Source organism: Ambystoma mexicanum, chromosome 3q, assembly GCF_040938575.1.
Source record: "Ambystoma mexicanum isolate Mex_15411 chromosome 3q, UKY_AmexF1_1, whole genome shotgun sequence".
Lineage (NCBI taxonomy): Eukaryota > Metazoa > Chordata > Amphibia > Caudata > Ambystomatidae > Ambystoma > Ambystoma mexicanum.
Genome location: NC_090926.1, coordinates 964,587,758 through 964,659,846, shown reverse-complemented (window position 1 = coordinate 964,659,846; position 72,089 = coordinate 964,587,758). Strand labels below are relative to the sequence as shown.

Genomic DNA, 72,089 nt, shown 5'->3' with positions numbered 1-72,089 from the left:
CAGGCACAGCAAGGGGCAGTTCGCCTTGCCCCAGATAGGTGTGGTGCCCGCCGACGCGGTGGCCGTACACCACCTGGCAATACCGCATGGGAGCAATCCATATACGGTATGGCAAACCAACAGGCAGCATCAACTGAGATGATGGCTCAGGCCATGGATAGGGTGGCCACCTCCATTGTCCCCCAAGAAAGGCTGATTGAACAACTACAGCAGGCAACAGACTTCATTTGCCAGTCACACAGGGAGGACATGTTGGCGTCCAACAGGGACAGGCGGGCGGCACTGGAGACTTTGCGGGAAGCCATTTCTATTGAGTCCCAGGGCCACAGGGAAGCCCTGAGGGTGGAACTCCGTCAGCTCAGGGTAACTCTGGTTGAGCTTGAGGCTTCAGCTAACACGAGGACAGAACAGCAGCTGGAGCGGCTCACACGTACGCTCTCAGCTGAGATGCAGGCAACTAGGGAGGAGGTCCGGGCATCCCGTGAGTTGTTGCATGGGGGCCTCTGCACGATTATCCTCCAGAACCAGACCTTCCACACCCGCATGCTTGCTGCCATGGAGGACCAGACTAGAGCTTTGCGTGGGCTGCCTCCTATAGTGCCACCACCTCCTGATGTAGCTGCAGAGGGTGAGGAGAGCGACAGCAGCGATTCTCCCACAATAGGGTAGCCGTGCAGGCCATGAGCCCATGGAGGTGTTTTTTTTCTCGCAAGATCCACACAGGTGGGTTTTGGTGTGCACCCTGTCCTCGGACCTCCTGGGTGGCCTCCCCCACCCCTCATGGCCCATTCATGGCCATTTTTGATTTTTGATTTTTTGGACAGTGTGTTGCCTTGTGTGGCTCCCGTGGGTATACGCAGTATTGTGGCTGGGCACATGCAGGCTTGTCCTGAATTTGGGTCAGATGCTTGAGTTTGTGTGACACACACCCCTCCTGCTTCCCATTTCCATGGGCTTGCAAAGGGTGTGCCCAAGTGACATTGACTTACACAGTGACGTTGGACTCCCATTTGATGTGTGGGCAGTCTGTAGTCAATAATGTGTATACATTCCTAGTGCATATTGTTGTTGTATTGTACACTGCATGGTGTATTGAAATGTGCCTCTGCATCCATCTCATCCTCCTAATTTGCAGGTACATATCTCATGTCTTCACAAGGCGGTCTACTTTGGAAATGGAGTCCATGTTGTAAGCAGTGCACCTACACTTTTGCGTGGCGCTAACACTGTACAGTTGGAAGTGTTCCAAGTGCTGCCATTATCAGGTAGTGAGGCTACCAATTTTTAAAGTCTGTACTGTCATGTTTATGGTCGGTTGGAGGTTGTGTAGGTGATTAGTATTATTGTTAAATATTTGGTAATGTGTGTTGTTGGTCCTGCATTACTGTGAGCATTTCATGTGTGGCCAGTTTCCATTAGGGGCACTGTAGTTGGTGACACTTGTGTCATGTTGTGGGGATTAATTTGTTTGCTCTCACATAGCATGACATGCCATGGTGTGTTGTGTGGCGGTGCCGGGGAGGGGTTGGGTGACATGGCACTGTTCGCATGTTGTATTTTGCAAGTGGGTATTCATTTTTGCAGCATAGAAGTGTGTCTTTTGATGACACTGCATTGGTGGTGTTTGCGTAGGTAGGGATGCACACATTGTGACACTTCCAGGTGAGAAATCTCAGGCTGCTATGGTTCTGACAGTTGGCTGTCCCTTAATTCATCAGAATTGTCAGATTGAGTCATCATTGATTGTCAGATGGTATGTGCCAGGGCTGTGTGCACTCCACAGGGGTGTGATTTCTATGTGAAGTAATTAGCCACCAGCTGCGTACAGGCTGCCTCACCCCGTGCCCTTTCCCCTCCCATGCGCAGTGGGCGTGCATGTGGTTGGGGATGTGGGAGCACCACCATATCCACAGCCAGGCCCCGGCGTGTTGCAACATTGTGCAGGACACATGCTGCCACTATGATCCTGCACACTACTGGGGGAGCGTATAACAGCTGCCCGCCAGAACGGTCAAGGGAGCAAAAGCGTGACTTGAGCACTCCGAATGTGCGCTCCACTATGCCCCGGGTTGCAATATGGGCTGTGTTGTATCTTACCTCGGGAGGCGTGATGGGGTTCCGAATTGGCGTCATCATGTGGGTGCTCAGAGGGTAGGCACTGTCCCCTGGGGAGGTGTTGATGGGGATCATTAGTGGGGTAGTGACATTACTCTGTATCTGTCATGCATGCGTGTGCTGTGGCATTTATACTCACCAAGCAGCCATGCATCGCCATGCCGCCCAGCTTCCATGTCCCGGTTTAGGGTTGACATCCTGTAAATGAAGCTGTCGTGGGTGGACCCTGGATAGTTGGCATATACTGAGGTGATGATTCCCTTGGCATCACATACTACCTGGACGTTGATGGAATGCCAGTGCTTGCGGTTTCTATAGATGTGGTCAGATGCCCTGAGGGGATGTAGAGCCACATGTGTGCAATCAATGGCACCTAGCACTTTGGGGAATCGGGCCACCCTGTAGAAATCCTGGCTGATAGCCTGCCTTTCTGCAGGTGTTCTGGGCAGGTATATGTGCCTGCGGACTGATGGGCGTGCAGTGATGATGGCCAACACCTGGTGTAGGCACCGTGACTGCGTGGCCTGTGACACCCCCCCCCCACTATGGCACTTGTCCGCTGAAATGATCCGGTAGCCAAGAAGTGCAGTACATTGAGGACCTTCTCCAGGGGGCTGAGTGCTTGGGAGCACAGGGTGGGTGATGTGAGGTCATCCTCTAACTCACTGACCAGGTCGAGTATTATGTGTGGTGGAAACCTGTACCTCCCATACACCTGGTCTTCAGCATACCAAATAGGCTGGTTCTGGGTGTGAAGATTCTGGCCCTGACTATCCTCCTCCTCCTCCTGCGGTATCCCACGGCCACTGCTGCTAGGAACGGTATATTCATCCTTGCGTCTGAGCTTGTTTGTTGTTTGCGCACTCTTTTATGCTGCGCGGGATGTGCACCGTGTTTCCGGATTGGACCTTTTTTTGGGCGCGTTGTAGGCGACCGTGTAAATCTTCCCGCCCACCCCAGGAATACACGTACCCTACTCTCACAGGCCCAGTCGCGTGTGGAAGTTCACGCGACACACGTAATACACGTACCCTGTTGATATCGCATGTGGAAGTTCACGCGGACCCATAATACACGTACCCTGATGAAATCGCGTGTAAGATTACCCGCGCACCCCTGAAATACACGTACCCAGGCAAATCCCACTGCTGGGGGTGGGGGCGGTGGGAGACATGAGTGGGGGCCTGGTGGAGGGTGCCCCTGGATGCAGGGGGTGGGGGTGCAGGGATACATGAGTGGCGGCCTGGTGGAGGGTGCCCCTGGATGCAGGGGGGTGGGGGTGCAGGGATACATGAGTGGGGGCCTGGTGGAGGGTGCCCCTGGATGCAGGGGGGTGGGGGTGCAGGGATACATGAGTGGTGGCCTGGTGGAGGGTGCCCCTGGATGCAGGGGAGTGGGGATGCAGGGATACATGAGTGGGGGCCTGGTGGAGGGTGCCCCTGGATGCAGGGGGGTGGGAGTGCAGGGAGACAGGAGTGGGGGCCTGGTAGAGGGTGCCCCTGGATGCAGGGGGGTGGGGGTGCAGGGATACATAAGTGGGGGCCTGGTGGAGGGTGCCCCTGGATGCTGGGGGGTGGGGTGCCGGGGGACATGAGTTGGACATTAGTGGGGGCCTGGTGGAGGGTGCCCCTGGATGCAGGGGGGTGGGGGTGCAGGGATACATGAGTGGGGGCCTGGTGGAGGGTGCCCCTGGATGCAGGGGGTGGGGGTGTATGAAATAAAGTAGTGGAACTATGTTGCCCACGTGCCTGACCCCGCTCCCGACAAATCCCATCACCAGGCCCCCTCCCACACACAATACAAACTCCTAAACACATGCACCTGCTGTTTAAGGAAACGTATAGCGCAAAGCACTAAAAGTGCAAGTTTTCATATTTGAAAAGAAAACCGTTCCGGGAGCTGTTTCTTTTCAAAATAAAAGTGTAGGAACAGTAAAATGTAATTTAAAAAAAGCCGAGGAGCACTGCTCCCAACCGCTGCATTTAGCTAATATCTATCAATGAAGGCCCCTCTGCATGACCCCTGTATTTCACACACCAGTGCTGCCCAGGAAATGGGCTGGAACACAACAGAGGGGCGCTGTGGCAAAACAAGTCTTTCAAGAGCGCTACCCAGATGCAAGTGCTTGCTCAACACACTCACTGATCTAAAGCCACGTTATAACACAGACAGGCAACCCGCTCCTGAAGCAAGAGCAACTCACGTTTCAGCAAACAGACACTTTGCACGGAAACTGAACACACACACACACAGCCAAAACCCGACATACTTGTTGCAGCTGTCCAAACTGGTACATGTGTCATGCAATGTATAGGCATCTTTTTCCTAGGGTGAGTAGTGTGACCAATCAGATCTCCAGAGCCCAAATATTCGCTAAAAAGGGGTTCTTCCTGAATCAAAAGACATGTTTCAAATTTAAAATTGTGGACATTCTTATGTTCCCATAATGCTCTTTGCTTTTATGCAAATCTCCAGGATTAGGTCCCAAGAAATCTCCAAAGAGTCGATCTCCCTTTCCTCTCGGACCTCAGCCTGGTACTCCTAAACTTTACAGACCCACAAATCCAAACAGGCATTATGCTAACCCCTGGATCTCCCCAAAATGGCTTTCAATAAGATTGCAAAGGAATATAAACAGGCCATCTTGGCAGCAAAAGTGGAAGTGAAGAGAAATGGCTAACCGCCCCCTCTTAAACTAAATGTACTGGAAAAAGATTCCCTCCTCCTTATACCGAGTGTGAATAACTTGGGGGGTGATCTATACATTCAAACATGCAGAAAACTAGAATTATACTGCTTTGCAGCAAAAGCGCTGTAAAAACCGAGTTATTTTTATAAAGTCAGAATGTTTAAATAATGAAAGACATTAAATAGTACATGCTAAGTATATTGTACTAAAAAACTAGATTTGAAATGGACCAGGTGCAAGAAATGAACAGAAATAGGTTAAGTCACCATTTTGTGATAGGCCAGTACCTTTAGGATGAATACTGGTATATATATATATGTTTGTGTGTGTGTGTGAATTCTGTAAAACAGTGTTCAAATGAAAAAAGAATTACCTCTTGATAGTTCAAGGAGAGTTCAGTAGCCAGAGATGGGACTTTCCAGACTCTTATCTCTAATCTTAACAGTGTACTGTGTGGGAGCGGTGTAACAGTCAAGGGAGGAATGTGAATGATGCATTCAGCTGGTTCAATTAGCAGAAAGGATACAGCTGATGCACATAGCTGGGGCTTTGGGACAGGAAACCATGATGCAGTTACTAAAATTGTCTTAGGACAGACGTCAGTAAATGTTCCCATTTAAAGGTTAAGCACAGCACACACAATCTTATCAGTAACAGATGTAGATAAGACATGGGAGCTTTTGTGAATTGGCAGCTCAGTCAGCCAACCCTAGAGGAGGAAGGGGCTTATCTTGGAGTGCCTGAACCAATGAGAGTGTTCTGCATCATAGACAGGGAGCTGAGCCAACCAAAAAGAATATACAAGGAGGGACATTTTTATAACTTGAGAGCAGAGTTCCAGAGATGTCCAAGATGTAGTGTACCGGCCTGCTGGAGAAATAAAGCTTGATGTCTCCTTGAACAAAGTTTGAGTGTCCTGTTTGTTCCAGTGTCTCTCTGACCATAGAGATGCCAAGGCCCAACAGGTGGGGTTTTCTGGGGGCCTCCAGAACATTTGGCGAGCCAAGCCAGGACCTGAGCTAATGTCTCCAGGACTGAAAGACCAAGGTAAGATGAGGTAAGCCATCCTGTCCTGCCTGGATGGGGGTAAGAATGGATTAGGAAGACAGATGGGGGAGGGCAGACTTCAGTTGCCCTAGCCTGTGGAAGAGAACGGACATACAGGCATGACAGTGTGACAGAAAGCCTAGGCACTAGGCTAGTGAAGGGGACTATTTATTTTTGGCTAATTTCCAAGAAATTTAAAAATGAGTAAAAATCTGAGGGTCTTGCAGGCTTAGTAGCATGACAGAAGGCCTTATCATCTGTGGATTGGGGAGGCTAATATTGGGGTACTGCCCCTTGGAAATGTTGGGGTACCACCCTAGAAATTATTGGGGTACCCCCCTTGAAAATTTTGGGGTACCACCTTTGGGGGGCCATTTTTTAAATCTATTGAGAGATAACTTTTAGAAATTTATTTTTGAGTTAAAGTTTTAACAGCTTTTAGAAACAACTAAGCACTCATGGGGAAACCCTCTAAGAAAAAATATTTTGAGATTATCTATTGACAGTCTTTCAAACACAAGATGTACCAATTGTAGGGAACCTCCCTAAGTATTTTTTTTTAAGTGTAATATAAGTAGTTTAGAAAAAGTAACAGAGAATGGGAATTAACTCAAGATGTTGAGTGTTAAGGAGTTATTGAGATATTGACTTGAGTGTGGCCAAGCAATATATGAGGAAAAATAGTTGTGAGTGGAGCCACGCTATGAGGATATGATCCTGTTCCTAGAGTGCTAGCAGAAGCTTTAATTCAGAGCCCCTTTACATGGGACATATAGAAGACGAGAGCGGTTAAAGACATTCTTAAAGAAATTAGCTTAAGTTCCAATCGCAGCAGATTTTAGAGGGTAAGACAAGTCTTATGAGAAGATCGTGAGGTGCACATATATGTAACCAGCCTAGTGTGTTTTGTTGTTGTTTTGTTTGTGTTGTGTTTTATGTCCCAATGTTTGCACTGTATATTTGTTTTTATGATATAGAGAGAAAGAAAATGCATTTTAAAATTGATTTATAAAATTGTCATTAAGCCAAGAATTAAAAATGATGAATTGTAAAACATTCTGAAACAAGTAGATACTATTGATAAAAACAAAACTTAGTGAAATAGATAGAAAAAACAAGGAAGAAACTCCTTCTCTTTGAGCCTCTGTAAAGAAAAATTGAATCCAGAAAAAGGTTAATTATTACATTTGTTGAAACTAGAAAAAACGATTTATGATATGCACCCCATACGATAAAAAACCGCGTTCAGTTTGATGAAGATAGAGTAGTTAAAAGATAAGGCTGCAAGTGGAGTTTTCAACAACAACAAAAAAATGTCCAACAACCCGCATTGACTTTTTTTTACATTAGAGATTAGAACCATGAAATGGGGAGCTGCAAGTATGCGAATCAGCTACTGTGTAAAAGTAAAGGGGATTTATTACTTACAAATGTGTAGGCACTTTTGAAAAGACCAGCGGTAGAAAATTTAAAGCAGACATATGATTAAATTCTTTACATTAATGAGGTCAGACTTTTTAGGATTCTGATAGGCTTTGAATAAAATAGAATCACATTCGAGTTCTTGAGCAGAGAAAAGGTTTAAAATTATGAAGTGCGTAGCTTGGCAAAATCCAAGACATTCTATTGCTAAAGGAATAAATCTGTTTTAACAACCTATGCAGTGGAAATGAGATAAAGTAGAAGTGCACGCGGCACTGCAAAGGAAAGAATTACAGTTTGTTTTAAGATCTGACAAAATGTATGTCTTTAAAATGAGAAAACTGAATAGGCTATGTGATGTTATGTATTAAAAGTGATCAAGGAAAAAGGCATGTCATTTTTGGCTTTGAGGAAAATGTGTTGTGGACATGAAGTCAGAAAAAAAGGTGCCTAGGAGCACACAATTTGAGAGAGGTGTAGCTGAGATTTAAATTGTGTTTTTATGTGTAGAATACAGTATAAAGCAGGCCAATGTCCTAATAGATGGTACTTGGACCAAACACAGTAAAATAAGTTATGGGAAGTGACAGTAATATATGAGAAATAAACATTATTTGACAAACGTTTTTGAGATGGACATGACAATTTCGGAAAAATATTAAAATGCAGGTTAAAAAGAAATATGCAGGAATATTGAGATTCTTGTAGTGTGCAAGCAGGAATAAAAACAGCAATTATTTTCTATTATGTCCAGAGGCAAAAGCTGAGGCAAAACACGAAGGAGAAATAGAGAGATGCAGTAATACCACATGATGGAGAGGCCTTGAGAAAAAAGAAGTTTGCCAAGTTAAAACTGGCTCATTTTAAGAGAGATTAAGGAATGCAGCACTCGCGCATTGCGAGTGAAAATTCATTAATTTAACAGAAGAGCTTGCAAAAACCATAGCTGAGAAAAACTAAGTAATGGGAAGAGACACAAATCGCGTACAAGTGAATGAACCACTGATAGGGTTTTTGAGACAAAAGCATGCACCAATGCATATTGAAAATGTGAAAGGTTTTGTTCTGCCTTAAACATACAGGCCAGGATAGAGCAATATGACAGTGTGACTTTGAAGGGTATTTTTGAGGATGGTCAGATTTAAATTCATTTGTGTATTTAGAATGAGTTTGGGGCTTTATAGTTTCTCTTGCCAGAGAAAGGGCGAACCAGATCACAGTATGTACCTTGATCCCAGATGAGTAAGAGTAAATTAAGGTGCAAACTCCCGGGTTTTTGACTTCTAGCACTGAGAAGTGGATGAATGTACAAGGAAACATTTCAGAAATAGGCACATTAGCTACAGTAGACAGCAAAGGTCTTCTAAGTATGGGGAAAAAAACTGATGACAGTTGGTCAAAGGCAACATATTTAAGCATTACCGCTCATAATGGAGCACTGTGCAAAAAATTAAAGGGCGGTAGTCTTGAAAGCATTTATAGCGCTGCGTCGAGAGACGCCAGGTGGGGGAGATATCAGAAATACCAGAGGCTTTCAGAGCTTATGCTGACATAACCTAAGGAATTAGTGGGCCTGGAAATAAGCCCATGAATAAGAGATGCAATTGACCATTTTGCATTAAGTATAGGCTTCTGCAAGAAAAGAATCGCATGAAAAATAATGCTGGGAAAGTGAGAAAGAAATAATTAAATAAATGCAAAGGAATTGTTGAAATACACCATTGGAAGAGTAATGGGAGTAGTAGAGGCAAATCGAATTCACAGTGAGCAGTACCATAAGGTGGGGGAGGCTTCATAGATAGAGGCATCCAAAATAGTTTGGGAAATTCTCAGAGTAACCCGGGTAAGTTCTAAAAATATGCAGAAAGACAATCAATATATGCAGGATGGACAGGTGAGGAGCCTTCCCCTTGTGCATCGCACATGAGGTATGTTAGAACATTTTTGCATGCATGTGTGGAAGCCAAAGATGCGTGCAGGATGAACAATCTTCAAGAAAGGGGACAGCATGCCCCCTAGTGTACAGCTGACAAATCAAGGAAGGCTTTGATGAATGAGAGAAGGAGTACACAGTAGACTCCAGTTCAAAAATGCTCAAACTATAGTGAGGAAATATTCTTGTTACCATATGCAAATGGAACTGATATAATAAAATATGCACATACAGAGACTCATATTAGGGTGGGCCTCGTGAGCACTACAGAGGGATCCTTGGACCCAGTAATAAGGGGTCACTCCCCTTGTGATTAGAGATGACAGCTGTTGAGTATACCACCACGAGGAGTGACAGCACAGTGATAAGATTTGGTTATTTTATTTATTTTGCATTGTTAAGGTGCTCACATAGCCCAGGACCATCGAGGCACTGAAATGATTTTGTGACATAATATATTGAACATGTAAGGTTTTTTTTATGTTTAGGAACATCTGAGGGCATGTTGGTATCTCCAAGGGCTACTGCCTATTAGGAGATTGTGTTAAAACTGATGATCAAATAGTCAGACATAAAAAAGAGAATTCTGCCAGGGGTACAGCGGAAATCACTGGCAGAAACTGAGCAAGTCGTTGGCATTTTGAGAAACTTTTATGATAAACCTTCGAGGGTAAAGGAAGCAGTGGGGAAGATTTTCCTTTCTGACGGTTCTTTGAGAAGCAATCAGGGTAATAGACTTAGAGATACAGGTACCTCTCGGGTAAAGCACATGATTAATGAAGATATTTGAGGTGTTGACAAAACATATGCCTACCGTCCTGCCTTTCATCAGAGGCTGCTGAATTAGTAGCAATGATTCTCACGCCAGAGAAATCTTGCAGACCCGGAAGAAATGGTGTACACTGGTCCGCCTATGTGATGTCGACAGCACGCTCAGAACTAGCATGTTGGAAAAGGAAGGGTGACCTTTGAGCGGGTGGCACTCCTGTGCAACATGCAGCATTATTGAAAAGAACAGTGGGAGCAAGTACTACGACTCCCAGTAGTCATTGTAGCAGGGTGGTAAAGTAGATACATTATTTTGAATATGTTAGTAAAAAGGAACCACGCCGCAATGAGTGCAAGGACAGGTTCGGGTTTAAATAGAGATCATGTTACATTTTGTGTAGATAACGTGCACTGCATGAAAAATGAATTTACTGCAGAGGACAAGTAAGTGAGCTCACATGCACGCTCACCAATGTGTAAACACAGAATGCATAAAGACACATAGAAATAAAAGGTGTTAGCTTAAAAAGAAGGAATGCCTTTGCAAAAACAGAGGAATGCATGCTTTCCCAGTAGAACAGCCTCATAGGGTAACCTGATGCATTCAGAATTATCAGTGGCAGTAGGTTTTACAGGTGCAATGGAATTAATATGGCAAAGAGAGAACAATTGTTGGTCTAATGGTAGACATTGGGACTGTGTGTCCATAGAGAAAAGACAGAAAAGTGATAAATGAATATTAAAAGGCTGAGGATGGCTTTTTGAAGATCATAAATGTAGTGTTGTTTAAAGAAATATTAGCAGTTTTCCAGGAAAGTGTATCATAACTAGCTTTGGTGTAGTTGCAACAGGAACCTGCCAGTGATTGAGGAAAGGATTGGATGACAAAGCCTAAGCATAATGATGTTGTTTAGGTAATCAAGAAAAGCGTTTTTTGTTTGTTTTGAGACATGGACCATTTTGAATATGAGTATATTTCTAGGGGCATGAACAAGGCAGAAGGCGGATGAGATTGTTTTGATAGAGACTAAAGGTTTTTATTGTTATGCAAAAGCGCAGTACTATAGATGGCTGTGTGATCTAGTGGAAAAGTGATGAGAGTATATGATAAATTCAGTCTCAGACCACGGATATTTATGAACAAAAGGAGGTGACAGATGACCTCCATGTAATTAGAGACAGCCATAAAGTAAGGGAACAAGGCAAATAATTAAGGAGTGAAAACTAAAAATAGAATCATGAAGGATAGTAATGGTTCAGATACAAAGATTTAGGTTAAATACCGTCACAGATGACAGTATACCTAGATAGGGATTAATGGATTATGAGGTGGTGCTTTCTTTAAGGCATCACACATTAAAAGGAAATTAAACATGTTTTAGTGTACATGGCAAATATTTTACAAGTACCCAGCATAGATGAAAGGCGAGTGGAAAAAGTGTCAAAAACGTTAAGTAGACTTTATGATATGATTTGATATGATATGGTATTTGTAACGCGCCTATACACAAGTGTTTCAAGGCGCGACAAGGCAGGGAGCGGGAACAAAGGGAAGACAGACAACGATCCTACTAGGCCAGGTGTCATTCAGATCGCGCAAGTGCATGGGTAGAGGGGAAGGGAAAAGTGCAAGGGGAAAAGGAGAGGGGAAAGTGCAGTCCAGGGGTAGTAGAATAATAAGATAAATAATAAGGGCCAGTTGGTGGCAAGTGCAAGGTAAGTGCAGACAAGTGCTGGGAAGGGGGGCTGTAGGGATACAGAGACAGTCCCGCAGTGCAGGGGTTGCCGGATAGGCAGTGCAAGGGGAGAGTGGCTGGGCCAAGGACCGAGATCGGTAAGAGTGGCTCAGTTGCAGATTCAGTGCAATTTCAGTCAGGAATTTAGCAGGGGAGAGGGGGAGAGAAAGCAGAATCAAAGAGGAAGGTTTTGAGGTGCTTCCGGATCCGGAGATGGTTCTCCTCAAGTTTCAGGGAGGCAGGAAGGCTGTTCCAGAGGGAGGCCCCTGCCGCGGAGAGAGATCTACCCCAACTCGTTGCTTGGAGAAGCGGCTGACCCTGAGGGAGTTGGAGGCGGATGAGCGAAGAGCTCAAGAAGGAAGATATTTAGGAAGAGAGAGGGGAAGGTATTTTGGCCCCAGACCCCAGAAGGCCTTGTGTACAATGCAGAGGGTTTTGAACATAATCCTCGCAGCCACTAAGAGCCAGTGTAGAGATTCCAGTCCTGGAGAGATACGGTCCCTGAGCTTGAGGCCAACGACAAGTCTCGCAGTCCTGTTCTGGATGAGTTGCAGAGGGCGGAGCGTAGAGGCAGGCAGATTTTGGCATAGGTCCAGAAAAATTAATTTGGAAAAGATGAAAATAATTGATTTACCTTAAACTGCATAGGAGTAAAGGAGCTCAGTCAAAACATTCAAGACATTTGGATGAAAAAATAAATTATGTAAATAAATATATAAATAAATAGAAAATGAAAAAAAGAAACAATTGAAGGAATAAATGATTGGATGAATGAATAAAGGGAATGGGAATAAACCCAGGAGCTTAAAATAAGTAAACAAATCAAAACATTGAAAACAAATAGTATCAATGAGGATTCTTAGCCAACAGCAAAAAAGGGCGCAGAGCAATTAAAAGCATCAGTGAATATGGAAAATGAGGAAAGGGGTGTTGTTGACCAAAATTGGGTTAACCGGATAAAGAATATTGTGTACAAAGCCAATTTAAGAAGAAATACCGAGGTAAGTAAATTACCATTTTTGAGTGCATACAACGATGTTGAAAGTCGTGGATCTTGCGTGAAAACAAGAAAAATGTCTGCATGGCCTTAAATAGGGAGAAAAGGAAAAAAGGGGTAAGTACTGGTCCACACTACAAGGGTGTGGGCACACAGTTGATCATTACTAAAAGTAAGAGGATCCAGGTAAGTAACAGAAAAAGAAGTAGATAGAGACACAGTGTCTTCAAGTGTTTGGCAATCAGGTGTGAAGAGAGTAGAACATAGATGAAAGCATGGCCATTTCAAACAACCGCAGAACACATAAATCAAATTGAAGGTGGGTAACCATTTGCCTATTATTGTGGAGTGTATGAAGATGTTCAGAATAGGCAAACACAGTAGCTATATAATCTAATATGAAGGCACGTAGTAATAATTGGTGCCATTGTCTAGAAAAACAAGGGTAGACTAGATTAAGTATAGTTGGATAAGGAAGAGATATTGTGCAGCGAAACGCTTCTGTTTGTCTGAACAGGATGAAAGCAAAGCACAGAAGGTAAAGACCATGGTCCAACACAATCGGGAGAAAGATGGAGGAACAAAGGCATGAAGCTGTAAAAGCATGTTCTGCTAAACTGCATGAAGCATTTACAGCTGAGCGGAAAGCACATGCAGCAAAGCAGAGAACAAAGCCCAAACATTGAGTATTATATAGGGTTGTTCAGAAGTAGTTGCTTTTGTGCACCAGCGAGTAAGAGAGGGCATGTGAGTAAAATGGGCTGAAACAACATAGAAGTGTATCTAGAAAACATGTTTTGTTAGCAGCAAGGAGAAGAGGTTTAAGTTAGGAAGAAAACTTGTCTCCCTTGCCAGTCCCCGAATTACTTTTGTCTCTATTTCGATTTTATACAGACAAAAGGGATCCCTGAGATAAGCTGTCCTCATCTGCTACGGATGCGCCTAGAAGAGGGGAAAAGAAGAAAACGCCCTTCTTTTAATGTCTTTTTCAAAATGTTTATTTGTTGGTTGTTATTTTTGTCTTCCTGGTTTGAACATGTCAACCTTAGGAGGAAATGTGTCCCACGAAGGACAAAAAATGTTATTTAACGAGAAAGCCCAGATGTCATAAGGGCAGAGAAAAATGAGAAGATTACAAAATATATATATTTTTTTATATAAACAAATCTGGTTCCTGCAGGCTGAGGGTACAGTAGAATATGTATAAAAAATTGAGAAAACTAGTAGCTTTTTGACACACAAAAACCTAAATATGTTGGATATAGTTTGTTGAGGAGGCAGGGATGTCCAGAAAATATACATATGTAGTGTGTTTAGGAGGCAGGTGAAGGTTGCCAGAATATGCAACCAATGTTTTTAAGGGGTGGGTTGACAGGTAATGTGCTGATAATAGAGACATATTTATTTTACAAAGAAAACTCATTCAGCTTTTATATTGCAGGTGTACAACGAGGGACCTATATGAAGCAGACAATCGGCTAAAGCAGAGAGAGGTCACCGAGGAACCCAACTACATGCCCGAGTTCCAGTGATATATGAGTCCACAGTTGGTTTCTGCAGAAGAACTCCCTCATCCTTGTGTTCCCTTGCGAAAAGTGCCCCATGTTGAATGGACAGCTAATGCTTTGAGAAAAAAAAGAGACTTAAAAATAAATAAAAGGAATGGCCTTTGGATTAAGGGCCGAGGACTTGCTGCAAGGCAGCTCAAAAGGAAGGACAAAGTCGACAGGACACAGACGGTCTGCAGATGCCAAAACGAGATGAGTCAGGTGGAAGATTTACCAGCAGAAAGAAAATAAAGGTTTAAGAAATGCATGGATAGCACAATGGGAGCAAGGAAGATGTCATGGGATGGGACTAGCAGAAAGAATGTGGACAATGAACCATGATATGGCTCAAATGTATGCAGATGATGGGCTGTTGGGTGACCTCAAGTAGTGACTGTCTCTCACAAAAGAAATATGTAGGTACATTGAAAATTGATGAGGGTGGACATGGGTGTTGTTAGTATTGAGTAGATGACTAAATACTATACAAGATGGGGGAGTGAAGAGAAATGACTAACCGCCGCCTCTCTTAAACTGAATGTAGTGTAGAAAGACCCCCTCCCCCTTATACTGAGTGTGAATAACTTGGTGCGGTGATCTATACCTTCAAATATGCAGAAAACTAGAATTATACTGCTTTGCAGACAAAATGCTTGAAAAACCGAGTTCTGTTTATAAAGTCAGAATATTTAAATAATGAAAGACTTATTAAATAGTACATGCTAAGTATATTGTACTAAAAAAAACTAGGTTTGAAATGGACAAGGTGTCAAGAAATGAACAGAAATAGGGTAATCCGCCATTTTGTGATAGGCCAGCACCTTTAAGGCCAGCACCTTTAAGATAAATACTGAGATATATATATATGTATATATATATATAAGTGAATTCTGTAAAACAGTTTTGAAATGAAAAATGAATTACCTCTTGATAGTTCAAGGAGAGTTCAGTAGCCAGAGACGGGACTTTGCAGACTCTTATCTCTAATCTTAACAGTGTACTGTGTGAGAGGAGTGTAACAGTCAAGGGAGGAATGTGGATGACACATTCAGCTGGTTCAATTAGCAGAGAGGACACAGCTAATGCCCACATCTGGGCCTTTGGGACAGGAAACCATGATGCAGTTACTAAAATTGTCTTAGGACAGACGTCAGTAAATTTTCCCATTTAAAGGTTAGCCACAGCACAAACAATCTTATCAGTAACAGATGTAGATAAGACATGGGAGCTTTTGTGAATTGGCAGCTCAGTCAGCCAACCCTAGAGGAGGAAGGGGCTTGTCTTGGAGTGCCTGAACCAATGAGAGTGTTCTGCATCATAAACAGGGAGCTGAGCCAACCAAAAAGAATATAAAAGGAGGGAAATTGTATAACTTGAGAGCAGAGTTCCAGAGATGTCCAAGATGTAAGAAGTGTACCAGCCTGTTGGAGAAATAAAGCCTGATGTCTTCTTGAACCAATCCTGAGTGTCCTGTTTGTTCCAGTGTTTCTTCCTGACCCTAGAGATGCCAAAGCCCAGCATATGGGGTGTTTGGGACCTCCAATACAGAAGTCTACAACTCTAGCATTGTAAACGCCAGTTCCAATTTGAAAGAATTGCTCAGAATCCTTAGAGAGCTAGAGATGCCCATCAAAGCCCCTAACGAAACTATGCATGCTACAGCAATAAAGAGCAAACAAACAAGTCCAAATCAGCCCGCTACCTCACCTCACATCGCTAATATACACCCTGCACCACTGTTCCACTTTAGAGAAATCTCAGAACTAGAAACAACTAACATCCTTTGAATCCTTAAACCATCGAGATTCAAAGGAGACATCTGCCCAGCGACCATCATCAAAGATTGTTCCAAAGCCCAAGCACCATTCATCACTAAATTCATTAACTCCTCTTTCTCTGCAAATCTGGTCCCTGCTAGCCTTAAAGAATCCTGGGTCCTCCCTCTAATGAAAAAACTCTCTGTTGACCCGGCAGCACCTAATAATTGCCGCCCGATCCCTTCAGTACCATTCCTGCTTAAGATTTTGGATAGAGCAGCCTACAACCAGATCCAACAATATCTGGAATCAAAACATATCTTAGGGATACAACAATCAGGTTTCCGCCCAGGCCACGGCACAGAATCGGCACTCCTAGATTTAAAAATCCAACTAGATTCCTTCAGAGATGAGGGCAAACCAGCCATCCTCCTCCTACTGGACCTATCAGCCGCTTTCGACCTAGAAGACCACAAGACCCTATGTCAATACCTTACCTTCTCAGCAAACTTCTCTCATGAAGCCTCCTCATGGATAGCCTCCTTCCTGGAAAGCCGATCCATGAGAGTTTTCTCAGACACTGCGAGTGCCCAACCTATCCCCATTCCATGTGGCATCCCCAAGGCTCCTGCGTCTTCCCTTCCCTCTACAAAATATTCACCAAACCCCTTTTGACCTCCTTGACGACATCGGTATATCTTATACCAATTATGCCGATGACACCCAAATCCTACTTCCCATATTGAGCTCCTATGATGAAGACTCCCTCTTGCTTAACAAAATCTATGTCACAACCCAGAATTGGATGGAAGCAAACTTTTTGTGTCTGAACGACGACAAGACAGAGATCCTGTGGGTAGGCTCCCCCTCCATGCTGAGGAAACTCAGCCCCCAATATACCACCTTCAGGATAGACGGAATCCAGATCCCTGTCTCTGTGATGGTAAAAACACTGGGCATCCACTTGGACGTTACCGTAGATTTCACTGAATAGCATTTTACCGAATTATATTTCACCAAATTTATTTCACTGAAAATGGTATGGTATATGTGTAGTGCATAATAGGTGAGGTGTGGGGTAAGAGTATAAGTTAAGGTAGGGAGGAGTGAGGCCGGCTATGAGGGTCTCACCCCGCATTATCACAAATAATTGTAGAAAAAGTAAAAAAGTTAATTTCGTTTTTCGATGAAACGGATTCGGTGAAATCTCCATTAGGTAAAATATTTTCAAAAAAATCCCCTACATCCCCACTTGGATGCCTCCCTATCGCTCAACAGACAAGTTAGTGTGGTGGCCTCCGCGGCAGCCTACACTGCAAAGCTCATCAACTCAGCGAGACAGTTCCTGACACCAGCGAGTTACCTGATTATTGCTAGAGCAATCACGGGTGCAAGACTGGACTATTGTAATGTCCTCTTTGCCGGGCATCCAAACGGAACATCGACAAATTACAGACAATCCAAAGCAATGCCCTCTGAGCAGCTCTAAGCATTCCTAAAAGAGACCACATTTCAAATGCCAGAAAAAAGGCTCATTGGCTCCCTACTTCGGGAAAGGATTATTTTCAACTATTACCCACATATGCCTGTGCAACCATGCCCTGCGATACCTTGCTCAGAAAATTGAAAGAGCGATGTCTAACAGACCTGTAAGGTTTTTCCATGCCCGTTGTCTGCCTCCAAAAGTGAAAAGAGCTAAAGGCGGGGGGGGGTGGTAGGGGTAAGCTTACCGATGGTAGCGTTGAACCACTGGAATGCCCTCCCCCCTAATCTGAAAGCAGAGGACTCCTACTGGTCCGTCCGCAATGCCTTGAACATGAACACTTGGCTTTTTGCCTAGCGGTCCATCCCCTGGACCTGTTGTAGACAATTATGTGTTGCCATATGAACTTGCATTTGATTTCTATCGTTGTCTGTATGTCTTTGGCAGGGTTACAAACCGCTGGTGAAGTTTATGTATCATGTAACTAGTTTGCGACAGCGCCCTGATGCCACAGGGTTTAGGTGCTTTACAAATGAAAAAATAAAATAATAAATATGAAGAGATACTGTGTTACGTGACCTGGCCGGGGACCAAGCCCCTGGCTCTGCCCCTAGAAGGAGAGGGGTCCCCCAGTACATTTTATTCATTTCGAGCACCGCTCCAATTTAATTTTTTTTTTTAAGTCCTGAATGCCTCACACACATATATGCTATTGCCACAATGCTTTGTTCATACTGTAAATGATGGAAATCAGGGACATTATTTAGGGGTCACCAGGAATCATTCTTGTGACCCCTGAGGTCTCCCTTGCTACCCCTGTGGTCTCCTTACTACCCCTAAAAAAACTTTTTTTTAAACTTGTTTTTTTTTTTTTACAAATTGGCTGTGGCCAATGCATGTGGCTCTTTGTTTCTGGACTGGCTGGCTTTCTTGTTCAGGCTTCTTTAAAAAAAAAACAGGGGCTTTCACAAGTGAAACACTTTGATCAGAGACCCTAAATAACAAAGAAAAGGAATAATAAATAATTTGTCTTTTTGGAATTCCATACAATAATTGCTAGACTCATTACAGGTTTATTTCAGGCACACTTCTGGGGGTGAGTCACTGATTTAGTTTGTTCTTAAACACCTAAAATTCGCAATTCAGACAAAATACTCAAAAAAGCATTTAGAGTAGAATAAGTATCCATTTCGGTCGATGTATTTTACTTTTCGCAAGTTGCAGTTATAGCATGTTTTTTTCTGCTGATACATATTGTGATCCATTCTTGTATGAAATGTTTTTCACGTTATAGTGATATCATAACCACATTTTTCATAGCGTACTCAGGAACAATGCTACTTCCTGTTTTGTCAATGGGTGAAAGGTCGTGTGCCATCGCTTCCGCGATATCACTTCAGGCTGGGGTCAAATGACATCACTTCCTGTGATGGCATCAGAGGTCAAGGGTCATGTGATTTCACTTCCTTTAACCCTGGCCTTTTGGTGAAATGATGTCCCTGATGGAAATGGGTGCTGTTGGATCACCGTACACAGTCTCTGGGATTCATGCCCCATTTCTTTGTACATCTTATTGTGTACAGCGCTCTGATGCTCCTTAGGGCGTCGGCGAGGTCCGTGCTCAAGGAACACTCCACATACGATTAATATCAGGATGATTCTCTGGGATGATGAATGAGGAGAGGCACTTTTTGATTTTCGTGCAGCAATGTGTCATCGTATTCAGGGCCCATCTCTGTTGTTACAGTGACAATAAATGTGCTGATATACTGCCCACTATTGGTCTTTAGATTTCTGATTGTAACCAAAAGTAGCAAAAGGGTATCCCAGCGTTACTGCAAGACATAGTCAAAAAGCACCACATATGGGTATATGCATATTTTCTAAATTATATGGCAAACACATTGCACTTACCATTGTGTAAAGAAACCGTTTGTATATTTTCATATTTGATAGGATTATAGGATTTTGAATTTACAAATACTGAGTAAAATCATTAATTGTATGAATGGACTGGAAGCAGACCTTTGGATTTTGCAGTGTTCTTGTGCGCTCCATAAATAAAGAAACGACTTTGCATGTTCTATGATCTGGCCAGAGATGTACTGGGAACCAGACAACCCAAGTATGGAAAATTGATTTCAGAGAGACATGGAAAAGACAGGTGTCCATTATCCTTTAAAAAATAAGTTCAATCTGAATTTCTCATTCAAACTATTTTCACATAGGCAAATTGTGGCTCACCAGATTTTTTGGACTACAGCCCCCATGATCCTCCACCATTAGCTTTTCTGGCTCAGGCTGAAGGGAGTAGTAGTCCAAAACATCTGGAGGCCAAAGATTGCAGATCCCTGGCCTACATCATGATTTTAGAGATCGGTATACGAGGGAGATTGCCCACAGTTCAGTGAGTCTCAGTTGGTCTGGGAAGTTTGCATTCTCTCTAAAATGATTTATTTTTCTCCAGCACTGACACCGCATCTCTCGTTCCTGTCCAGTTTCAGCAGTCCAATAAACGTTTATGAAGCCTCATACCGGGAAGTCACATGTTTCTGTTAAAATATGAACATTAGTCCTCCAAACCGTGGACTGCCCCTTCCTGTGGACTCTTTGACTTAGAGTTCTGGCTGACAGTGAGGGAGTCTGTGCTGGGTGAAATGTGGCCTGGGTGTTCCCATCGGCTTCTCCCTCGAACTTCTTTTGATATCTGGTTATGAGGGTGCAGCCAAAATCCCAAAATACCTCGAAATGGTTGATATTAATTATTAATAGGCTATTTGGTCGTGTTCTGGAAGCGTAGGTGTCTCTCCCCCGCCCCCCAACAACGAAGCAGTGTTGTAATGTGATTCCTCAATACCTTGCTGCTGTATCTGTACAGTGTGCCATCTACTTGTTACTATTTTTAGCATATTCTAGTGCTTGTTGCCCCTTATGGGCATGTGCTTTACCTTTACTCTTTTCTTTCTTTTCTTTTTTCTATTTTCTTTTTATTTTTCTATCCTGTTCTTTGATTGTAATTGCATATGTTATAATATGTCTCGAAATTCTACCTGTACCATGAGTACCAAAATTGTGGATCATCTGAATATTGTCTCATGGAATGTTAATGGAATCAACAATGTGGTGAAAAGGACTAAGATTTTATCTCAACTGCGTTCATGCTCTTGTGACATCGCATTCCTCCAGGAGACGCATTTAGAAGACTCAGAGGCTGAAAAATTGAAGAGAGGTTGGGTTGGAGATACTTATTTTTCTAATCATTCCTCTAGTAAAAGAGGTGTTTCGATACTTATTAGAAAGAATCTGCCTATATCAGTCATCAAGAGCAAGGGAGACAAAGAAGGAAGAATTATTTGCGTTCTGGTGAGAATTCAAGGTGTGGACATTCAATTATGCAATCTGTATGCACCAAATTTGGATGATCCGACCTTTTTTCATGAAGTGGCTCAATTGCTTCAGAGTTTTAATACGGACTCCATTGTAGTGGGTGGGGATTTCAATCAGGTCATGGACGCTGCTTTGGATCGATCAAATGGAGATTATACTAGGTCACCAAATAGATGCAAACGATCCTTGGAGAATTTGATTGAGGAGTTCAACCTGGCCGACATCTGGAGGCTAGAGCACCCGTTGGATAGGGATTACAGTTTTCATTCACAGTGTCATGACACATACTCTAGAATTGACTTCTTTTTGACCTCTGGCCGAGTGACTTCCAGTTGCTATGATTCGGCTATTGGCCTTATTGCCCTATCTGACCACGCACCTATTTCATTGCGATTGTCCTTGCAGTACTCTTTGGTTAAATCTCCAAGGTGGAGAATGAACTCTTATATTCTGAAAAATGACCAGATCAGACAGGAGGTGACAGAGGAAATTGATACCTTCATCTTAATTAATAGGACTGCCGATGTTCAACTTTCAACAGTTTGGGAAGCTCTGAAATGCTTTGTTAGGGGGTTACTGATTTCAAAAACTGGCAGAGAAAGGAAATTGAGAATGAAAGAAATTCAGAGACTCTCTTCTGAAGCTAAGCGCCTGGATGTTCTGTTTGCAGCTAGCAGAGATGAAAATACAAAAAATGAACTACGAAAAACTAAGTATGAACTCAACAAACTCATCTCTAGCCAAGTTGACTATGCACTGTTTAGACAAAAAATTAACTATTTTGAGAATGGTGAGAAGGCAGGGAAATTGCTGGCACATCGGCTGAAGATGGCTGAAAGCGATCGTTTCATTCCTGCTATAAGGAGTCTTACTAACACATTGGAGACGCAGCAAACACAGATTAACAATTCATTCCGTGGCTTCTATGAAAGACTCTATACCTCGGATCTGTCCTGTGGAAATGATGAAATTGAAAACTTCCTTGACTCTCATATTCTCCCTAGCCTGTCAACAGATGAAGCGATGAGTTTAGAAGGGAAGGTGGAGGTAGATGATGTTCAGCACGCAATTTCAAAACTAACAATGGGTAAATCACCTGGCACTGATCGACTACCTAATGAATTTTATAAGGCCCTCCCTGATTCCGCACTACAGCTTTTGTGTGATGTTTTTAATGCTGCTTTTGAGTCTGGTTCACTGCCGGATTCAATGAGACATGCATTGATTACAGTGATGAGGAAGAAAGACAGATCTGCTACCAGATGTGAGAATTATCGACCGATCAGTCTGATAAACTGTGACTGCAAAATATTAGCCAAGATCCTGGCTGTTCGGTTAAATAGGGTGGTTTCAACTCTGATACATGAGAATCAAGTGGGTTTTGTCTCTGGAAGGGCAGTGGCGGACAACATGAGGCGCCTACTATTGACAATTGAGAAAGGGCATAATCAACCAATTGCCAGTGCGGTCATTTCCCTGGATGCTGAAAAGGCATTTGATCGTGTTGAATGGAACTTTTTATTTGCATGCTTGGGGAAGATGAAATTTGGGCAAGAATTCCGGCGATGGGTTAAGTTGTTATATACTAACCCTTCTGCAAGTGTGCTGACGAATGGACTTATTTCCGATCCGTTTGAGCTTCATCGTGGTACAAGGCAGGGTTGCCCTCTTTCACCTCTCCTTTTTATTATATCTATGGAACCTCTAGCAGTGAGCTTAAGGGCGGATGTACGCCTTCAACCGGTAATTGGAAATGGTCGGAATAATTTGGTTTGGTTATATGCGGATGATTTGTTGATTGCCCTTCAAGAACCGGCTATTGGTATTTCTTATTTGATGCAAGACATTCATTCCTTCTCCGTGATATCAGGATATAAGATTAACTGGAGTAAATCCGAGATCCTTCCAGTCAATGGGTTGTGTCAACGACATACATGTGTTCAATTTCAATTCAGGTGGTGTGCTGAAAAGTTGAAATATCTTGGCATATGGATTGGAGCAGACATAGTGAAGTTACCTGCCATTAACTTTGCTCAGATTCTTCCGACTCTAAAATCCGATTTGATGAGGTGGAGTCTTTTGAAGTTATCGACATGGGGCAGAATCAACTGTTTGAAGATGAACTTGGCTCCTCGGATAAATTACTTGCTGAGCATGCTACCCATTAAGATACCAAGAAACATCTTTAGGGAGGTCAACAGGATTATGCAGAACTTTATTTGGAATGGGAAGCCTCCGAGACTTGCAATCTGGAAACTTCAACTCCCATTGAAATTGGGGGGAATGAATTTGCCTAATTTCTCAGACTACCATTTATCCTTTTCCACTCGACATTTGTGCAAAGTTATTGACTCTGGAGATGTACAGTCTGAGCATTTTGACCTCTTATCTTGGGAATGCAGTGCTGTGTCCCAATTAGACCCGAGATCTCTGCTGACCACTCGAAGGAATAAATCTAGAAAAATCAGCGCCCTTACTTCAATTTTGCAAGACTGCTGGTGTGAACTCTCAATCCGTGTGGGTGCAGATCCATATTTACATCCAGATGCCTCCATATGGAATAATCCAGCCTTGAAGTATCAGGGCAAAACACTGTTTTGGACAGAATGGTTTGTGGCTGGTATCAAATACATTGGAGATTTGTTTGATGGGGAGAACTGGTTAACGTTCACTCAGCTTGGCCAGAGGTGTGATATGACGAAATGTTCATTTGCCGAATATCGGAAGTTGAAGATTATTATTTCAGCTTGTATTGAGGTGCCACAATTGACTGTTCAGAGTCCAGCCTGGGCAGCTGTAACTGTATGCCTCAGTGCATCTCACCCTGCTTCTACCATGTATGGTATCATAAAGGCTACTCGGAAAGGTGATCCGAGATTACCTGCTCTGTGGGCGGAGGAATTGGGGGAAGATGTGAACTTCAGATGTTGGCGAAGGTGCTGTGAGAACACTCGTTTGGTGAGTTTGGATTGGTCCCTCAGAGCATCTCAAACGAAGTTGTTGTTTAGGGCCTATTGGACGCCGGAGAAACTATTCAGGAGACAACTTTTAGACAACAATCTTTGCTGGAAATGTAAATGTTCTAGAGGATCTCTGAGTCACTTGATTTGGTCCTGTCCTAAAACGATGCAGTTCTGGGAAAAGGTGTGTGAGAGATTAAGCTTGGTCTTAAACATTGCAATCCCCATGAATGCCTCATTATTGATTTTAGGCAATGATTCTCTTCTGGAGGATATTGACTTTGGAAAGAAAGTTTGGCTGCTACGTGCATGTATGGTTGCTAAGAAATTCATTTTGAGGTCCTGGAAATCGAGTAATTCTTTCAACATTGATGATTGGGTGGAGGAGCTTCTTACAATTTCAACATATGAAAGAGCTATTTACAAACTCACTGATGACATTGAGAAGTTTTGGGACATTTGGGGCTGCTTTCTTGATGCCTATGCGTAATGCAGAGCTTTGATCTGGGACAATATATACATATCCTTGTACAATGTTGTGCTGTATGACATCTATAGGATGTGTATTGGTTGTTTTATTATTGAATTTGTTATATGGTTCATGCAATTAGTATTCTTAGTCCTTATTTCCTGCGTTGGCTCTTTTCTCTTCTTCTTTCCTGTTTTTCTTCTTCTTCAACCGGTTCTATTTTTTAGTACATTGATGTGTATTTTAAATTGGTTGTGATATGTTGATTATTTACATTGAATTGATTGGCTATGTGTTTACTGGATTATTCATGTTCATGTTTATTTATGTAAAATTAAAAATTGTAATAAAAAAAAAAAAAAAAAAAAAAAGGAATGGCTAATATTACAAAGCAGTCTGGCCCTGCCATGTGAGGTGGCAAGTTGAAGTGTACAAATCTCTGTGTCCACAACGGTGGCTCTATGGGAGAAGCCATCTTGGAAAGGAATCGCACAAAGCCCTGCACATTACAATTCTGTCTGCTACAGTAGTCTTATTACAATACATGTATTTGTTGTATACATTTATCTCACACAGCGATGGCTGCATGTCCACGGATCCAGGCTCCATATGTTTTTGTGTGGCAGCTCACTAATACAATTTTTAATGATTTAAGTCAATGACTACTCTGAGGTAGCCAGTTTGCAAAGGAAACCACCTTGTCCTGGGTCAGCTGACATGATCATGTAACCTAATTCTGTTGTAGGAAATAGGTTCTGCGCTTTCCTTTTCCTCCTTTTGTCGACGGCCCTCGGAGAAGCCATCTTTTTGAGGAATCCCACAATGCCATGGGACAGTTGCCACTATAGTTACCAGAACTGAAGTTTATCTTCTCTGGGCGGATAGCAATCGCATTATAAAAATAAAACTCATTAAACAAAGGACGACTAAACATCACACATTCCTTACCAATGGCCAGGCACTCGTCGGGTCAGGGCACGAACCCAATGCATTCAGGTCCCACAGAGGCGTGGAAATTATGATGAAAGTGAGGTGAATGCTACCAGAAATGAGAGGAGTAAATGGAGCTTGTAGCCTGTGCATAAATAGAGGCACACAGAATAGGTACTGCTGCGTATTACGGTGTTGTGCTACCTACCCCTCAGTTCCAAAAGCAAGGTTCGGTAACAATTTCCCTTAACCGGTCTTGCCTGCTTGACCTTGTACCCTTAAAAGCCTGCTGATGATGCTACTGCCTGTTGCCTCAGAAATTTAAGGGGTAAGCACGCTTCTTCCCCTGTATACTGAAAGGCATAGGATTCTGCACTGTGCCTCCTCCACACATCCATTAGGCTCCATGTGGCAACCTTGATTAGGCAAATCCCCACTTCAGCCACGGGATAACTAGCCTAAGAAGCCTTGCCTAAATTTAGAAAATAATCCCTGAAAGCCTATGCCCAGGTGGTCCCAGGGCGGGGGCGCAACAAAACCTACATATGGGGTGGGGGGGGGGCTAACTGGTGATGGTGTCTGGTCTCTGGTATCTCCAGAGCTCTGGGTCTCTCTAGGCTGGACTACTGCAACAGCCTCTTTCTAAATCTGCCTGCCTCTACTCTCCGTCCTCTGCAACTTATCCAGAACAAGTCTGCGAGACATGTCCTTGGCCTCAAGCCCAGGGATCGTATCTCTCCAGGACTGAAATCTCTGCACTGGCTCCCAGTGGCGGCGAGGGTTAAGTTCAAAACCCTCTGCATTGTCCACAAGGCCTTCTGGGCCTTGGGGCCTCAATTCCTTCACCTCTCTCTTCCTAAATATCTTCCTTTGCGGGCTCTTCGCTCATCTGCCTCCAACTCCCTCAAGGTTAGTCACTTCTCCAAGCAGCAAGTTGGTGGTAGATTTCTTTCTTCCAGCTGGGGCGTCCCTCTGAAACTTCAGGAGAACCATCTCCATTTCCGGGAGCACCTCAAGACCTTCCTGTTTGCTTCTGCTTTCTCTCCTCCTCTCCCCTGCTGATCTCCTGGCTGAATCTGAAACTGCACTGTTACCTGGCCTCTGATATCGGGCCCAGGTCCCCTCCCCGCCAGCTACACACCTGCACTGCCCCTCTGGCATCCCTTGCACTTGGGGAGTGTTTCTGTATCCCAACAGCCCCTACTAGCTCTTGACACCTGATGTCTGCACTTACCCTTGCACTTGCCACCAGCTGGCTACACTTTTATTTATTATTTGTTGTCTTATTTATTTTACTGTTATCCTATGTACTGCACTGTTCCCCCGCCCCCCTGCACTTTTCCCCTTCCTCCTTCCCCTGCACTTGTGCGATCTCAATGTCACCTGGCCTAGTAGGATCGCTGTCTCTGTCTTCCCTCTGTTTCCCCGCCCTTGCCATGAAACACTTGTGTATAGGCGCATTATAAATGCCTTATCATATCATATCACCTTATGGGAGGGGCCACTTTATACCCCAAGGGTTGTCTGGCATGGGGCCCAGGTATCAAATGGTAGCAGCCCAGCATTACACATAAGCCCACACAATTACACACACACTCACTCATTCACACATACATTATATACACACTCCTTGCACACATACATACACAATGAGCTAATATGCACTGCTACTTTCAGAAAAGGCTTTCCTCGTGTCTCTGCCTAACAAAAAGCAAGTGTGCACATCAGCCCTTTCCCCCTCAGATGTGAAAGAACATCTAATGTTTGCAGTCATTCGTGGGGAGGGGGCTGTGTCCATTTGATTTTTGTTAGACAGAGAGGTGAGGGAAGCCTTTCTTGAAACTAGCAGCTTTAAAGTGTTGCTGCGTTTTTGCAAATACATTTTTCTGCACAAACGCAGTAACACTTTAAAGTCGCCTGTTTCAGGAAAGGCTTCTTTCCCCTTCTGACTAACAGAAAAGTGTGGAGCTAATCGGGTGTCAGCCCCGCCCCTCAGCTCACATTTCAGGGTGGGGGTGGGGGGGCTGAAGCACCATTAGCGCAGTGGTGTTGCACGCCTGTCCCAGGACCATGACGTGGCACTTATAGCCGAGAAAAGCTCTGAATCTCCAGTAAAATAAGTGAGTTCACGCTTGACAGTTGCCCATGCTATCACTCATTCAAACTCTCTCTTTAGCTCTGGGCTGTGCCAGGAATTGCAGAGGTGGGAGTGAAATGTTACACATTGGTACGCCATGCTACTAGTTTCTATTTGTGTGAACACCTATAATTGAAAGGCTCTAAAAAGTGTCAAGAATGCCTTTTCTTTCTCCCTTTCTAAGTCAAATTTAGAACCAGCTCGGCTTGGATTAATCAAAAAATTAATTTATTTTTTATAATGTGCTTAATACCACAGACCAGTCTCTAAACTCAGGACCAGGATTCGAACCCGCAGTGTCTTGGTTCCAAGACAAACACATCGTCCCTGAATTATCCTCCCTCCCTATTGGATGATGAGCAGACCGTAAACTGTGACTGGCTTCCAATGGATTTCCCCAAAATGTGCTTACAAATAGGCTTATTCACTTTCAATCAATGCCCATTACCCACGTCACAACCAGGCTGACACACAAAGTGTCCTAAACTGTGTGGCTAGCTCCATAACAACCTATGAAACATATTTTGTTTTGTTTTCAGCTGGACCTTTCGAATTTGTGGATTTTGGGAAGTTTGCACTGAGATGGGACATGTCCAACTCAAAGACCCCGCACATCCCCAGTTACCGAGTAAATCTCTGTTTGCTTCCAATGCAGCTAAAGTGACTAACACTCTATTTTAAAGATTAGTTTATACCCATGATGTCTACTGGTGTGACATGGGAAAGGGGCTGTTTTTGTGTCTGTTGTCAAATGTTCTTAACATTATGTGCAACAATAGGCTGGAGATTTGTGACAAAGAATCTTTCTACTCAGGTGACCATATTCCGTTACTTCTTTTAGTTTTTGTCTTTAAGTGCACAAAGTACAGTGGTGAAAAACAGCACATTTTTCAGGTAAGCATTTTTTTGTATTCTGGGACTTCAAGTTTTTCATTCAGGGTATAGAACATAAAGCAACAAAGATATTTCATTTGGCTTAACATGTTTCTATAATGGTTTATATATTGTCAGGGTGCTTTACTGTGCAATTTGTGTATTTTGCAAGTAAACTCAATCAGCAAGTACTAGTTTAGGCCTTGAAATCCAGACGTTAAGTATAGTACCAAGTAAAGCTGGGAAGGTATGTGGCCTAGTGTCTTAATTGCAGAAGGGGTTAAAATCCATGCTTTGCTGTTTAACTAGAATTTGTGATCTTGGGCAAAACATTTAATTTCACTGTTACGCAGCAGGAAACACTGTAGTGCTTCGAAGTGATTCTGTTCACGTTATTCGAAAAAAGAACCCCTTTAGAATGGGGCAGATTTATCATTTTAGGCACAGAATGGCGTCCTGCATGCTCCTCTGTTAGTGGTCTCTGAGGTTGCCAGCCTGAATTTCATTATTGCTCCACTGGCCCTCCCTCAATCCGTATCTCTAGATTTGCCAGGCAGATATAAAGGGTAGATATAGAGTTTCACAAGCCAGTCAGTACACTATAGATTCAAATGTAAAGGACTGACTGCATCAGAGCTAACATTCATTTCATCCCCTGTTGCTGCCAGTCACAGAAGTCACTTAGCTATCTGGAGTACTATCGTGAGTACTGACTCATATGAAAATGAATGAAACTGTTTGCTATGCCCTGTTATGCCATAAGTCAAGTATAGTGTACCTTCTGGAATTTTCACTGTCTTTTTCAAGCTTCAGGATCTGCAAGATGTTGGGTAGTGGGCCACCGTAGCAGGGGGAGCAGGGCAAATATTGATACATGCAGGTCTGAAAATATAGGGCACTCTGTGAGGCGCACATTTTAGATAATTTGTGAGCTACCTTGAGCATTGGTTAATGTACGCCCTAAATTGCTAACATGAATTGTGTGAGGAATTCGACCATCCACGAGGTTTATGTGCGCTGCCAGGGCTTTTTGAACATGTTAAATAAATGGAATGATGGTAGAGTGACCTCGGGAAAATACGTGCGGCTAAGCCGCACACATTTTCCTATAGTCACGCCACAACAAAAGCATAGACCTGTGTACTCCGGGCTGGACACCTCCTACAGCCACAATCTGCCTCTGTCATATTTCGTTGAGTGAGACAGTCAAGGAGGGCATGGTGTCAATCAGGGAAGGGGGAGGCCAAGCTTCCCCCTGCCATGGACAGCATGATTAGCTGACAAAGGCAATGAACATACCAACATACCAACAGAGGGTACTTCAAACAGGCCCCCAGGGCAACACTGACAGCAAACAATGGCAACACTGACCGTTGTCAAGCCGCTGGCGCTTTAAGACATCCGAGACATATCAACCAGTGCTTCAGAACTGCTGATCAGCACTAAGATGATTCCTGACCCCCGGGCCGCTGTGTAGGCCAGTCTGCAGCCATTCATCCAGCTTTGCCCGCTGAACTGTCTTGCCACCTGATACCTGCAGATGACTGCCGTCTCAAACTCACAGAAGCCTGCAAAGCACCCTGAAGCTGACTCGACCCTGTCGAGCGCTAAGAGCACCAACAACAAAGGGTACATTGTGGTTCTGTCCACCTGGTCCTTCCCAGAAGGCCCCGGGAGACATTTTAAGACCATTTTCCACCTTTGGGCTGAAGACAAGAAACCTTAAACTGTTGTGGTTAATAACCATACCGACAACCCTCTATCTAGAGTGCATCCGTTTTCCTTCTTTGAAACTGTCTGTCTTCTGCATTTGTTTACACGGTGGGCTGTATTTCGTAGTGTTGTTAGACTGTCTGCTGTGATTAATGAAGTAGATATTTTTAAAACACCCTTGACTGGACACTCCTTTTATCATTGGGTAAAAAATTGTATTTTCGCTGTTACAACTAACCATTGATTCACAACCTTTTGAAGATAAGCCTGCCTTCCTTCCATGTTACCAAAATTGGACAAGGAAGTTTATAATTTGCTTGTTATTGCAATCTGTTTGGATCCCTTTTGGTGTATTAGAGGTGTGGGGCTGATTGATGGTTTAGAAACCGATATTCACACGTGCCATTGGGTGATAAATGTTCCATTGTGTAACCTGTGTTCATTTGGAGGAGGAGTTGTGTGTGAAGATGTGCTGTCGGTGAATGTGGGAGGAAGGCAGGGCTTTACGTGGCCCAGGGCTAGTGGGGGACGGGGTGGAGTGCCATCCATCTCCAAAAACTTCACCTCAGCTAGGGCACTGTCTGTCATCAATAAGCCACCTTTGCAATTTCTCCTTTGAGTATGTCCTTAGCCGGGGACTGTGTGATTTAATGAAAATCGGTGTGAAACATTAGGGTAAATAAGAACAGACCAAGCTTGACATCCATAATCAGACACTTTCCAAATGGGTATATATCACTTTGGGTTTGCAGATATTTAACTGTTAGGGAGAGTGTTTTGACCAAAACAAATGAACAGACAGCCCTGTGTGTGTTACAGGGTCAGAAGGGGTTCATGCATGAATCAGTATCACAGACATAATTCAAATATAAAATTCCGTGGTCATTTCTTTAGTCCCAAAATGCACTTTGATGTTATGCAAATCGTCAAGAAACCACATTGATTCTGTTTGTTCCCCTCCCCTTTCTCATAGGTGATCTTTTTACATAATGAAGATGATTTACTCAATGATTGAATTATTTATGTACTGAGCGGTTTCTTTACAAACCCCAGAGAAACTAATGAACAATATGCAGAAAGGATGCAAACAATGCAATCTGAGACCGTGCTGAGTGACCTTTAGTGCACATTTGCAGATCTTTGTGGTGTATGTGGCACCCACTGTAGACCACTCAAGTCACTATTTAGGTCATGTTCAAGATTCTTGGCAGACACCCCTGTTAGAGGCCACCCCTCGATTTTGCACTTAAAGCCCTGGAGGTAGAATGATTGTGAAATGTTTTTTGTTAATATACATTTCTCCATAATTCTGAATTATAATTGCATTGACATACCCTGCAGACAAAGGCATTTTGGGCTTTCAAAAAACACTTCAGGCATCAACAGCAGACAGAAAAGGGAAGTATTTTGCCCTGACAACTAGTCCAGAATCCTGAGAATTTGTGGTCAGGAGGCCAAGAAGGGCCAAGATTGGCTGCGATAGATAACACTCCGACAAATCAAAACAGCCAAAGTGTTCTGTACGCCGAATTGGCTGGAAAGCAGGACATTCCTGACCAATCAGGGCATGCAAAGCTTTCAAGCAACCTGGAGGCTATGATTGTCTAGATAATTCCAGCCTTTCTGGTTTGACTTCATGAATGTCTTTCGGCAAAATCTGAAATCCTGAGTTGGCATAAACCTACTTTTCACACCACCAGATGAAATCGTGGAAGGGGATATGGTTCCTGCAGCCCATTCCACAATTCTGCTCCACTGTGTGGACTCCTATTACAAACTAATCTAATATAACACTGGTGCAGGGAGAATGTGGGTTTGCCAATGACGTATCCTTCGGGCGGAGCACTTTGGTTAGAGGGTGGAGAGATGCTACAACCACACACCAAAATTAATTGCATTTAAAATTATATCATTTGCAAGAAAATACACAAATTGTAAGGAATTAAATCAGTACAATCGGCTTCATTACAAGTTTGGCAGTGTGGCCAAGCACTGTGGTAATGCAGTGGTGTTACCACTACATTACTCCGCACCACTAAACCGAACTACGGGTGTGTAGGCAAAGTGGAGGAAAAGCCTCCAGCAGAATGCTTGAGGTGATTCCTCCACTTTACAGGCAAAAAAGGGCCAAATTGGCGGAATTACCGCCAGTGGTAATTCTGCCAAAATCCCCATGGACTCCAATGTGGACTACCACCACCTACCACCACTTGAAATCTGGCAGTAATTCCGCTGGACGAAATGGCGGTACCTGTAAATCCGTTTGGTGGTATTTCAGTGGATTTACCGCCGAGATTCCACCATACTTGTAATGAGGCCCACTGTATGAAACAGTAGCTCAGTGAGTTGGACTACTGCTTCAAAGATCAGTGTATAACCTCCAGGTCATGTGTTTGTATCCCAGTGAGTGGAAGTCATCCTTTCATCCTTATAAAATCAATAAAAATGAGTGGAATTAAGTTTGGGTGGTTAACACCTATTGTTCAAGCAATGAAAGACAACTGCCTGTGTGGTGTGAGCTTTGCAAATAAGGGGGAGAGGCAAGGTGATGTCATTTAAAGGAGGCAGGAAAGATGTAATTTTGCAGAATCAAAAAAGGCGGTCATTATGGAGAAGCAACAGCGATGTCATTGAGGAGAAGCCAGGTAATATAATTTAGGGGAGGCATTCATGATTTCAATTAAAGGCACAATGTCCTTGATGGCGCCTCCTGTGTGTCCTGGGTCGCACTTGGCTTGTCACCTCCCATTTCTTGCTTTACATCTGAAATAGACACGTGAAAGACGGTATAATATGCGTAATCCAGTGTATACAATCTAATAGCCCATTTCACATTTTCTCATAAACACATTAAGAATGCTCTGCCGCTTTTCGGAAAACGATTAAATACCAACTATATTGACACATTGTCCACTGGTGGGAGCTGTATTTACTATGTATATCAATAATGACAGTGCTTGCAATTGTACATTTACTGCCCCCGAACCCGCCCACCCCCACATGAATTTACTGAATGGTCGTGCACTGAATCAGACGTGAGCCAGATTCTGGCCTCTATCACACACCCACCTCTCAGTGAACACAATATACATTTAAATCACTGAGTTTTACAGCAAAGGTAGAAGCGTGTAGCTTTGAGGCAGAGTTTGCAGCAAGATAAAACCGAAACCTTTCGCAGGCCTAGGCCCAGGGGAACGCTCTACACACTGAAAGGCCAGCCTTCCTATAAAATGTATGCTTACTCCTCCACTGGAAATATCCCGCACCCATCCTGCATTTGGAGACACTCGCAACGACGAGGCAACAGGCAGTGCTGAGCATTATGGGTAAAATGGATCTCGCCGGCCGCGGTGTGCACGGCTTCACCTGCATGAAATCTATGTCTTTGTGGGGAATGTTGCCAAAGACCTATTGAATGAATGGCACAATGAGATCTAATCTCTTGAGGAGAGCAATGGACATACAAAGAAGGCTTTCCATCTCGTGGCCTCCACAAAACGTTGGTGTTCATCAACGCCGCTCGGCAGCTTAGATCATTTCCTGATGGAGAATGTCAGGATATGTGCACTGTGCAATCCCGTGAACCCTTGCACTTCCGGGTCACTCAACACTGTACAATGGGGCAGAGGCCCTCAGCTGCGAAGCTCTCTTGAGGCAAATGGTATTGCACCTTCCCAACCATGGCCGCCCGAGCGGGTCCCACACTTGGCCTCCTCTGGCAATCGAACGCCACAGACTTGGCATCCCCTGATAGTCAGATGCTTGTCTGGAGATCCCCGTTCAGCAGGGTCCTCTGGGTCTCTGTGGTCTCGTTCAGCCGAGACTTGTCCTGCTTACTGTCACTGCGGTCCCCGTCATCCATCCCGCTCACCCTGGAGAGGCACAAGACATTCTGGAAGCTCTTCTTGAAGTTGTCGGACAAGAAAGCATAGAGGATGGGGTTGGCGCAGCTGTTGGCGTAGCTCAGGATAACTACAAAATCCCACATGCCCTTCAGGGCTGGTGTGGGCACAATCATAACCGAGACCGAGGACACATTGAAGATGTAGAAGGGAAGCCAACAGAAGATGAAAACGGCCACCACAATGGAGACCATCCGGGTCACCTTTTTCTCTGACTTTTTCCTCTTCGACGAGCCTACTCGTATCCCGGACGACTTGACTTTGATGATGATGAATAGGTAGCAGAGGCAGATAATACTTAATGGCACCAGGAACCCCAGGATGAAGGTGTAGATGATGAAGCCTGTATACCAAGCCATTGATTCGCCCGGCCAGATGATTGTGCAGCTACTGTTCCCATGATTCATTTGGATCCCGGCATAAATCATGATCGGCATAATGACCAGAAGAGAAATGCCCCACACGGCAACGTTCACCATTTTAGCTGTCCTGGGCCGTCTCCACTTGGCGGACTTGATGGGATGAACAACGGCCAGGTATCTGTCCATGCTCATCACCGTTAAGCAGAAAATGCTGGTGAACTGGTTGATGCCGTCGACAGTCATGACTATCCTGCAGATGGCCTTGCCGAAGGGCCAGTGGACCAGAGCCACTTGCATGGCTAGGAATGGTAGGCCCAGCATGAAGAGCTCATCGGCGATGGCCAGGTTGAGGATGTAAATGTTGGTGATGGTCTTCATTTTGGCGTAGCGCAAGATGACGTAGATGACCAGGGTGTTGCCGCAGAGGCCGATGATGCACACCACGAAGTAGATGAAGGTCAGGATGGCGTTGCTGGTGCGGTCAAAATGGTTCTTGGTGTTGTTCCGGGAGGCGTTGGTGGGCAGCACGTCAGAAGAGAAGTTGTCGTAGGGGGCTGGCGAAGCCAGCCAGAATTCAGTGCCATTCGACAGTTCAGAGTAGTCCAGCGCCATGGCCCCTCCTATCTCGGCTGAGAGAGAACTTAGGCAAGGGAAGCAGTCATGGTCAGCAGCCAGCGTGGTTTTCAAGCTCGTTCGTTACCTGGGAAAGCAAGTCAATGACAAGAGCAACAATTATCTTAATTAGCTTTACAAACAATCTCTAAAGGACGACATGAAAAGGCAGCATCAGTAAAAAAAAAAAACATAGATCACAAAATAGTCAAATGAACTTGCTGTGAGACGGTGTCTAGTCAAAGGATCGAATCCAAAGGGTCGACAGGTCAAAGGATCGACACCAAAGGGTCGACAGGTCAAAGGATCGAATTTTTTTTAAATGACATATTTTTTTGTTGGGTTTTTGTTTAGGGAAAAAAGTGATTTTTAGGCAAAAAAGGGGGTTTGGGGGGAACCCCCCAAAAAAATGTGAAAAAAATAAATAATAATTCGATCCTTTGACCTGTCGACCCTTTGGTGTCGATCCTTTGACCTCTCGCCCCTTTTACTGTCGATCCTTTGACCTAGAACCCTGTGAGACCACATTAAAGCTGAACTCTTTGCTTAGCCCGAATTGTGCAACTTTCCCAAGAAATAAAGCATAGTTATAAGGGTCTTAAACAACTATGATATAACTTTCTACTCCCAGTAAAGGTGATGGAAACGCTTGCTGTGGCTGCAAGGACATTGCCTGTATGTTAGAACTGTACCGCTACCAGTAGAAATACCCCAAACATCATCGTGCAACTGAAAATATTTCTTAAATGCTATGGCTAACTGTATTATTCAAACACACGCAAACGTAATGAAAAAAAATGTTTAATTGAAAAAAAGCAGGAATTATCCGCAGCAGGCATGCACCTGTGTGTCTCTCCCTGTCTGTCCAGTGGGGTCCTTATCCTGGAGCAAAGCGTACACCGATAACCAGTCCACTAGCTCCAAATAAAGTCCCACCTGCTGCTCGCCTGAGCTTGCATACAGTAAGAGCAAAGAGAAGTCAAAGGAAGGCAATGAGCCGGATTCACATCAACCAATCGGAAAAATCCCATTCCTTGCCTGATCTCATTTGCATTCGTTTGAAGCTGGCCCATTCACATGAATGCACTTTTGCGTTAATTTAAAATATGCGCATGTCACCCTATTCTCAAATGTGATCTGTGCATTTCAGTGGGGCTGAAAAGCAACACACAAGATGCGCTGCCACTGGCCACTCTTCTTGGATACGTTAGTGCCAGGAAGACGTGGGTTATGGTAATGATTTTTACAGCCATCTGTCACTGAAATTATAAAAAAAGAAAAAAGCATTCCTATCCCAGTTTGAGGGATAGGAATGCATTGGTGGGTCACACCAATGCTGCTGCTCTTTAAAAAGAAAAATGCATGACAGGGTCATGAATGACCCTATGATACAATGTGCACCCCTGTGCGCATGTTCCAAACAGGGGCAGAGGAATGCCTTTGTTTCATGCGCATTTTTAAGTGCATTGTGTTTTTGAATACGTGATGGAGGGTGACAATGAGCAAATTGCCACTGTCTCGGAGATCCTACCGCCCTACGTTTGTGTGCATATGCCTGCATACATGTATGTGGGTTACTTGCATGACTATTAAAGCCAGACTAGCCGACATGTCCACATCTTCAATGTGGCCTCCTGCCGTACAGCTTTGCGTGCCAGGCTCTCTCCCTTTCTTGCCCTTCCCCGAGAACAAATGTGAAGAGGTCTGGCCCCCTGGTCCGTGGAGTCAGCCAAGCAGCCTAGTCTTTGGGCTCTGGAGGGGAGGCCTGGACACCCTGGGATAAGGGAGCATCACAGCCTGGCACTTAACTCCCCCAGGAGGGTAAGCTCCCTCACGCCTTGATGTCCCCGTCCTCTCTGCACGGCTTCCCTAGGGAAACGAAGGGTTGGGCGCCTGGCAGTGCCCCGGTTCACACTCCCCGCAGGGGTCAAACGATAGGGAAACGAATGGTTGGGCGCCTGGCAGTGCCCCGGTTCACACTCCCCGCAGGGGTCAAACGATAGGGAAACGAAGGGTTGGGCGCCTGGCAGTGCCCCGGTTCACACTCCCCGCAGGGGTCAAACGATAGGCAAACGAAGGGTTGGGCGCCTGGCAGTGCCCCGGTTCACACTCCCCGCAGGGGTCAAACGATAGGGAAACGAAGGGTTGGGCGTCTGGCAGTGCCCCAGTTCACACTCCCTGCAGGGGTCAAACGATAGGGAAATGAAAGGTTGGGCGCCCGGCAATGCCCCAGTTCACACTCACTGCAGGGGTCAAACGAAACCTACATTTTAGACGGGCGGGGGAGCTAAGTGATGATGGGAGGGGCCACTTCAAAATCTGCGCGTGACATACTTGCAGGTTCTGCCCCCTCTATCCAATCCCAGGTTTGTCCAGCGTGGGGTCCAAGTACGCGAAATATGCCAGTGAGATACCCACCTGATTGGATTTAAAGGTAACATACACATTTAGTTGCTTTGTTGATTTTTTTTAATATCTGAAGCCCTGGTGTCTGATCAGACATCACGCTGCGACCAACAGGGGAGCAGACGGTACCACCCTTCTGCTTCCCACCCCCCCAAAAAAAAACACGTCGACCATTACTCGCCAAAATCAGCTCCTCGGCCCATCATTACACATAACGGCGCACCCGCACACACATTTACAAAACATTTGCTCACTCATTTAAACACACCATTGACTCGCGCCCCAGTTCATCTCGTGGAGTCGCTCATTTACAGACGCACCCAGCCCCCCATTCTTCATGCACTCCTTCACACACACATTACATAACACAAATACACAAACCTTGCACACGTGCATATCGAGCTAGCATAAAACGCTTCCCTCCACTCTGCTTGATAAAAAAAACTAAAAATGCCGCACATCAGCCCCCTCCCCTCATATGAGAAAGAGCACATACGTTGTTATATGTTGGCTCACATCCGTGAGGAGAGGGCTGGTGTATGCGTTTGGTGGTTTATGCTAGGCAGAGAGGTGAAGGAAGCCTTTCCTGAAACTATCAAGTTTAAAGTTTTGCTGCGTTTGTACATATACATTTTTCTGCACAAACACAGTAAAACTTGAACGCCAGCAGATTCAGGAAAGACTCCACCCTCCCCACCCCCTTCTGCTTAACAAAAAACAAGCACTCACATCAGTGGCCCCGGCCCAGGGCCAGTGCAAGGAATTTTGACACTCTAGGCAAACTGTCGGATTGGCCCCCCCAAGGTACCACTCTCCGGGGCCTGACCATTCTCAATCAACCGCCCCATTTTGTTACCAATTGCTGCAACGCATTACCTCCACCAAACACATTACTCACGTCTTCTGCTGTGTACGGATCCCATTGCACTTCTCTCGCCCTCGCGTCTACTCACAGTGTTAGGTTTCAGAAGTCAAATTAAAGCCTCTGTGTTTCATAAATACAGGTTTATGTGACGTCATGAAGGGCTCTATAGCAAATACAGCCTGTAACGCGCACTCTGCCAAGAAGCACGCTCAAAGTCCTGAATGATAGGCGCATATTGCCATGTCATAAGCAAGCTGACTGCCAACATGGACGCTCGAGTCCCTTTCACCTGAAAAGATTGAAAGGACCTGCTGCTGTATCTGTCAACAGGTCAAATCTGGACTGCATCCTTTCTCTCTCTCTCAACTCCGCAGCTGTGGAGCCACCCCCTTTGTGGATATGCTCTATTCCAACCCAACTGCCCTTTCCGGAAGACCCATAAAATGTAGCTATTCACAGAATAATGTCACTTTGCCCCTCCCACTTTGGTCACAGCATTAAGAGAGCACTCTGGCACTGAACGTTGTGGTTACCTGCAAGTACAAGATTGGTATGTGACCCGTCTGGGTTCACGAGCCTGACGTTTCAAGCCCTGCTGAGAAGTGGCTCTCAACAGTTTATGATTGGGGAGCCACAAATTACAACGCAGTTTTAAAAACATGGCTACAAATGTTGCTTTGCTGCCTGGGTTACCCTTGGTGTCTAACAGTGACAACTCACTCTCAGTTCCCTGACTTCCCACCAAGCACCCACATCACTAACGGAAACAACAAAACACTAGTTATCCATCACACCCAACAGATGTCACAGGGGACATGTCTCTCGCAGGCACCCCACAAACACGCTATGCCTGAATACTGATATCGTTCACAACACTCAGGCTAAAGCAACTGACAAAAAAAAAAATACCATCAGTTCTGATAGCTACATTAAGAGGGGGAAAGAAGAACAGCGTGTTATACTTTTTGATGTTTAACATTTTAAAGTGCTTCATGCATTCCCTGCTGCCCTGGGAGATTAGCCTGCGGTTGATAATTATTTGTGTTGAAATGGAGGTGGCACTGAGTTAACAATATTCTTGCAGGCAGGCAGCCTTACCGTGGTGTGGTCTGGTGGAGGTCACTGACAGCGCGCACCTTTACCCACTACCCCCCTACTTGCTGAGAATCAGCCGTCTTACGAGGAAGAAGGGGGGCACGGGTGACGCCTGAACGTCATCGTTAGCAAAATGTTTGCTATTTCCAAAGAAGCCCCATCGGACGTCTCTTTCAAATGCAACTTGCTGTTCACTTTTTCCCCCTGTCATTTCCCTCACAGATTTTAGAAAGAGAACGGAAAACTTGCAGGGGAGCCTCCAGGGGGCATTTTGATTACAGAACCAACTAGAAAGGGATTTTCCAGTGCTGTATTTTCTGGGGGCTGTCGAATAATGGAGAGCTCATGCTCATGTGGCCCTCGTATATCCGTTCGTGCCTTAAGGGGGGTCATCGCATGTCTCGAAGAGGATTTGGTGGGGCTGTGCTCTCGGACACTGACGCTTACGCTAATGGAACGTCATCACATTACTGGTAGATGCGCTCGTTGCCAGCCTGCAAAAATCCATGCCTGGCAAGAGGCTCACTTAAACGACCTAGACACCAACCATAGGCTGGCTGCACATTACCACAGAGGCAGGCAGCCAGGCAGAACAGATTTTAGTTTAAAGGAAAATAATGGAGCATGCACAGTGTCGGCTGCCGGGAGCACTAGGCGGCAATCATGCGCTTACACACTGACTTAACCAGAATCCCCAAGCTTTCATTGTTCTCAAACAGCCTAGCGTGGAACCAGCCATAACCTGCCCCATCCTCCACCGCGTTGTTTGCAAGCGTTGTTATGTTGCTATCTAAGTGATCAGAGCATCATTTTACTACCCATGCGGTCCATGTGAAGGCAAAATATGCTGTGCTAGCCAAATGGCTGCTTAAGAAATATCTACAGTATAACACCCTCAGACCACTTTCTTCACCAAAGCATGCACACTGATTCCCCTCCCCGGACATTTAACTGCGTGATCAGTCCATTCAGTATAAAATTATCTGAAGAGCAAAGTTTTCTGGTGCCCAAAGCCCATGCGTGCTTTTAACAACTGATCCAATAAAAAGAGGGATAAAAACTTCCACAGTAAAACTGCAATTACAATATAAATGAATTACAAGGCTCAGTGCCTTGGTTGAAGTAAAACTAAGCAGCTGTCACTCACTCCCACTTTCTCTTTTCCTATTATGTACACAGCCGCTCGCAACCGGTACCCAGATATGTGTGTTCATTCGCATTTGTTTTTTGTGTGTTTTTTGTTTGTTTTGGGGCAGCAGTCGCCACCGACTTTTCCCAGCCACTCGAAGTGCTCAACAGTGGCGTTTCCACTGTCTGCACTCCTCTCGCGTCTGCCTCGATGAATTTATGAGTTATGCCACCCGTACCAGCGCAGGTGAAAGTCCTTAGGACCACTGTCCCCGCCTGATTCAATTGCTACAGAGATATGCTTCGACACGGTTTAAGGCCATATGCCCACGCCTCTCCAACTTCATTGAAAAGGACGTGCTTTTATATCCTTCCTAGTAACACCAAAAGGTGTACACCTGACGCACATCTGTAGCAACAATAGTGAATCTGCATTGGACCGGGACCAGGATCCTGTGTTTCACGCAGGACTCCAGACCCTCCTGTCTCGATGGCGACAGCCCATCCACTATTCCACCACAGGTAGGAGTGCTCTCACCATGCAGGAGGCTCCACCAGCAATTTCACTTTACTGTGTAACTAACACCGAAAATGCCTCGACCCTTTAAGGACCTCAGCGGACCCAAACTGGTCTCACAGCCTATGTATACGCTCTGAAATACCTATTTCTCACGTGCGGCATACGTGCTCCCAGCGTACGTGCTCCCAGTTCCAACTCGAGATCACCGCAGCTCAACAAGTAGCCGCTTCGCAAATAGCTGCTCCGCTATTAGCTGGGAGAGGCTGTAGGCAGCTTACAGCTTGTACTCCTTCCGAGGCAACTCCACAGCTCAGTCGCCACCGCCACCGCCTCTGCAGCGCCTCTCGTCCTCCTCGCCTCCACGCTTTCCACTCTTGAGGAGGTTTGAGGAAAGGATGCAGACATCAGCCAGTCCAATGCGTCACACGTAACACAGAGTACTGTGTCAAGCCGCACCGTCTCAGTACACTGCACACACAGCCGATTCCGACACATCCTACCCAAAACTCCACATTTGCACTTACCTTGCAAGCAAATGACAGGGCTTTCGGGGGAGCAAATCATGGTGGGGTGTGTATTCTGTCAGCCGGGGAGCCAGGTTCAAAATAAACATAGTTTGAAGTTTAATTTATTTGTAAAACGCAAACCAGGTCCATGGGCAACCGGGCGCGTACTCTTGAGGACAGGTTACATAAACAATTGGTACATGATAAGTTCCAAAAATATACACAGTATACAGGGAAAATACCATTGGCAGATTATAATACAAGTACAGTGAGCGTGTATATACACATAACCTGTATTATATGTGGAAGGCAGGCAGAGTAAAGATCCTCATAAATTGTGAGAGAACAGCCAGGACTTGGCGTTGTTCTTGAAGGTTAGGAACGATGATTCGGTTCTGATGGGAGTAGGGAGAGTTAGGCTAGGCTCTCTCTTCCAAGAAGCAATCTAAGAACAGAAACGGTCCCCTAGCAGTTCTAGGAACACTGATCTAGTATTGATGGTGAGGCTATAAAAACCGGCATCGACCAGACACGGCCTCCAGCTAGAACTATCAAGCAATTATTTCAGGCCTCTGTGCCTCCTACTAATCCGCGAACGCCCTTCCTCACCTGTGTCGGGTCGGGTGTGTCTCCGCTCTGGAGCGAGTCTCGTAGTCTCACTCTCAGCAGGGGCCGTGCCCGGGCTGGCGCACTGCACGGAAGGAAGGCCTGGCTGGCTGCTGCCGCTAGTGCATGGGTGGGACAGGCAGCAGGCAGCAGCCAAAGCCAGCAGGTCACGGACAAACTCTTTTACATCACACGAGCCTCAGCCTAGAATCAGTCACGAGGGTTGAGGGCACTGCTGCATGTGCAGTGCTAATTTGCAAGTGCGAGTGCCACGCCCAGACGCGACCCACCACCTCACAGTGCCTGGTCCCACCTTGCCTGGCCTGACTGCTGCTGCAGTTTGCAGTGCTGCAGTGAAAGAATACAAAATAAAATAAAATATGTATATAATACAAAAATGGTTAATTGCAAGTTCAGTTGCATTTGCCGCCCTGACATTTGCATATTATAGGCAAGCGCCTAACCCTGCCTAGTGGCAGCATCAGCCCCTCCCCAAAGCTGCGAGCCATCTCATAACAATGCTATGAGTTCTTTCACATCCAAGGGGAGGGGGCTGATGGGCACGCTTGCTTTTTTGGTAAGCAGAGTGGTGGGGCAATCGGTGAAAGCTGCACGCTTCAGGAAAGACTTCCCTCCCCTCTCTGAATAACAAAAAGAAAGTGTGGAAGCCCCACCCCTCAACTCACAATGGCGTTGCACCACTAACGCCCTGTCACTCACTTTAGATGCACTTGGCTCACCAAATAAGCGTACTCATCAGAGTGAAAGCAGGGGGCAGAGAGGAGCTGCCTATTGACCTTCTGGGGGAAGAGGGCGGACACTGAATGACGTGGACCGCTCTGCCCTCGGCCTCAGGCACTTCTCACTTTGCCCCTAAACCCTCAGACCCTTTTTCTATTTCCCTCTAGCCCTGCTTTCTCTTCCAAAGCCAGCTCTTCTCACTCGCCCCCACCGGCTATTCTTCATGTCAGCTCCCTCTTTTTCCTCTGCACCTGGAGCTGTGCAGCCCATAGGCAGTGTTTAACGCTATGCAAGAAAACTCCCAACGTGGATGGAAAACCGCTTCTTTTTACTTCTGGCTCAGAGGTGGCAATTTAGCACCACCCGATAGGGGACCAGACAAATGGCACTGAAACATAGATGGGATGAACCATGCATGTGCATTTTATTGAAAAAGTAGAGGAGCACTTTGATAGGAAACTCTGTAGATGAGGACACACCCCGCCATCCCTCTCCAGGGTGCTTTACAAAAGGTGAAAGTGATTACACTTGGTCACTGCCGACCCACTGTGAAATGATTTACAGGAGTGACTATCTTACTCACCCATTGGACTGTAATCACTGACCCACTCCACAAACCTGCCCTAGAAATATCAGCCCTAACACCACGCAACCTCCCACTGGGTGACATCACCCTGCGTGACTTCCTGGTGAAACTGCTCAGGCATAGTCATCTCACCCCTGCAATCCATACACCAGCCCCCCTCAGGTCTCACAATGGGGATTCCATGCACGTCCCAGCATGATGCCCCCTCTACCACTCTCGCCCAAACTGTACCATGCACCGTCCACATATGACTTGCTGTCCCTCTTGCTCCCCACTACCTCTCTGCTACTCTCACTCTCGGCTCTTGTGCTCCCTGTCTCCAGGCAACAAGACTTCCTTCCTCGCCGACCATTTTGACGCTCACAACTCCCAGAGAGAGGTGGCTCGTCCCCACGCCCTTCATACCGCCATGCTAACTTCTTCCACTCTCACAGGCCTGAGTGGTGTGGTGGGGGTGTGGGTGTATGATCAGCAAGCCTTACCCTTCTGACCCCCCTCCTCCACCAGACATTCACCCCCTCTCCTTCAGGCACATCCTACTCAACTCCTTGCTCCTATTCCCTCACTTCCTCCAGGCTCACTCAATTCCTTCTTCCATCACCTGTACTTGCTCCCGACCAAGCATCCCATTGCCTATTGAGGAGACTTCAACCTTCCTGAATCCTCGACACTCACCAACTTGCTCTTGAACCCCAACTCTAGGAGTGCTCCTTGACTGCCGTCCAGGAGCACCCAACCCACACCCATAAGGCATGAAGCAAGCAGTTCACACTTTATTTTGTATGCCTTTCCTTTCTGTTGCATGCTACATACCATCAGTGCTCTGGGACAGTGCTTCCCCCCCCCCCCCCCCCGCTGCCCTTTATATAACTATATGTGGGCAGGGAGAGAAAGAAAGAAAGCTCGGAGCAGAAACCAACAGCCGAATGACAATGCGTGTTTCTCTCCACCTCTACCCAGCCTGGAAGTCCCCCCCACCAAGAGCAATGCACAGCATGCAGAACCAGGCAAAAACATTCCCCCACACCGTGTTCTTCTGCCATTTTGTTTTACATCTGGAAGGATAAGGGAATTTGACAATACTAAAAGCTCTTTCCTCTTGCTCCGCCCATGTTTGCTATCATCAGAGACAAACACGCATTCACATTCAGTAAGAATGTGCACACATTGTGAACACACCTTACAGCCTGTGCAGTTTTTTTTAGACTAGGGTGAAAGTGTAGCTATAGGATACAAGGATAGTGTGGGAGACCTGGGGGGAACTTGGGGCTCGTGGATAGGCAGAGTGGGGATTTTGTGGTACCCGGACAGAAAGCGATGGGATGTTTGAGCACCTGGAATGTGGCAATCTTGGAGCACCAGGATAGAAAGTGATGGGATGTTTGAGCACCTGGAGTTTGCCGATCTTGGGGCACCAGGATAGAAAGTGATGGGATGTGCGAGCACCTGGAGTGTGGCGATCTTGGGACACTAGTAATGAAAGTGATGGGATGTTTGAGCACCTGGAGTGTGGCGATCTTGGGACACTAGGAATGAAAGAGATGGGATGTTTGAGCACCTGGAGTGTGGCGATCTTGGCGCACCAGGATAGAAAGTGATGGGATGTTTGAGCACCTGGAGTGTGGCGATCTTGGGGCACCAGGATGGAAAGTGATGGGATGTTTGAGCACCCGGAGTGTGGCGATCTTGGGGCACCAGGATCGAAAGTGATGGGATGTTTGAGCACCCGGAGTGTGGCGATCTTGGGGCACCAGGATCAAAAGTGATGGGATTTTTGAGCACCTGGAGTGTGGCGATCTTGGGGCACCAGGATCGAAAGTGATGGGATGTTTGAGCACCTGGAGTGTGGCGATCTTGGGGCACCAGGATAGAAAGTGATGGGATGTTTGAGCAGCCAGAGTGTGGCGATCTTGGGGCACCAGGATCGAAAGTGATAGGATGTGTGAGCAAGTGGAGTGTGGCGATCTTGGGACACTAGGAATGAAAGTGATGGGATATTTGAGCACCTGGAGTGTGGCGATCTTGGGGCACCAGGATAGAAAGTGATGGGATGTTTGAGCACCTGGAGTGTGGCGATCTTGGTTCACCAGGATAGAAAGTGATGAGATGTTTGAGCACCCGGAGTGTGGCGATCTTGGGGCACCAGGATCGAAAATGATGGGATGTTTGAGCACCCAGAGTGTGGGGATCTTGGGGCACCAGAATAGAAAGTGATGGGATGTTTGAGCACCTGCTGGAGTGTGGCGATCTTGGGGCACCAGGATAGAAAGTGATGGGATGTTTGAGCACCTGGAGTGTGCCGATTTTGGGGCACCAGGATAGAAAGTGATGGGATGTTTGAGCACCCGGAGTGTGGCGATCTTGGGGCACCAGGAAAGAAAGTGATGGGATGTTTGAGCACCTGGAGTGTGGTGATCTTGGGGCACCAGGATAGAAAGTGATGGGATGTTTGAGCACCCGGAGTATGGCGATCTTGGGGCACCAGGATCGAAAGTGATGGGATGTGTGAGCACCTGTAGTGTGGCGATTTTGGGACACTAGGAATGAAAGTGATGGGATGTTTGAGCTACTGGAGTGTGGCGATCTTGGGGCACCAAGATAGAAAGTGATGGGATGTTTGAGCACCCGGAGTGTGGCGATCTTGGGGCACCAGGATAGAAAGTGATGGGATGTTTGAGCACCCGGAGTGTGGCGATCTTGGGACACCAGGATCGAAAGTGATGGGATGTTTGAGCACCCGGAGTGTGGGGATCTTGGGGCACCAGGATAGAAAGTGATGGGATGTTTGAGCACCTGCTGGAGTGTGGCGATCTTGGGGCACCAGGATCGAAAGTGATGGGATGTTTGAGCGCCTAGAGTGTGGCGATCTTGGGGCACATGGTCAGAGAGTGGGCGATCTTGGAGGACATAAAGAGGCATTGTGAGGATTCTAAGGCATATGGACAGACTTTATAGATCTAGGGTAGAGGCGTTGCTGGGGGTGGGCTGAGGGGCCTATAGCCCCTGGTCTTTTGGTTGTAGCCCTGGCTCAAAGCTCACGGACTACAACCAAAAGGCTAGCTAGCCCCGAGTCTCGACAGTCCCGACATTAGCATAGCCCCGGATCTTCTCCAGACCTAGCAACACCCCTGACCTAGGGCCTCACAGTAAGACAGTGTGAGAAGCCAAGCCAGGGAGACAGGGGGTCTTATTGCACATGGCCATAGTGAGGATCTTGGGGTGTATAATCAGACATTGTGTGAAGCCGTATGTAGCGATCATGTGGAAGAAAGGACTGTCAGTGTGAGGAATTTGGAACTCCTGTGCAGACTGTGTTGAGCTTGTGGGTACATGGGCAGAAAGCGCGTTGATATTGGGGAAAATCAACAGACAATATGAGGAGCACTGGGCACTTGGAAATGCAGTGTGGCCATCTTGGGTAGGGTGACCAGGCTTCCCGGTTGTGCTGGGACCGGAAATGGAAATTATTTTTAATTTGTTGTGCGATCAGAACACCAGGGACTGAGGAGGGGGGAGCCAAACGTGAGGGGTGGGGGAGATGTGTTGAGGGGGCTGTTGGGGTCAGGGGAATAGTCCTTCTTTGATATTTGCGGCAGTGCCGTTTTTTTACTCTGAAAATCTGGTCATCCCAATCTCGGGGCACCTGGAGAGAGGGAGTGTATGTATACCTGCTGGCACCTCCCGTGGCTTCAATCGTTGTAGGTGTAGAGATAAGAGGGAGCAGGGAGAAAGATGAGTGGGAAAGAGGGGTGAGGTGGGAAGAGGAACTAGTGGTTGGCAGTGATTACGACCTGAGTCAGGGAGCCCAGTGAGACGGGGTTAGGACAGAGGGGTCGCATTCATGCCGTTATAGGAGCTTGGGACACAGGCAGTGCTGGTCATTGGGCCGGCTCTCGGCGGATCCGGGATCCGGCACCAGATATGGAGCCGGTTCTCGGGATCCGCCCAGCGTCAGCCGCCCAAGACCATGAAACGCGCTGGAATAGTTAAAAAAAATTAAAAAAAGAAAAGCGCACGCGACGGCAGCCTTACCTTTTACCGCGGCTTTGTCACTGGTGTGTAATGCACAATGCTCCCTACATGTACAACCGATTCCTTTCAGTTGTACATGTAGCGAGCATTGTGCGTTACACACCCGTGCCAAAGCCGGCGGTAAAAGGCAATGCTGCCGTCGCGGGCGTTTTCTTTTTTCTTTTTTTTTACCTATTCCAGCATTGCTGGAGGTCCATTACCGCCCCCTCTAGACCACGCCCCCTGAACCCCCCACTCCAAACTCCTCCCCCCCGGCACTTTTGTTGTGGGATCCCCCACCACATTTTTTCCATTTCCACCACTGGACACAGGGACTGACTGAGAGAATCTTCGGCGCATGGACAAGCTGGGTTACAACTGTCAAGACTGTGGGGGAAATGAGGCACGTGGACAGATAACACATCAAATACAGAGTACCCAGAGCTTTAAGTGGGCTAAGGGCGAGCAAGGGAGGAGCACCAGCAGCCCCTGGCAACTCTGCTGAGCCAGGGCTCTGTCGGGGCTCCTCTTAAATCGGCCACCAGCAGCAGATGTGTGTGGCGTCAGCTCTCATGCGCGCCAAGACTTGGCAAAAAAACAAAACAACCATAACCTGAGGAGGCATGGGTTGCACGCATTCACCACTCCTCGCACGTCAATCCTTCAGTCCTGCTGGTGTCATGAAATAAACCCTCCCCGTAACAAAGTCTACTGGGGAGGATTCATGAATTCATTTCACAAGGGGCGTGAAAGTATTCCTCCCCACGGAGATTCAACATCAGAATAAAGGCTCCGGGAGGGGGGGGGGGGGGGGGTTTGGTATGAGGGGGTGGAGAGTCCGTGCATATGCGGATATCTTTCACGACACCCGCGAGGGCCATTTCTTGGGGTGAACGAAGACCCTGGGGCCCGGATGCTATGTAAAGGCACAGGTGCAGCTGGCTGTTCATAGCCAGTGCCTAGAGAGCTTTGTCACAGATGGTCTGTTTCATGGGCTTTGTGTTTGAAATAAGAGATACAAGGTGCCTCGATTATCAGCAGAGCGTGTAAACGCTGATTTGTGTTTGATGGCAGCAAATAGGGTGTTCAGGTGATTAAGAAGTACAAATACTGGGTGCTTAGACATGGGAGAGCTCCATAATAATGTCCATGCTGTGTTAAACAATACTTAATGCAGGCGACCTTAGCGTACATTTTCTTAAATTGTGTGTCTTGAAGTCTCTTCAGGGTTTGGTGACTAACGCTGCAGTCATACTCTTTACTCAACATGTTTGTAAGTATTGATATATGTGCAGGTTGGCTTATTTTGTGATTTTTATACTTTTCAAACTAGCTCTGTAATATAGAATATGATTTTAGTCCCGGCAAGCTGAACGCAAACACATAGCTGAACCAACCACAGCTGGGAAGATATATGGTGACGTGCCTAAACTGCAAACTGGCCTCAAATCCTGGCTTCACCACTTTACAAAAGTGCGTGATCCTGAGCAAATAATGTATTCTCACTGTGCTTTAGCTGCCAAACGTTTAAGTCCTTAGGGACTTGGTCTGTACTGTGCACTAAAAAAGCCCCACACATTGTTTACTAGACTAATGTAGCACTAGGAAACCAACAGTGGCTCGTGTATAGTGAACATGTTTTCTTTGTTGGAAGTATTCGCCATACAAAGAAATACGTGTTCTTTACAAATGTGTGGATTCCCTTCTGCTGGTGTCTTTTGCTAAGACCCCTTTAGGCCACGAATACTCTCTCGGCCACACTCCTTCTTAGAGACGACCTCGATTTCTCATGCATATTAAAGCCCCGATACCCTGATATCATGCCATAGCATACAATAGTATAACAGCATTGCATAGCATAAAATGACCTTACTCACTCATCACCTCATACTATCGAAAGGCCCGAGAGAGCACCTCAGAAAAAAAAATGTGTACAAAACTCGGGCTATGTTCGTGCGGTGTCGGATAAGCTAGGTTTTAGGTGCTTATCTCTTCTGTTTTCTGCCATTGTTTTATTCAAAATGTCAACATCGGCTCATTCTACCTCATCTCCGAGTGCCAACAATCCCGCGTGATAGGCTTACAATCTTACTTGGGAGGCGAGTGATGGTAACGCAAACCGGTGGTGCGATGGGTGATTGTTGCTGGTTACATGATCAATGGCGGAGGATGGCTGTATGGCTGCTGGGAACATGGTTACCGTGGTTGCGTGTGATTAATGGGGTTGGGTGGGTGTATTGTTGCTGGGTACATGGTTAATGTGGTTGGCTGGGGTTGGGTGGGTGTATTGTTGCTTGGTACATGGTTAATGTGGTTGGCTGTGAGGTTGCTTGGCACATGATTAATGGGGTTGGGTGTGATTAATTGGGTTGGGTGGGTGTATGGTTGCTGGGTACATGGTTAATGTGGTTGGCTGCGTAGTTGCTTGGCACATGATTAATGGGGTTGGGTGTGATTAATGGGGTTGGGTGGGTGTATGGTTACTGGGTACATGATTCATGGGGGATGGTGGGTGGGTGTATGGTTGCTGAGTACATGGTTAATGTGGGTGGCAGCATGGTTGCTTGGTACATGATTCATGGGAGTGGGTGGGTGGGTTTATGGTTGCTGGGTACATGGTTAATGTGGGTGGATGCATGGATGCTTGTTACATGATTAATGGGGGTGGGTGTATGGTTGCTGGGTACATGGTTAATGGGGATGGGTGGTTGCATGGTTGCTTAGTACCTGATTAATGCAGTGGGTGGGTGTATTGTATGGCTGCTGAGTGCATGGTTAATGTGAGTGGTTACATGGTTGTTTAGTATATGATTAATGGGAGTAGGTGGGTGGGTGTATGGTTTCTGGGTACATGGTTAATGTGGGCGGATGCATGTTTGCTTGGTACATGGTTTAGCCGGTAAGATAGCTCAGCGGGTTGATCACTTACTGCTGCGATCTGAGCGTGATCTGCAGGTCGCAGGTTCGAATCTCGGCAAGGCCAACTCAGCCTTTCATCCTTCCGAGGTTGATAAATGAGTACCAATTTCGGTTGGGTGATATTGTATGTAAATATGTGCTCTGTAAAGCGCTTTGGATTAAGGCGCTATATAAATAACACATCATTATGATTAATGAGATGTGGGTGGGTGTATGATTGCTGGGTACATGGTTAATGTGGGCGGCTACATGGTTCCTTGGTACAGGATTAATGGGAGTAGGTGGGTGGGTGTATGGTTGCTGGGTACATGGTTAATGGCTATGGGTAGCTGTACGGTAGCTTGGTACATGCTTAATAAGGGTGCGTGCATGCATGTTTGATGGGTATATGGTTAATGTGGGTGGCTGCATGGTTGCTCGGTACATGATTGAGGGTGGGTGGGGGTGTATGGTTGCTGGGTACATGGTTAATGTGGGTGGCTGCATGGTTGCTTGGTACATGTTTAAAGGAGTGGGTGGGTGTATGGTTGCTGGATACAAGGTTCATGTGGGCAGCTATATGGTTGCTTGGTACATGATTAATGGGGATGAGTGGGTGTGTGGTCGCTGGGTACATGTTTAATGGGTATGGGTGAGTGCATGGTTGTTGGGTACATGGTTAATCGGGGGAGGGAATGTGGTGGTGGCTTTTTTCACGACCCTCTGTAGGAAACTGGAAATACGAGAACACCGATTCCAGTAGAGAAGGGCGCCATTTGCTGGAATACCCCAGGCTGCGCACCCTATGGACTGGCATGAAAATAGGCACTTTGATTTTTGACCACTCAGTTCTCCGCCCTGTAATGGCTCTGAACCCCCTCCAACCTCGCCCCAGCTAAATTGGCTTCTAAAAACAGAAAGCAACGCAATACTTCTGTGTTGCATAAAGGTACCAGGACGCGTCACACAGTCAGGTTGGCAGGTGCCACTGAATCACTTTGCCAGCCTGAATGCAGAACTATTAGCAACGTGTAAAACAATCGTATATTTTCCAAACGCCCCTGTCCCTAACTGTACGTCGACGTGTCGTGTTTCTCTGTGCATGCACGTGCGGACTCACTGGCTTCTTTCGAGGGGTGTGAGGTGGGTCGGATTATGCTTCCCACTTCGAACGCCGAGCGGGCAGGGGACGCAGAGGGTCGTCATGGTCGGGCTTCGCCTGCAGGGAGCGTTGAGGCGCCTCTTGGCCCAGGCCTGGCCAGTTTCTGAGATTGCTTACGCACCTGCTAAATGTTTCCAGTAGGGGGAGCACCGTCACAGCTTCATCTGTCAGTTTGCGGCGCAACGTCATACGAGTTGTTGCCTCCATGATTAATTTACCCATGCCCCCTTCCTTCAATCATTCATTGGCTGACTGCTGAACTCACGATTTCCTGCGGTGGAGGCGACACTTGCACCACAAATACCAGGGACAGCATCATTCCCTGTCCTCGATCCCGTGCAGGTACCAGGTAGCCAGGACCCACGGCTCCGCCGCCATTATGGGGCATGCACCCAAAAGCACCTCAGGGAGGGTACCTCCACGCAGAGTTTGAGACACGAGCGCCCTCTCCTGTCGCCCAGTTTCAGCACCCGGCTCTGCAATGAGGTCCTATCTGCCACCTCAGTGACTCGCCTGAGCCCCCTTCTCCAATTTGACAAGTTTGAGCCAAAGCTGTCCCTGCTCCACCTCAGCAATGTGTTTCAGCCTCCTGCGCCACCTCCATGGGGGGTGGGGGAGGTATCCCCTCTACACCACTTTAACAACGAGGTTAAGCCCCTCCTCCAGCTGCGTGATGGATTGTATTGCCTGCATCAACTCAACAACGAGTGTAAATCCCTGCTCGACCTCCACAAAAGGGTTGAGCTGCTGCACCACCCCGACAATGAGATTAAGGATCTGCTTAGTATCCTCTGTGAGGTTCAGCCCCTGCGCCACCTCACCGATGGGTATACGCAGTTGCTTCAACTTTGCCCTGGGGCTGAGCCCTGCACCAACTCAACCATGAGTGTAAGCCTTTGCTAGCCACCCTCAATGGCGCTTAGCCCCTGCGCTACCCCACTCTTGCTCCATGAGGGGGGTACACTCCCTGCATCACCTCTAGGGGGGATTTGAGCCCCCTGCGCCGTTCATCCTGGTGATCTTTTCGAGCCTCTCCTCAGAGTTGGCGATGAGCGTCAGCCTCCTTGCCCACTTGAATGGCAGGTGTGAGCCCTCTTGCCGCATCTTGAGGATGTGTGTGAGGCTCCTGCTCCACGTATAATAACAGTGGGCCTCAGCTCCACCCCACCATGAGTGTGAGCCCTCTTGTCCATCTCAGGGATAGCGTAGAGTTACCTCTCACACCTCATTGGGGAGTTTGGGCACAGCTCCACTTCAGCAACGACTCTGCTTTCCTGCTCCACCTTAATGAAGAGTGCATGCCCCCCCTACTCCACCTTGAGGGTTTGTGTGAGCCCTTCCACCACTGCCAGAGTCTCTGTGAGCCACCTGATCCACTTTCGTGATGGGAATGAGCCCCCACCTCCAGCACATTGAGTTGTACCCTCCAGCCCCATCCCGACAGCGAATGTGCGCCTCATTTTCCACCACAGCAATCTGTGAAACTCCTCTGCTGCACCTAGAGGATCCATGCAAGTCCCTCCACCATTGCCATGGTCTGTCTGAGCCCCCTGACCACCCTGATAATCACTGAGAGCATCCTGTTCCAACCTGACAATCAGTGAGAGCATCCTGTTCGAACCTGACAATCAGTGAGAGCATCCTGTTCCAACCTGGCAATCACCGAGAGCACCCTGCTCCACCCTGACAATCAGTGTGAGCCCCCTGACCACCCTGACAATCACTGAGAGCACCCTGCTCCACCCTGACAATCAGTGTGAGCCCCCTGACCACCCTGACAATCAATGAGAGCACCCTGCTCCACCCTGACACTCAGTGTGAGCCCCCTGACCACCCTGACAATCACTGAGAGCATCCTGTTCCAACCTGACAATCAGTGAGAGCATCCTGTTCCAACCTGACAATCAGTGAGATCCCCCTGCTCCACCCTGACAATCAGTGTGAACCCCTGCTCCACCCTGACAATCAGTGAGAGCATTCGGTTCCAACCTGACAATCAGTGAGAGCATTGTGTTCCACCCTGACAATCAGTGAGAACACCCTGCTCCACCCTGACAATCAGTGTGAGCCCCCTGCTCCACCCTGACAATCAGTGAGAGCATTGTGTTCCACCCTGACAATCAGCGAGAGCCCCCTGCTCCACCCTGACTATCAGTGAGAGCCCCCTGCTCCACCATGACTATCAGTGAGAGCCCTCTGCTCCACCCAGACAATCACTGAGAGCATCCTGTTCCAACCTGACAATCAGTGAGAGCATCCTGTTCCAACCTGACAATCAGTGAGATCCCCCTGCTCCACCCTGACAATCAGTGAGATCCCCCTGCTCCACCCTGACAATCAGTGTGAACCCCTGCTCCACCCTGACAATCAGTGAGAGCATTCTGTTCCAACCTGACAATCAGTGAGAGCATTGTGTTCCACCCTGACTATCGGTGAGAGACCTCTGCTCCGCCCAGACAATCCGTGTGAACCCCCTGATCCACCCTGACAATCAGTGAGAGCATTCTGTTCCAACCTGACAATCAGTGAGAGCATTGTGTTCCACCCTGACAATCAGTGAGAGCACCCTGCTCCACCCTGACTATCAGTGAGAGCCCCCTGCTCCACCCTGACTATCAGTGAAAGCCCTCTGCTCCACCCAGACAATCAGTGTGAACCCCCCGATCCACCCTGACAATCAGTGAGAGCATTCTGTTCCAACCTGACAATCAGTGAGAGCATTGTGTTCCACCCTGACAATCAGTGAGATCATCCTGTTCCAACCTGACAATCAGTGAGAGCATCCTGTTCCAACCTGACAATCAGTGAGATCCCCCTGCTCCACCCTGACAATCAGTGTGAACCCCCTGCTCCACCCTGACAATCAGTGAGAGCATTCTGGTCCAACCTGAAAATCAGTGAGAGCATTGTGTTCCAACCTGACAATCAGTGAGAGCACCCTGCTCCACCCTGACAATCAGTGTGAGCCCCCTGACCACCCTGACAATCACTGAGAGCATCCTGTTCCAACCTGACAATCAGTGAGAGCATCCTGTTCCAACCTGACAATCAGTGAGATCCCCCTGCTCCACCCTGACTATCAGTGAGATCCCCCTGCTCCACCCTGACAATCAGTGTGAACCCCCTGCTCCACCCTGACAATCAGTGAGAGCATTCTGTTCCAACCTGACAATCAGTGAAAGCATTGTGTTCCACCCTGACAATCAGTGTGAGCCCCCTGCTCCACCCTGACAATCAGTGAGAGCATTCTGTTCCAACCTGACAGTCAGAGAGAGCATTGTGTTCCACCCTGACAATCAGCGAGAGCCCTCTGCTCCACCCTGACTATCAGTGAGAGCCCCCTGCTCCACCTAGACAATCAATGTGAACCCCCTGATCCACCCTGACAATCAGTGAGAGCATCCTGTTCCACCCTGACAATCAGTAAGATCATCCTGCTCCACCCTGACAATCAGTGAGAGCCCCTGCTCCACCCTGACAATCACTGAGAGCCCCGTGCTCCACCCTGACAATCAATGAGAGCATTCTGCACCACCCTGACAATCAGTGTGAGCCCCCTGCCCCGCCCTGACAATCAGTTTGAACCCCTTGTTCCACCCTGACAATCACTGTGAGCCCCCTGCTCCCCCTATCAGTGAGAGCATCCTGTTCCACCCTGACAATCAGAGAGAGGCCCTTGATGCACCGTGGCAATCAGTGTGAACCCCCTACTCGTCCCGACAATCAGTGAGATCATCCTGTTCCACCCTGACAATCAATGTAACGCCCCCTGCTCCACCCTGCCAATCAGTGAGAGCATTCTGATCCACCCTGACAATCAGTGTGAACATTCTGTTCCACCCTGAAAATCAGCGGGAGCCCCCTGCTCCACCCTGACAATCAGCGAGAGAATCCTGCTCAACCTCGAGCATCCCCGATAGCCCCTCCTCCACAGGCAGGGTTTAAATGAACCCCCCGCTCCACATCAATGATGGGAAGGTGCCCCGCCTACACGATGAGTGTGAGCACCCTGCTCCACCCTCAGAATGAGTGTGAGCACCCTGCTCCACTTCGAAAAGCAGTTTGAACCCTGGACTCAACTTTAACGACATCACCTACCTTGCATTCAGACAAATGTTTGCACAAGACCATAAGGCAAGCCGGCCAAGGCCATGCTTAATTGGTGGCAGGTGGCTACTGTGCGTTGGTGTGGCGAGCAGATGAGTGTCCCTACTGAGTTAAGTGTCGGACCAGGGTCCACCTGTGGAGCACACGCTTTAATCCAAGCAGACGTGGCTTGTCCTTTTATTCTTTCGATGTCCAAAAATGGATACAATTGCTTTGGGAGCAAATAACACATTTTATTTTAATTTTAAATGTGGCATAAGGGCAATTCATTGCGTGGAGGGAGGCATATACATTGTGAAATGACATTAGTTCAGGAGGCGACCTGCTCCTGAAAATATGTCTCATGGTGACAAATCCCCCCCACGCAGCCTCGGAGGCTTTACAGACCCGCAAGAGGAATTGACTTTAAGTCAGCATATCAAACGAGTCACCCACTCACCCACTTAACAAAACACAACCTCGGGGCACTATAATGATTCGTGCCCGCGCAACCTCGAGGTGATAGAATGATTTGCACCGAATCTGTCAAAGCAACCAATTAGCATGAACGATGGACTGGTACATTTTTCTAACGAGCTGCATATGTTATGGTTTGCAGAACAGAACTCGACCGAGCGTTCCAGGTTGCGTGCACTGCACCCGTTCTATTCTGAGCGACTGCTGCATGCGGAACTGGGAGACCTCGCTGCTAATCCCGGCCTCCATCTTTGATCCAACTGTGTGATCCTCGGGCAAAGCTTTACTCTCCCAGTTCCCTTATCTGCCGGCAAAGCGAACCCCTTAGACACAAACCACACATTTAAGGAGCATACTCATAATTCGACATCCTTGGAATTATGTCACGCTTGTAATAATAGCGCTTAGAGATTTGGCAATTTCGTATCCCCGTGGTTACAATTAAGGACTGTGCAATCAGGACAGAAGCCGGATCTACTCCCAGCTTTCCCATTTAATCAACACCGTGTGATCCTGGACATAGCTATTTGCCTCCTTCATTCTACCCATATACCAACACTCTGGTCGTTTAGAAACAGGCTAAATGCCACAATTAAACCATGTAAACAAAATACGACATTTGCACTTCAAATAAGTTTATATTACCGTTTTATGATCATTACTCACCTTTCAAAAGGTAAACATCCATGGCTCCGAACTCCTTCGGCAAAAAAGAAGCTGACCCTCGAACTGAGGGTGACTTGCTAATGGCCATCCTTCCCTAATCGCGCCACATGCTTCATGGCGGAACACCGGCCCGGAAGTTTTCACCTGTGGCTCCTCAGCCCCTCTGGGGGCAGCGCAAAACAAGGGAAGAGCGCAAGTGAGTGTTTGCGACGTGCGCACCTGTTGCGCGCCTCTTTCTCCCACCGCTGTACGTGGGGCTGCGGGAGGGAGAGTCCGCGAGCGCGGCGCGTGGCATCCGGCGCAAGGGTGGCGCAGGCACCGCGGAGCGTGGACTGTGAAGTGCGCACGTCGAGCTGCCTCTCAAGGCGTCTGAGCCAGCGCGGGAACAGCGACGTAGTGAGCAGCGGCAGCTCTCCTCACCACACACAGATGGAGCTGCAGCCTAGGGAGACGCTGCCTCCAGGCGCGCAGATAACACGGCGCGCCTGCCCACTGCCTGGCGCCCACGGAGCGCGGGTAATGACGAGCACCTCCCCCAGCTTCTGTGTGTGTGCGGGAATATGCATATGTATATGCTGCCTCTGTTTCTATATACGTCGGGAGGTTCATAACGACGCCGCGCGTGATGGCCGCATGAAGACATTACAGAGGTTTGGTGACATCACGAAAAAGCAGAAGAAGGGATGCGCAGTTTGCGTACGTAGTGCACACTCGGCATGGCTTGTGGCTATGCGCAGACCTCTGCACGGGCCTTGGCATGCGGCCATGCTCTGTGGCTCCTGTACATTGGGCGGGCCATGAGCACAGCCCACCTGTGCACAGCATGTTCAGGGAAATTTACTGATAGCAGTGCCCGCCCGGACCAGAACCTCCGACAATGCCCAATGGACCGTGAACATGGGGCATGGCCGATGGTCATAGTCTGAGCATAGTGCCTATGCCCACTATTGAGGGCGTGCATTGTGAGTACTGAGCACAAGCCGAACCCACGTTTCCTAAAGGGGCCAAGTGCAACATCCCCACAGGCTTCGGCCATCAACGTTCCCCTAAATTCAGTAGTCCTGGGCAAGTGAACCACGGGGCATAGATGGTGGCCATGCAGTGTCCATGTTAGGCAAAGGGGTTGGTCTGCAGCTATGGGCCATTTTCCTGTGCACTGTGCCTCTCTGTGTTTTCTAGGGTCCGCTTTTAGTTGCACAAGCCCTCTAATCACATGCAAAGTTCTACCATTATCTGCATGGGTACTGCGCCATGTGCCGGGTACTACACTCATATGCACAAGTAGTTCCACACTTTTCAGTGTATTGCTTTCATTTTCCAGTCACCACACCAGCTGCAAAGTATTCACATCAGTATTGAACCCGTTTGCCAGTTATTGCTTTCACTTGCTTTGATACTGTCACCACTTGCCATGTATTATCATCACTTTGGGTTCCAGCAGATGACATGAGTCCTTTAAACCTGCCCTCTCGCCCTGAGGCTGTTTATCTCCTTTTTGGGCGACTATAAAGAAAAGAGCAGCTCCATCAAAATTTTCCCGCCCAAAATTGGGCAAACAGCGGTGGCCCACCTACTTTATGCTGATGACATTATTCTCTTAGATAAGACTTCGATTTTCCTTCAAAGGCAACTGAACAACCTGGACAACTATATATCAAAAAACAACTTGGAGATAAATAAAGGAAAAACGAAGATACTGATCTTAGATCAACCATCAAAAAGGAAACCAAAGATTCCCTGCTGGAACCTCGAAAATATCAACATCGAAGTAGTGAAAGACTTGAAGTACTTGGGCGTGATGGTTGACAGCTCAAAATGTGAGGTAACGATGCAGAACCATTTATGGGAGAAGACGCGAAAATTAACCACGCAAGCTCGCGTAATAGACAGGAAATATGGGAGGTTCTCGCTGTTACCGGTCCTAAAGTTTTACAAGGCCAAAGTCGTTCCAAGCCTGGCGTATGGAGGCAAAGCTATGCCAACAATCCCTTCGAGCCTAGGGCAAAAACTTGAAGGCCACTTCTGGCGCAAGGTCCTACAATTTCCAAACTCAACTTCGGTCCCGGCAATTCAGAGAGAACTGGGCCTACTTTCCCTGAAAGCGACAATCGAAGCTAGCGAAATGGCACTGTTTAGGAGAGTGATAATACCAGAATCACTTCCCCTGTACAACATGATAAATACGGAAATGGTGAGCGGTGTTTGTAAGCTGTTAACAACATGGTCAGCCAGGAAAAGATCTCAACTTGTCAGTGTTGCGTGCTTGGAAGATGACCTGATACAGAATGCAACGAAAGTGAAGCGGAAAATGGACCAGGCGGACTGGATTGAAACGCAAGATCTGGCCGAGGAAAAGAGGCTACTTGCCCACCTGCCTTTTCAGTCCAAAAAACTCCATTCTGCAACCCAAATTGTCAAAAAGCTTCCTGACAAATCACTGAAGTTCATTTTTCTAAGGGCTCGCTTAAACCTACTCCCAACAAATGAAATCCGCGCCATAAGAGGTTTATCCCCAACAAATCATGTCGCCTCTGCAAAGACAAGTCTGCAATCAAATCGGTTAATGAGCTGCCCATGTACTCAAAAATTGAGAAAAGCTTACCTTGGGCCGCTAATAGAATCGAGCGCCCTATGTGACGAAGAAGCTTGGTGGAGCCGCCTACTGAGCGATATAAAAACTTTGTGGTCAATGGCAAAGGCGAAAACTCTGTAAGCAGCCCTAGATGAATGTACTAACCTGAACCCCTCCAAACTCCCCTGTCAGCAAGGGAAAGTCAACAGGTACAAGTAAGACTGAACAACTCAGGAAATAACTTAAAGAAGACGTCAGTGAAATATGACATCAGAAACTGGAACCAAGAAATACGAAACCAGAAACTGGAACCAAGAAATAAGAAACAAGAAAGGAAACGATGCATCTGCAACTGAACTTGAAATTTTGTAAAATCATTGATGTGATAAAAGCAAATAAAATATATATATATATATATATATATACATTCTAATGCATCCTCATGGTTACACATCCTTATGAATCCACAATGTTATCCTATAACTTTATGTATTTGGTTATACATCCATAGGATTCCTAATGAATCCTCGCCATATGTTTCACTGTTTGTACATTTTCATCAGGAGGAAAGGAAGTGAAACTGAAACTGTGTATGTGCAGGATTGACACTATTACTTCTGTTCTTCCTGATGAAGCTGTATAAAGAGTGAAACGTGTCAAGGGTCCACAAGGATGAATGACTATACTTAAGGAATCATACGGTTACATAACCAGATCCATATAACATTCATAAGGATGTATTTATTTATTTATTTGTACATTTATAGCAGCGCACAAAGCCCATAGGCATCTAGGCACTAGTTACATAGAGACAGTCATAACGTAGTAACTGGGATGTGAGGAGGTTAATTGAAGAACAAGGTTTTGACCTGCTTTCTGAAGATATTGTAGGAGGGTTTGTCGCTCAAGTGTGGTGGTAGCTTGTTCCAAAGTGACGATGCCCAGACTGGGAAGCTGGATCTCCCAGCGTTTGAGTGCTTACGCCTAGGCGTGACAAGGCAGTGTCTGTAGGCAGCTCTTGTAGGTCTTTCTGGGTCATGGTTTTTTAGTTTCATCACTGAGGCAGAGGCTGTGTGCAGCCATCCAGGATTGCACGGTTTCATAGATTTCTTTGATTCTGAGAGTGTACTTCGAGTGGTGGCCAGTGCAGGGCATGAGAATTTGGGTGTCATCAAGTAATTTGTGTTCGAGACTCCAAGGGCATCGATGTGGTAGAACAAAGGCTTGGTGTACATGTTATACAGGGTGGGAGACATGCATGAGCCTTGGGGTACTCTGTAGGAATTTGGTGTAGATGAGGCAGTGACCTCCCCTGCAAATACATCTGTTTGACAGGAATGAGGCGATCCATTTAGTGGCTTTGGGGAGAAGTGGGCCGCAGAGATCAGAGCTTGACAGAGGGTCTTATGGTCTATGAGGTTGAATGCTGCCGAAAGGTCAAGGAATAGGAGCAGTGAGAGGGTGCCCATGTCGTTGGCATAATCAAGCTGGTTTTATAGGTCAAGAAGGTCTGTTTCAGTCCCATGCTTGTGGCGGAAGCCTGACTGACGGGAGCATAGAATGTGGTGGTGTTCTAGGAAAGCTTATATTTATAGATAGGCCATTCTATGTATGATTTTGAGGAGGAAGGGGAGTATAGTGTTGGGGACGGCAGTTCGTGGGGCAGGCTGGTTCGAGGGTAGTCTTTTTAAGGAGCAGTGAAATCCACGATTCCTTCAGTGCAAGTGGAACGGGGCAGGATGTGAAGGAGGAATTAATGATAGCGGCAATAAGAGGAAGTAAGGGTTCAGCGTATTCCTTGACCAATGATGCTGGGAATGTGTCCCCCGTGCAGTGGGATGGTTTGAGCCCAGCGATGCTGATGGGTTGGAACTTAAACAAAGGGATGTCATCACAAGATGGACAAGGTGGGTGGCAGGCAGTTGGTAGATAGGCTTGTTTAGTTTGTATTTTTGGTTGCAACTGCATGATTCTTCCTGTGAGGGTGTCTTGGATCTTATTGCACTAGGCGTTGTCTTTCAAGATAGCATCCGGGGAGGAGGGTACATGGGGTTTTCTAACTCATAGAGAATGGTGAAAGGTTTGTGCGAGCTAGATGCAGTGTTAGTGATTCTTTCATTGTAGGTGGAGGTTTTAGAGGTGAGGTTCAGCTGTTTGTATTGGTGGGACAGCTTAGAAAGGTGGTTTTAGTTAGTAGGAGTAGGGTTTTGTGCCAGGTGGCTCCTGCCATTCTTTTTTGTGACACATGCAGTGCAGAGATCCGGGATGGACCAGAAGTTACAATGGATCGGTTCTTAGATTTCTTTGCTTTCAGAGGTGCCAGGTGGTCGATGGCCTTGTGGAGCAGGGTATTATAGTGGTCCACTAAGGCTGTAAGGTCTTGTGTAGAGGGGAGAGGTAAGTTGATGAGCGAAATAGTGTTCGTACTAGTCAGGTTGCGTGAGCTACGGGCCATGATAGTGCTAGAGACTTATCTGGCTTGGTTCATTTGCTGGTGACGTGTATGGTGAATGTGATAGTATGGTGGTCTGACCAAGGGCATGGTCCGTTAGATTGAATGAAGATGTTGCTATTGTGGTCTAGCAGCCAGTCAAGGATGTGGCCACGGGAGTGTGTGGGTTCTGTAATGATTTGGGTACATCTAGGAGCTGACAGGGAGGTAGCTATGGCAGTGCCATCTGTGTTGCTAGGGTCACTGAAGCCCAGGTGGAGGTCGCCTAGTACCAAGAGTTGTGTAGATGGTTTGAGGTTGGTGGCAATAAGTTGGGCGAGGTCATCTTCTAAGGTGGCAATGGGGCCTGGTGTGCGGTATATGAGAGGTATGGTAAGGGTGTTGTTTTGTGAGCATTTTAGGCTGGCTGATAGGGATTCACAATTAGGGATCATTGTTGAGTTGGAAGCGTACAACGTGAGGGAGTCTTTGAAGATAAAGCCAACTCCTACGCCTTTTCTTTCTGCTGTGTCACATCAGAGGATGGCATAGCTGGTAGGGACAGCAATTGAGAGAGTTGGGCCCACTGTGGGGGTAAGCCAGGTCTCGGTCAAGGCTAGGATGTCTAGGTTATCTGCAATGATGGGGTCCAGGATTTCGTGGGATTGGGCACTGATAGATTTGCTGTTGAGCTGGGCACAACGTAAGGGCAGATTGTAGGGTGGGCGTGATGATGATAGGGGTTTCAGTGGCTGGTTGAGAGGTGTAGTTCTAGGAGATATACTGTGGCTGGTGGCACCGGGCGTGATCCTGTGTGACAATTAGAGGTGTTGTGGGGATGTGCAGCATGGTGTCATCCTGGACTGAAGGTTGGCATTCCGAACTCTGATTTCCAGGTTGTGTGAGCTTCGGTAGTTTGGGTTCATGGGCCTGTAAAGTTGTGGGCGTCTGCAGCAGGCCGGACATGGAGGCGCTATCTGTTATATTAGAGGAGATCAACCGCGCGGACTGTGCTACAGTTATATAGTGTGGGTTGCGCAGGCACTGACCTGGGCATGGCGTTAGCGGTGGCAGGAATTTGGTAGGGGGAGGCAGTACAGTAGGTGAAGAAGTGAAGTGGTAGACACCCCTAAGTAAGCCCAAGCCTGAACTTGTACATTGTTGTGCGCAATGGGCTTACCTGTGAAGGCGGGACGAGCAGCAAGCAACAGGAGCTCTGGTGGATGCTACGCTGGGTTGGGATGTATATTCATGTGCAAACAATACTGAGGTTGCGCAAGCATGTTCTACTACATAAAAGAAGTACTGTATTTTCTGAGAATTTAAAAAAGGAGCGCCATCTGAAGAACTAACTATAGTGTGAATTATGTATTCTAAGTGGTTACCAAGTGCAATTGAACACAACCTTTGTATGCCTCTACATGCAAGCAGCCTTGGCAGTACTTGCTTTGATATGTTTAGCATAGCATAGCATAGTGTTCTCATTCTTTCTATTAACCACAGGGAGCGTTATTGCGACCCTTTAAACCAACTGTCATTCCTTTCAAAATACACACATACCTGCAGAAAGGGCCCGATTCTAAAAAATGATCACAAATGGAAAAAGCCAGAGGATGCACTTTTTCCTTTTTTAGTCATTGTTGAAATGCACAGGTCACCTTATTCTCAAAGGTGACTGGTGCATTTTAGGAGGGGCTGGCCAGGTGCACAAAGATATCCTGTCCAGAGGTCCCCACACTAATGTATGACAGGCTCCCAACAACTATGTGAACAAAATAAGAAAAGGGTGCTTGGCAGGATCTCTCACAAACATAACCCAGTCCTCCGTACAAAGCTTAATATAACCTAGGTTTTGTCCCTACCACTATCAAAAGGATTAATATAAACTCAGCCAGTGAGGTCTTGAAAGGGATTTTCTCTTAACCCTGGAAGTGGTGGCTGGTTTCTGACACCCACCCAAATGTCTGCCTGGATTCTCCCAGACCACTTGCCTAGTTATTCAGTTAAAAATTCAGGTTGAAAACGATCTCTCTATTCTTCCTCTTTTCCTGAAATGATACTCTCTTAATCTTGGAGTCCAGTTGTGGTCACTCAGTCTCTCACCCCGTCTTGGGGTTGTGTGTCTCTCTCCCCGGCTTAGGGTATTGATCCTCTCACCCGCCTTGGGATCTTGCTTCTTACACCCTGCCTTGGTTTCTGTCTCTTCTTCCCAGCCTTGGGGTCTTGTTATTCTCAGCCCGTCCTAGGGTATTTTAACTCTCACCCCAACTTGGGGTCTCTGGCCTCTCACTCTGTCTTATGATCTCTTGTATCATACCCCGACTTGGGGTCTCTGGTCTCTCACCCCACCTTGGAGTTTCTGGTCTCTCACCCCATCTTTGGGTTTCTGATCCAGCGCCTGGACTTGGGGATTCTGGTCTCTCACCCCGCCTTGCGGTATATAGTCTACAACCCCACAATGGGGTCTCTAGTCTCTCTCCCTGCCCTGGGGTTTCTGGTCTTTCGCCCCACCTTGAGGTTTGGCCAGGCCTCTTCACTCGCCTTGTTCCCTGGAACAACCAAGCACGTTGTTTGTGCCATTCATTGGGAGGAGCAGTAGCCTCAGCTGGTGTGGATCCCGGGTTCGAGTTCTTGCTTGGTTCCATGTGTTTGTTCGTTGGCTTGGCTGCTTCCTGCTAGTGTTCCTCGGTACGTCGGTGCCAGGAACTGTGGGCGCCGGTCAACCGCTACTGGAATGGGCGGGACTTCTCCTCTCCTTCGGTCCAGTCTCTCTCGCTCTGGACCACCTTGGAGAGAGCAACGTTTTGCATGCTGCTTGGCTTCTCCGCGTAACATGACATCTGCATCGGGCTGCTTCATGTCCCGGCTTTTCAGAAGTATGTCTCCGCTTGCAGCTTGCTCCACACTACTTCCTCTTCATGCGGCTGGCTACCCTGTATTCTCTCCTCCTGTGATGCTGCACTAACTGCCTCTTTATGTTTCAGGCTGTAATGAGATTGGATAATCTATTGATTCTGCAGTTCACATAATGATGGTCTTGCAAAAAGGTCAGAAATCACACCAGTCAGTTTTAAAGGGTCATGGAAATGAATGTCCTGGTCAATCCCCATATAGCCAACACACAAAAGGGACTTTTCACTTGAGGGAGTATGAATAAAAACGCCCTCTGGGGATTCTATGTCCTCTAAGGGGAGTCCTCCCCAGTGGGACCCTGCTTTCCCTGTCTACCCCGGGGGTGATAAACACAGCGGGGACACCTCCCCACTCCCAAAAGACCAACTGCAGATGCTCTGTTTCACAAGGCACTTTATATTACTGGGCCTAATGCATCTGAGTAACTCATAAACCATAGCAATACATACAAAGACAGTGATGTCAAGCCTATCCATGTGCCACCCTAACCTCCATTGTCTGAAAAACATCTCCAGAAAAAAAGTTTTTGTGCTCAGTTACCACAGATTCTGAGTCTTGACTTCCGGAAGGCTACTACGTGATCCTGGCTAGAAAGCAACCAGATGAAAAGGAATGATGGCAGGGGACAATCCGCTACCTGTATAGGGTGGACCGCAGGCCAGGCATCTGAACATCAAACACCAGGAAAACCAAATAAGTCAATTAGTATGATATGGGACGAATCTAGCACTATCATCGCTGATACTCTGGAGGGAAGCTTCCCTTACATGGCCAGGGGAAGACAGAAGCCAGCTGACACTGATCCTGGTCGTGGCTATATGTGGAAGAACCACGTAGGGGACAATGAGCTCCAGAGGGACAAGATAATACTCAATCAAAACAAGCTAGCAAACATAATTTCTGATAACATCCATGCACCTATACAACCAAATCTATATACCCTATTGTGATACAGATGAAGGATATACAGGTGTTCCCAGTCAATCACAGTATCTGCCCGTCTCCCCCTTTTAGTACTCGATGAAGAAGAGCAACGGAGCAATGAAGATGACTAGGACCAGTAAACCAACACAGCGGTCTAGCCTATGGAAACGGTTAAGCAAGGCTGGCACAGCTGACAGATCAGAGAGAGAGGCATAGACCGAGTGAGCTGGTGACTGGTGCTGCCACTGATGAGAACCCTGAACGTAAGCAAAATGAAAGGAGAATGATTTTGGCTGTCACGAGCGGTGTGCGGGACAAGCAGAGTGAAGGAAGCCCACTGCTCGATTGCCAACAGCAGCGGGAGCTGTATGCTGCAGTAAGAGGCAACTCAAGAGCCGCTCGGCTGACAGAACGCATATCGAGTCAGCCAACCAAAGGAACTGGAGAAACAGAGACACGAGTGACATGAAAGACGTCCGCTAAGCCCAGGAAAGCTGAATGGGTTACCAGAGCGCCTGCTAGTGTATGCCGTGGAACCGAAGTAGTGCAAGGAAGACAAAGATAGGCCTTTGAGGAAATTGTCATCTTTGCAAATAATACTGAGAAAGGGTCAGCGAGAGGAGTTAATGTGAATGCAAAATATGGTGAAAATGGGGCAGTAGGCACAAACCTGAAAGAGAATGTTACGAACTTTAGTAAAAGGGGTTCAGTGACCCAATATTCAACAAATATAATATTGTGGATAAAAGAAGGAATAATTGGAGAGGGCAAAAGCCCAGGCAGGTTAGTGAACCAGGCAAACGGTGAGGCTGGACTCAGACTTACAGGAGTGAGAAAGAAAGTAAACTTGCATTCATGAAACAGAGATATCCTGGCTGAAGAGTAAACCAGGAGTGAGAAAGAAAGTGAACTTGCATTTATGAAACAGCGATATCCTGGCAGGAGAGTAAATCAGGAGTGAAAAAGAAAGCAAACTTGTATTTGTGAAAACGTGATATCCTGCCGGAGAGTAAACCAGGAGTGAGAAAGAAAGCAACCTTGAACCATGTGAAACTGCAACATCCTGGCAGTACACCAGGAGTGGAAAGCAAAGTAAACTTGGAAACATACAATTGTGAGTGAGTATTGAAGGGAGGAACCATACCCCTTTTTGAAGGATGAAATGGGGAAACCATAGATATCCTGGTAGGGGAGTATACCAGGAGTATCAAGAGGAATAATCAGTGGAGAATGGAAGAACTGTAACCCTTTCAACATAATGGAAAGATAACCAGTGAGAAAGTGAATGTGAACTGTGATAAGGTGATCTATTACTTACTAGTAGAAATCAAGGGAAGGCTTGTGATTCCTGGTAATGGCACACAAGGTAAGTAAAAACATTCAAGGTTTGAGGGGAACTATGGAAAAGAGGCATTTTCCTTAAACAAAGGTGCAAAATTTAAAGCAGTGGAGAAACCCAAAAGAGAGGTCATCCCCAATTAGCTTATAAAGCAAAGGATCAAAGAGAAACACTGTTTAAGGATACCCACTTCATGTGAACAGTTGCACTTTATTGATTGTTGCCCAGAGACACCGGACAGACAATCCTTTTTATGAAGAGGAGAGGGTAGGAGCCCTTTCTTCCTCCACGTGCGGATGTAGGAGCATCCAGCTTCCCCCTCATGCTGATCCCCGTGTGCAGGAACGAGAGGTAACGGTGCACACAACAGCAACCTTATCCATTTGCCTTCATGTAACGGTGAGCCCAAACTACAGTGAAGACTTCTACCAACTACGTTGTTTACCTGAAATCAGCTGTAAAACAAGTGCGATCTGCACGCATACCTTTTACCGCGGAAGCATCCTGGTTTTAAAATGGCCGGCATCTTTCCCAGCCCATACTGAGGCTGTGGTTCTGTTGCCCAGCAACTAGCCCGTTATGACTGGGCAATCATCTTTGCCGCAGGCGGAAGCCGGCCCAGCGAGAAAGTCCCAAGAAATAAATGCCCTGTCTGCGCTCTGAAGCAGACACAACCCTTCTACAAAGTGGAAAGGACAGGAGCCCTTTCTCCTTCTCCGTGCGGATGCAGCAGCATCTGCTTTTCCCTCATGCTGATCCCTGTGTGCCGGAACGAGAAGTTACTGTGACCACAACAGTGACCTTATTCATTTCCCTTCATGTAACGGTGAGCCCAAACCTCAGTGAAGACTTCTACCAATTACGTTGTTTACCTAAAATCAACTGTAAAACAAGTGTGATTTGCATGCATACCTTTTATTGTCGAAGCAGCATGGTTTTAAAATGGTTGACTTCTTTTTTGGCCCATACTGAGGCTGTGTATCTGTTGTCCAGCAACTAGCCCATTATTACTACCCAATCAGCTTTGCCGGCAGGCGGAAGCCGGCCCAGCGAGAAAGGCCAGAGAAAAAGGCCCTGTCTGTGCTCTGAAGCAGACACAACCCTTCTACGAAGTGGAGAGGGCAGTAGCCCTTTCTCCCTCCCCGTACGATGCAGGAGCATCCAGCTTCCCGCTCATGCTGATCCCTGTGTGCCGGAATGAGAAGTAACTGTGACCACAACAGCGACCATATCCATTTCCCTTCATGTAACGGTGAACCCAAACTACAGTGAAGACTTCTACCAACTACGTTGTTTACCTGAAATCAGCTGTAAAACAAGTGCAATCTGCATGCATACCTTTTACTGTGGAACCAGCCTGGTTTTAAAATGGCTGGCGTCTTTTCCAGCCCATACTGAGGCTGTGTATCAGATGTCCAGCAACAAGCCTGATATTACTACCCAATGATTTTTGCTGGCAGGCCACGGTACTGGTCTTGTCACAGCCGTGTAAAGAAGTCATATGAAAGGTGAAGTTTCAGAAGCCCAAGAGTTGTTAGCATAAGCCAAGTGTAGCCTCAATTGCTCAAGTATTGCAGTTGAGCTCCAGGTAAAGCCTGAAGTGCCAGGCATAATCGCAGGTCCATGTGTTGCAATCACATGGGTAACCTCATTCCCCAGGCACAGCCTTGTGCCACTGAGTAATTCGTGGCATCCAGGACTGTTTGTTTGTTTGTTTTATTACTTGTATTGAGCGCCAGACCCGAGCTTACCAGGGCGCATTACATAAGACAGCTTACAGTTTAGTTACATATCAGTTTGCATACATATAAAATACAGCTTGGTTACACATCAAAACAAAATCATATGTAGAGAGTTATTCAGGGTGGAGGCAGTACATGAGTTAAAAGATGGGTAAGAGACAATAATATACTATTTACAATATATATACAATATACAGTACTATGGTATATACAATGCGATAATATATACAGAGATGTCAGGAGACAAGATGATCCAGAGTTGGCCTGAGGATAGCTGGAGGGGTTGGTCAGTCACGGGCAGATAGAGTATGCTATTAGAGGACACTCAGTCTGAAATTAAGGTGCCTTTACTTGTCAGAGTCTTAGAACCACCTTTTAAGGCTATGACGTAATTTAAGGTAAGATAGATCTGCACGCAAAGGAGGAGGTAAGGAGTTCCAGAATTGAGCTGCCTTGACCGGGAAGCTGCGTCCCCAACTCTGGAGAGCTTAAATCTTGGTATTAAGAGGCAGTTAGTACTAGATAATCCAGTGAGTCTTGTGGTTTCTTTTCTGGTGAGTCTCTCTGCAAGATAACAAGGTGCAGCGTTATTTAGATATTTATGTGTGAGAGACGTCACTTTAAGCTGGATTTTCTCGTATGCTGAGAGCCAATTGTTAGCTCTTCAGGTATCAGAGATATGATCTCTCCTAACAATTCCAAGTGCAGCTCTAAGAGCGTTGTTCTGAAGGGACTGGATCTTCTTCATGATTTCCTTATTGGCCCCGATGTAGAGAGAATTACAGTAATCCAGCTTCGACAGAACAAGTGCTCTAGCTAAGGTGATGCAACTGTTGTTGGACAGGAATGGTTTGCCTGCTCTGATCAATTTACAGGTGTATGCAGTGGCAGATGCCATCATATTAACCTGTTTATTAAAGGAGAGGGTAGAGTCCAGGAAGAAGCCCAAGGTTTTCACCTCATTAGCAACCGTGATAGGGTTATTGTCGATGTTGAATGGAGAGTATTTTGGTCCCAATTTTTTAAGGGATGTGGAGGTACCCAGGATGATGAACTCAGTCTTATCATCATTCAGGCATAGTCCATGGGTAGCCATCATGCCTGGATGATGAGATATATCCTATTCACCAGGGCCAAATCCTTGTCATAATCACCAGTAAGTGGTAGGAGAATCTGAGTATCATCTGCATAGTTAGTGTAGGTGATACCAAGATGGTCCATATCATCGAAAAGGGGCTTCGTGAAAATGTTATATAAGGTAGGTGAGACGCATGAACCCTGAGGCACTCCTCAAGTAATGGGGATGGGGTGCGCAGCCACGGTGGTGGAGAAGACTCTCATAGTCCTATTATTTAGAAAGGATTCTATCCCTGCTATGGCTTCTTCAGAAAAATGAGCCACCGAGTCCAGATGGCTGCAGAGGACCCTGTGGTCCACCAGGTCAAATGCAGCTGATAAGTACAAAAGGAGGAGTAATGCTGACCTCCCCCTATCCCTGAGCCCTCAATCTGTGCCTTGAAGTCTATTAAGGCTGGTGGATGTAAGACCTGTAGTCAAGGCTGAAAAAGAGGGCCAGAATCAATAGGGTGTGGATGCCGACAGGTGAGGGGGTGGAGTTTGGGTGTGATGAGGGCCCATTGAATGGTAAATGATTCCGCTTGTCGGTTACAAAACTGAACTGATCCACTTGTGCCTATTCTCAGTTTGAGCAGTTAAAATAAATATGGCGCTGAAATATGATTTGCCCAGGATTGCACCATTTGGTCGAGTAGAGAAGCCATGCCTTGTTTGAGTGTCTCCACTTTTACCAAGTAGATCGCATCTTCTGCCTTCTTAGCTTAACATCAAAATGCTTATATTTCTGGATTGTTTTTCTGTCATAAGTAGAATCAGGTTGTGTTTTCTTTTGTTTTAATTTTTTTAATTTGTATTTTCCTTTGCACACGGGTACAGTAATGTAAAACATAAATAGACAGTCATATTTTGCCATCACAGGTATTCCGAGACATGCATAACACATTCACAATACTGTTCAGCCGCTTAAATTGTCTACTTTTTAACATTATAAATACTGCCGGAAATCTCCCTAAATGTCTCATGGATGACACACTGGGGCCTGCAGGTTGACATATGTTTCTTCCTTGTCATTAGTCCACAGAATGTCATGAAGCCAGTTGTCATACGTGGGGGCCTCCTTCCAGGTCCACCACATCAGGATAGCCCTTTTTGCCAGTAAAAGTCCAAGATTCACAAATTTGAGCTTCAATGTATTTAGCTTCTTAACGTATGCCAATAGACATATTGAGGGTTCCCATAATAAAGGCTAGCTTACAATCTCATCTAATGCTTGACATATTGCATCCCAATATCCCAACAGTGCCTGACACAACCACAGCATATGCAATATTCCAGCTTCCAAAACATTGCATCAAGGGCAACTCCCTTCCAAGGAAGGGTACATTCTCACAAAATCAGCCGGGGAGATATATGTTCCGTTTAAGACCTTGAAGTGAATTAGCCTGTACCTAGAGTTCAATGATACCTGCCTCGTTAGCTTGCATATTTGCAACCAGTGTGTGTCTGCAAAAGTGATGCCAAGATCCCTTTCCCTTTGACCCTTTATGTCCACTGACTGCACACCGCAGGCCATCTGCGGCAGTTTATATAACGCTGATAGTTTTTTTCCTCATATCTAGGAACAGTGTGTACCTAAGGCATGAGTGTGATGCAGGTTCTTGGGGAAACCCAGGCCACGCTGTCGCCACGGCTGAGCGAATCCGGGAATACTGGAGCCTGCGGAGCAGCGTATCACCTACATTCACCTTTATTAAGTCCCATGTGACAAAGGCCCCCTCATGAAACAAGTCACCCAGATTTAGTATGCCAGCCTCCCGCCAATGTGCTGCCAGTGATTTATCCTGTTTTGGACTCAGGCAGGGGAGTTGCTAGGTCTGGAAAAGACCCGGGGCTAAGCTGATGTCGGAATCGTTGGGACTGGGGGCTAGCTAGTCTTTTGGCTGTATCTCCTGAGATTCTATCCGGGGCTACAACCAAAAGATCAGGGGCTACAGCCCCCTTAGCCCCCCCTAGCAACGCCCCTGGACTCAGGAAAGGCATGCCCCAAATCGTTATGGCCTTGTTGTATAACACTGTATTCTTGGGGCACCTGGTTAGCTTAGCCCAAGCTACCTTACCTGCGTGGCTTTCACCGGATCCAGCTGATGGGTGTGCTGACGTGCGTCCCCTATAACTAAATGTATCTGTGCCTCCGGGGAGACCCCCTGCCTTTCCAGCCTCATGTGCGACGACTTTGGCCCATAATCTATCCAGTATGTTGCATAATACGCCTACACCGTTAGATAATACAGATCAAAATCAGGGGCTGACAGTCCCCCGAGCTCATACGCCAGTGTAAGTCTTTGCCATTTTACTCGAATATGCCTTTCCGAACAAATGAAGACCACATCTGTGCTATTTTATTGAAACACAATCTACCAGTACATAAGGGTTTATTGCAAAACAAATAAAGAAACTGAGGTAGGATGGCAATCTTCGTGAGTGCGACGCACTCCATCA

The 72,089-nt window shown here is 46.5% G+C and overlaps 1 protein-coding gene across 1 annotated transcript; it reads right to left on the bottom strand.

The window, feature by feature from the left end:
• Positions 1-32,868: 32,868 nt before the first annotated feature.
• Positions 32,869-56,928, bottom strand: SSTR2 (somatostatin receptor 2). Its single transcript, XM_069655100.1, has 2 exons — positions 56,593-56,928; positions 32,869-34,927 (listed from the first exon to the last, which is right to left on the bottom strand). The coding sequence occupies exon 2, from the start codon at positions 34,837-34,839 to the stop codon at positions 33,718-33,720; it is 1,122 nt and encodes a 373-aa protein (XP_069511201.1). The 5' UTR covers positions 34,840-34,927; positions 56,593-56,928; the 3' UTR covers positions 32,869-33,717.
• Positions 56,929-72,089: the final 15,161 nt, after the last annotated feature.

Bases quoted from the DNA above. Each gene is read 5' to 3' on its own strand.
- SSTR2 (XM_069655100.1), bottom strand. From the start codon at position 34,839: ATGGCGCTGGACTACTCTGAACTGTCGAATGGCACTGAATTCTGGCTG.